General features: G+C 38.7%; 2 protein-coding genes and 1 long non-coding RNA gene across 4 annotated transcripts in view; 2 read left to right on the top strand and 1 right to left on the bottom strand.

Moving 5' to 3' along the window:
• Positions 1-28,695: 28,695 nt before the first annotated feature.
• Positions 28,696-32,817, top strand: LOC311276108 (uncharacterized protein). 2 transcript variants are annotated; one of them, XM_084385616.1, is made up of 3 exons: positions 28,696-28,746; positions 30,770-30,839; positions 31,326-32,817. In XM_084385616.1, exon 3 carries the CDS (start codon positions 31,329-31,331, stop codon positions 32,568-32,570), a length of 1,242 nt encoding a protein of 413 aa, XP_084241742.1. In that variant the 5' UTR covers positions 28,696-28,746; positions 30,770-30,839; positions 31,326-31,328; the 3' UTR covers positions 32,571-32,817. The 2 variants fall into 2 exon arrangements, with proteins under 2 accessions (XP_084241742.1, XP_084241741.1); XM_084385615.1 differs by having other exon boundaries at positions 30,770-30,843.
• A 4,482-nt stretch (positions 32,818-37,299) lies between these two features.
• LOC311286094 (GTPase IMAP family member 8-like) lies at positions 37,300-40,802 on the top strand. The gene is made up of 3 exons (XM_084402133.1): positions 37,300-37,511; positions 38,686-39,351; positions 39,512-40,802. The coding sequence occupies exons 1-3, from the start codon at positions 37,484-37,486 to the stop codon at positions 40,405-40,407; spliced, it is 1,590 nt and encodes a 529-aa protein (XP_084258259.1). The 5' UTR covers positions 37,300-37,483; the 3' UTR covers positions 40,408-40,802.
• A 17,982-nt stretch (positions 40,803-58,784) lies between these two features.
• The window catches only part of LOC311289910, a 16,236-nt gene continuing 14,565 nt past the window's right edge, over positions 58,785-60,455 (bottom strand). Inside the window, exons 4-5 of the long non-coding RNA XR_014627241.1 lie at positions 59,848-59,974; positions 58,785-59,507 (exon numbers count right to left, since the gene is read on the bottom strand). This is a non-coding gene — a long non-coding RNA (uncharacterized lncRNA). The remainder of the gene's footprint in view (positions 59,508-59,847; positions 59,975-60,455) is intronic.

Raw genomic sequence — 60,455 nt, 5'->3', positions numbered from 1 at the left:
AATAAGAAAAGAAACAAACAAATATATGGCGAAAGAAGTGTCAGCAGAAGAGGGGATTGGGATGATTTTCAATGAAACTTTGGAGGCGAATGGCCGTTACTCTTTCACGTATCTAAGCATGTAGTGTGTGCATGTGTATGTGTGTGCGTGCCTATGAATGCGTGCATTTGTATGTGTGCATGTATGAAAAAAGTGTCCTAAATGAAAACTGTGCAACCCAATGTCATAAAAAAAGACTTGTATATATGTATTATAGTTCATTTTTTCAACTTTAAAGTGTTAGTTTCTTTCGTTCATGATTTTTTTCTGTTTTTTTTTTTTTTCTAAATAAAAATCAGTAAATTTATTCTCTTTTTTTTTTGTCTATTTAAATTCTATTTACAAACTCACCACACACATCAATGGTCAATAACTGTAATTTGTTGAAAGCTTATCTTTTTTTCTGAAAAAGATGACACCTTGCACACAAAGATAGCACATTTTTTTAGAATTTTACAGTAAAAAAAAAAAAAAAAAGATTATGTGAAAAACACCTTTTTTAGCTTCAGGTTCTAAAGGGTTAATGCCCTCTGATTTTCCAGCCAGACCGTGGCTTAAGCAGACTTGTTCTCAATGCATGGAAGCACTTATCTTCTGGTGGTGGACTATTTTTGCAGATTTGTGGAGATTGCCAAACTAGCCCCTGCAAGATCTGATGATGTGATTGTACACTTAAAGTTTATGTTTTCACGCCATGGAATTCCAGAGATCCTTTTCATGGATAACGGACCTTAATTTTCAGTTCAGTTCAGTTCAGTTCAGTAATACTTTATTAATCCCCAAGGGGAAATTCTTTGTCACAATTGCACAGTTGCACAGTTGCCCACATGTATAATAAACAACAATAAATATTGTAAAGGCATTTACACTATTTGGATATGTAATAATGAACATATTCATTCAATCTAATGTTCCAATGAACAAGGGAACACATAACAACGAAAGTATTACACATTAATTTTAAAACCGGTCAGATTAAACAAATAATGTTGCACAGCAACCAAAATATTTAAAATTTAAAACTAACTAATGGTTCCTATGCCAGACACTCAGAGGGAAGAATTATAAAGCCTAATGGCCACTGGCAGAAATGACTTCCTGTGGCGCTCAGTGGTACAATTTGGAAGAATAAGTCTTGCACTAAAAGTGCTCCTGTGTTTAAGTAGCAGATCATAGAGTGGATGGGAGACATTATCCAAGATGACATTCAGTTTGGACAGCATCCTCCTCTCTGACACCACTGTTAAGGAGTCAAGCTCAACCCCCACCACATTACCAGCTTTACGGATCAATTTATTCAGTTTATTTGCATCTGCCACCCTCAGTCTGCTACCCCAGCATGCGACCGCATATAGGATAGCACTAGCTACCACCGATTCGTAAAACATCCGCAGCATCGTCCTGTCTATGTTAAAGGACCTTAGCCTCCTCAAAAAATAGAGACGGCTTTGGCCCTTCTTGTAAAGTGCTTGAGTGTTCTTGGCCCAGTTCAGTTTATTGTCTATGTGCACTCCCAGGTATTTATAATCCTCCACAATGTCGACAGGGACCCCCCAGATTGATACAGGGGTCACTGGTATATTTGTTCTCCTTAGATCCACAACAAGTTCTTTGGTCTTTGTCACGTTGAGCTGCAGGTGGTTCTGATCACACCATGTAACAAAGTCCCTCACCATATCTCTATACTCAGTCTCATCACCCTTACTGATACAGCCAACCACAACAGAATCGTCAGAAAACTTCTGAAGATGGCAAGAGTCTGTGCGATAGTTAAAGTCGGTAGTGTAAATTGTGAAGAGGTAGGGAGAGAGTACCGTCCCTTGCGGGGCCCCGGTATTGCTGATCATGATGTCTGATACACAGTGTCGAAGGCGTACATACTGTGGTCTACCAGTCAGGTAGTCAACAATCCAGGACACGAGGGGGGCATCCACCTGCATTGCTGTCAGCTTCTCACCCAACAAGGCCGGCCGAATGGTGTTGAAAGCACTGGAGAAGTAAAAAAACATGACCCTCACAGTGCTATCCGGCTTGTCCAGGTGGGCGTAGATGCGATTGAGCATGAAGATGATGGCATCCTCTACTCCCAGTCGAGGCTGGTAGGCAAACTGGAGTGGGTCCAGTACAGATTTAACTATGGGCCGCAGCTGGTCCATGACCAGTCTCTCCAGGGTCTTCATCATGTGAGAAGTCAGTGCCACGGGTCTGTAGTCCTTGGAGTTACTTGGACGAGGCGTCTTTGGCACAGGAATAAGGCAAGATGCTTTCCATAGCACAGGGACCCTTTGGAGACTCAGGCTCAGGTTGAAGACACGACAAAGCACTCCACATAGTTGGGAGGCACAGGCTTTGAGCACTCCAGGACGCACACCATCAGGGCCAGCAGCCTTATTAGAGTGTAATCTCTTCAGTTGTCTTCTCACCTGGTCCAATGTTAGACCCCCAGAAGTCAAAGGTGGAGAAGAGGGAGAGCTAGAGTCGTTATGTTGAAGAGGGCTATTTATCTGAGGGCCGGAGGATGGGGGAGTAAGAATCTCCCCGGGGAAAAGAGGAGGACACTGAGGTTGAGGAGGAGGACGGGAGAGTAGTTGGATTGAAGGTGAGCCTGCTGCTGAGTTAATAGGTGGATGGAGTGGAGACACATTATCAAATCTGTTGAAAAACAGATTAAGTTCATTGGCCCTGTCCACACTGCCCTCAACACCTCTGCTGCTAGTCGGTCTGAAGCCAGTGATGTTCCTCATGCCGTTCCAGACCTCCTTCATGTTGTTCTGCTGGAGTTTATACTCCAGCTTCCTCCTATACTTCTCCTTAGCCTCCCTAATCTTCACCCTCAGATCCCCCTGAATGACCTTTATCTCCTCCTTTTTCCCGTCTCTAAACGCCCTCCTCTTGGCATTCAGGATTTCCTTGATGTCCCTTGTTACCCATGGTTTGTTGTTTGGGTAACAATGTACAGTTTTCGCTGGTACAACACAGTCTACGCAAAAATTTATGTAGTCCGTGATACACTCAGTAAGCCCATCTATATCCTCTCCATGTGGCTCACAGAGTGCACTCCAGTCTGTCACCTCAAAACATCCCCGAAGTGTCTCATAATCCTCCTCTGACCATCTACTCACCATCCTTGTGGTCACCGGCTGCCTTTTCACCAGAGGCACATAACAAGGATTAATATAAACCAGGTTATGGTCAGACCTACCCAGAGGGGGGAGGGGGGAAGAGCAGTAAGCCTCCTTAACATTAGCATACAGCAAGTCCAAAGTTCTCTCCTCTCTAGTATGGCATCTTACATACTGGGTAAAATTTGTTAGTGTGGTGTTCATATTGACATGATTGAAATCACCCGAGATCACTATAAGGGCACTCGGGTGTTGAGTCTGTAGTTCAGCTATGGCGGAGTAGATAACGTTACACGCCGATGTCGGGTTTGCAGATGGCGGAATGTAAACAACAACGGCGATGGCATGTGAAATTTCTCGTGGCAAATAGTATGGCCGAAGTCCCACAGAAAGTAGTTCAGTGTCCGGGCTACATATACGTTGTTTTACCGTAATGTGACCGGGGTTACACCATCTGTTGTTAACAAGAACAGCCAGACCCCCACCCTTGCACTTACCGCTCCCGATGCGGTCCCTGTCCGCTCGAACAATCTGAAAACCGTCGATGGAGACGTTGTGATCAGGAATATCCGAGTGCAGCCAAGTCTCTGTGAAGCACATTAAACTACACTCCCGAAACTCCCTCTGACTCTGGGCTAACGCTGTTAGCTCGTTCATCTTATTCGCCAGTGATCTCACATTGCCCATGATGAGAGAGGGGAGACACGGTTTAAATCTCATTCTCCTCAGTCTCTGTTGTCTGAATCTCTCTCTCTTCATGGATAACGGACCTCAATTTTCAAGCCAGATATTTGCAAGCTTTGCAGCGGACTATGGCTTTAGTCACATCACCAGCAGCCCAAGATTTGTTCAAAGCAATGGAGAAGCTGAGCGTCATGTTTGTCGTGCTATTAAACAACAGAGCTCAGGCCCATTGAACATGTTAACTCACTTGCTATTATTTTATTGACTGAACTTTAATCCTCCGGTCTCCACCTCTCATTCCTTGACTCTGCCTCAGACTCTGCCTTGGTTATGGGCCTCTCTTAAAGAGGCCCATAATAAACACATAATAATCACACCACAATACAGGGTTGGAACAACTTGAGGGTGAGTAAATGATGACAGAATTTTACTATCCATTTAAAGAAATATTCATTGAAAAAAACCTAAGCTCTTTTATTCTACAAGATAAACTTGTTACTTGAATTCTATGTAGTTTCACAGAAAATGAACTGAGATATAATTACAGTTTTTCTCAGTCGCTTTGGTGCATTTCTCACATCACTATTTACATTTGCACAACAGTTAGTTCAACCTCCACAACATTTAGTCATTTGTGCACATCATAGTAGCAGTTTCTCATTCCTTCCAACAAATTGCAAATGCTTTTGGACATGCATCTATTGCTTTCATACAACTCTCTGCTGTTTTATAACATTATCATTTGCTTATGTCATGTCAGTCAAAATTAACTATACTTGTGAATTCTGAATAGTCATTCCATATAAAACTAATAGTCCTCATTTCATTGCTTGAGTCATTACATACAAAAATGTTGAACTAATTGTCAAAATCTGTCAAAAAAGCAAGACCGTTTCTCTTTTTCTGATTGCAAGAGATGATATTCGCTGTGATGTAGATGAAATTATGTGGCCAGACAGAGAGGAACATCTGGATGTGCATGAATGATTACAGTACTATGTATGTTGTATGTTCAGTTCCAATATGTACTGCAATATTGTTTACAGTTGTGCACAGCTCTACCCAACACTGTAAAAAAAAAGAAATTCAAAAATTTCTAGTGACTGATAACATCTAAATTTTTCAATTAGTCTGACGTATTATTTATCATTGAGCCAATGTTACTGTAACAGACTATTGCAACAAGAATTGCACTTGGGCCAATTTACTGTAAAAATTTAGATGTGACTAGTCACTAGAAAATTTTGACTTGGAGAGGTTAGACATTTTTTACAGTGAAAGGGAGTTTATGTTTGTTGTAAATAAGGGTGTATTTTTTCTTTTGCACAATGCTGTGAACAAATTTTGAATTGCAAAGAGCATATGCAGTAAAAATGTGACACATACATATATTCAGTGTCTTGTACTCAGTTACCTCACTAAATACAGTAATATGTAACTTAACTGTATTTTTCAAATGGCTGTGCAAATAGTATATAGTGCTGTCTCGAGCATTTTCAGGTAGTGTCACCAAGATCTGACTTTTTTGCATTGGAAAGCATTTACAGAGTAAACTGTCATAATGAAAACATGACAAAGCCATTTGACTATCTTGTTCATATAAACAATGGTGTCAGGACTTTTCATATTGATGACACTGACACTTTCATTGACATGAAGACTTGCTTTTGAGGAATGAGCTATCCATTTTGAGCAAGTGACACGCTTTTGCAGGTTATCAACTAGGTTTTGCAGTTTGTACTAATTGTTTTGAGAACTGCATTAACTGTTGTGCAAATGTAAATAGTGATGTGAGAAATGCACCAAAGCGACTGAGAAAAACTGTAATGGCTACAGATCTGGGGGCTGTTCCATAAACCAAGATTAGAGTATAAGCCAGGCTTATTTCGGTTAGTCAGGCTTATTTTTGGTAGATTCGGTTTCATAAATCAAACTTAAAATAGTTCAAACTCAGTTACCCTGGCAACTTATGCTGGGAAGCCTGGTCCAGGGGGCTGTTCCATAAAAGCCGCTTAGAAAAGCGGGGATTAAACTCCAAAACCGGACTTGAGTGAGCCTAACAAATAAGTTGGGGCTAAAGTGGTTCCATAAAAGGTAATTGAAGTTCACGCAGTCTCACTAATTTGATCCAGGTTTGTCTAGATAATTGCGTGTGCACGCGTTTCTGAAGCAGCCCTAGAGGTCGATCGTGGATCAAATCGATCCACCATCAAACAGCGTATATTTTGTGCTGTCTTATGTGTTTGTGACATGTTTTTTTTTCCCTCAGTGCAAAACTTACATTTTAGAGTTATATTCTCCATCTGTAAATGTTAGAAAGTCGAGCAAATTTATCCATTTTACTGCTAATCTTCACATTGAACGAGCGCCGCTGCGCGTATGCGCGGCAAATAGGAGCGCAATAATTCTGACTAAAATATACATTTTGCTTGGAAAATTAATATATGATATTTTATAACACTAGAAATATCTTCTAATTATAATAATTTATCTTTAGGATGTTGGATAAGTTGCAGTGAACTTCTAGCGAACAGAAGTACTTCAGTGAACAGAAGTAGCCTAATTCAGGGAAGATTTTTTTTAAGAAACTAAATATATAGAGATACAAAATATAGTTTTGGGTATAGGACCTATGCTACTTAATAAATATGATGTATATTTATTTAGAATGCTGAGAATTACAGCTTTTAATGCAATAATTTTTTGGATAAAGCAAGAATCCCCAGTTTTAAATAAGTGGTTAGATTTAGTTTCTAGAATGTATTTTTTATATATTATACATATACTATAATATATTCTTAATGTACTTTACATTATGAAGAGGATAACATGAAATTAAGAGCAAATGTATACACTTTGAAAAGATATGTGCAACTCTAAAATCAAAGAATATTCCATAAAATAAAGGAATATATATTAGCCTACATTAACTACATTTTTATATAACCCTCCCTTTTATTTCTAGGCTAGTTATTTGTTATTTTATTTATTTGCTTATTTTATATTGAATATTTGATATTCAAATAATATAACTTGAATAACTATTAGGAATTATGTGTCATTATAAGAGTTTGATATAAATATGTGAATGTTAAATTTGTATTAATATTTATTTATTGTTTTTTGTCTTTTCCCCCTTAAATCATATGTAAAAGTGTCTAACTATGTACTTCTTGGTTATTGTTCTAATCATGTGTGTTGGTGGGTATTATCACAAAAGAAAAAAAGTAGAAGGAAAAATAAGGAATATTTATTGGGGGGAAATATGATGTCTTTAAAGGAACTGTCAATTTGTATAATTGTGTTAAATGTGTTGGAATTGAAAGACATAATAAAGTACATAATATAGGCTATATATATATATATATATATATATATATATATTCATCTTACCAGTTAAAATTCATACTGTGCTTTTGTAATTATTTATTTTTTATTTTGTGATTTTAACTTCTGCTTTACAAAGCTTTTTTTTAGATTGTGTTCTAATGTTCTTCTAATAATCATAAACATGTACTACAGCTGCCAAACAAACCAGAGAGAAATGTATTCATAAGTCTATATTGTCTAATTTATCATTGTAGCCTTATTTAAGTTGATTTTCTGTATACTGTGTATTTATGTTTGGACTAATAATGGTTAATAAAGTCCAATAATGGTATGAGAGAGTGTCAGTGGTAATATCATTTTGTTCTTGTCGGTCAGTGTTAGAGGATCTGTATAACAGCTGAGGCTTAGCCTGACAGTTAGCCTGCCCTGGACCAGGCTAGTTTCCCAGCATAAGTTGCCAGGGTAACTGAGTTTGAACTATTTTAAGTTTGATTTATGAAACCGAATCTACCAAAAATAAGCCTGACTAACCGAAATAAGCCTGGCTTATACTCTAATCTTGGTTTATGGAACAGCCCCCTGGACAGGCTAACTGTCAAGCTAAGCCTCAGCTGTTACACAGATCCTCTAACACTGACCGACAAGAACACAACGATATTACCACTGACACTCTCTCATACCATTATTGGACTTTATTAACCACTATTAGTCCAAACATAAATACACAGTAGGCCTATACAGAAAATCAACTTAAATAAGGCTACAATGATAAATTAGACAATTTAGAGATAGATAGATAGATAGATAGATAGATAGATAGATAGATAGATAGATAGATAGATAGATAGATAGATAGATAGATAGATAGATAGATAGATAGATAGATAGATAGATAGATAGATAGATAGATAGATAGATAGATAGATAGATAGATAGATAGATAGATAGATAGATAGATAGATAGATAGATAGATAGATAGATAGATAGATAGATAGATAGATAGATAGATAGATAGATAGATAGATAGATAGATAGATAGATAGATAGATAGATAGATAGATAGATAGATAGATAGATAGATCTAAATTCTATATATATACTACAGGTTTTCTTTTTTTACTGGCTGAATGTTTTGTGCCCAAGATTTAATTAGATTGTTTTAAAGATTTATGAATACATTTCTCTCTGGTTTTGTTTGGCAGCTGTAGTACATGTTTATAATTATTAGAAGAACATTAGAACACAATAAAAAAAAAAAAAGCTTTTTAAAGCAGAAGTTAAAATCACAAAATTAAAAATAAATAATTACAAAAGCACAGTATACATTTTAACTGGTAAGATGAATCTGAGCTTAGTAATTGACAGTATATTTGTCACGGGAAGTCAAAAGGTGAGGCGAGGATTCAAGTGCAGAAAGGAATTTAATGAATAAACAACAAAACAGACCAAAAACCAAAACTCTCTCGTGGGGGAAAAACAAGGCAGGCAAATACTCAAAACATAACACAGGGGGAAACAGAGACAACGATCCACACAGACTGCAAACAAGAGGGAACTAATAAAGGGAAACTAATCAGGGGGAACAGGTGGGAGAACTCAAACAATAATCAGATAACAAGTAGGGCGGGGCTAACAATGACACAAGCACATGGCACAACATAACAAACACCCAAGTGCAGAACAAGACAAGACAGACATGTGACATAACCCCCTCCTTAAGGAGTGGCTTCCAGACACTCCACTAGAACGGGGGGGACAGAACAGGGCGGGACTGGAGGAACCGACCAGGGCGGGACGGGAGGAACAGACCAGGGCGGGACGGGAGGGACAGAACAGGGCGGGACGGAAGAGACAAACAGTCCATCAGGCGGCCAGGGTGGAGCAGATTGTCCATCGGGCGGCCAGGGCGGAGACTTTCCCTCGGGTGGCCAGTGCGGAGACTTCCCCTCGGGCGGCCAGGACGGAGAAGACCCCTCGGGCGGCCACGGTGGTGAAGACCCCTCGGGCGGCCACGGCGGTGAAGACCCCTCGGGCGGCCAGGGCGGTGAAGACCCCTGGGGCGGCCACGGTGGTGAAAACCCCTCGGGCGGCCACGGTGGTGAAGACCCCTCGGGCGGCCAGGGCGGTGAAGACCCCTCGGGCGGCCAGGGCGGTGAAGACCCCTCGGGCGGCCAGGGCGGAGAAGACCCCTCGGGCGGCCAGGGCGGAGAAGACCCCTCGGGCGGCCAGGACGGTGAAGACCCCTCGGGCGGCCAGGGCGGTGAAGACCCCTCGGGCGGCCAGGGCGCAGGAACTGGAACAAACACCACCGGCTCAGGCACTGGGACTGGCACAACCGGCTCAGGCCCTGGAACTGGCACCACTGGCTCAGGCACTGGAATAGGCACCACCGGCTCAGGCACTGGAATAGGCACCACCGACTCAGGAACAGACACAGGAACAGACACTGGAACAGACACTGGAACAGACACTGGAACAGACACTGGAACAGACACTGGAACAGACACTGGAACAGACACTGGAACAGACACTGGAACAGACACTGGAACAGACACTGGAACAGACACTGGAACAGACACTGGAACAGACACTGGAACAGACACTGGAACAGACACTGGCTCCTGTTCAGGAACAGACACTGGCTCCGGCTCAGGGACAGACCCGGGCTCCGGCTCAGGAGCAGACACGGGCTCCGGCTCAGGAGCAGACACGGGCTCCGGCTCAGGAGCAGACACGGGCTCCGGCTCAGGAGCAGACACGGGCTCCGGCTCAGGAGCAGACACGGGCTCCGGCTCAGGAGCAGACACGGGCTCCGGCTCAGGGACCGACACGGGCTCCGGCTCAGGGACAGACACGGGCTCCTGTTCAGGGACAGACACGGGCTCCGGGACAGACACGGGCTCCGGCTCAGGGACAGACACGGGCTCCGGCTCAGGGACAGACACGGGCTCCGGCTCAGGGACAGACACTGGCTCTGGCTCAGGAACAGACACTGGCTCCGGCTCCGGAACAGGAACAGACATCACCGGCTCAGGAACAGACACCACCGGCTCAGGAACAGACACCACCGGCTCAAGTGTGTGTGTAGCCCACACACACCACATGGCTGTGGCCATAATGGCCAGTGTCGCGGTCACTGAGGGCTCAGGCTCAGGAACAGACACGGGCTCTGACTCAGGGACAGACACGGGCTCCGGGACATACACTGGCTCTGGCTCAGGAACAGACACTGGCTCCGACTCAGGAACAGGAACAGACATCACCGGCTCAGGAACAGACACCACCGGCTCAGGAACAGACACCACCGGCTCAAGTGTGTGTGTAGCCCACACACACCACATGGCTGTGGCCATAATGGCCAGTGTCGCGGTCACTGAGGGCTCAGGAACAGACACCCCCGACTCAGACACAGGCTCGACGGCGGCCACCTTGTCCGAAGACCCAGTCTTGGTAGTGACCTTCTTGTCCGAAGACACAGGCTCGACAGGCGTAACGTGAACAGGTTCAGTGGTGGCCATCTTGTCCGAAGACACAGGCTTGGCAGACGTGACGGGAACACTCTCGGCGGCGGCCATCTTGTCCGAAGACACAGGCTCGGTAGGCGTAACGTGAACAGGTTCAGCGGTGGCCATCTTGTCCGAAGACACAGGCTCAGCAGATGTGACGGGAACACCCTCGGCGGCGGCCATCCTGTCCGAAGACACCGGCTCGGCAGACTTGACATGAACAGTCTCTGACTGGGCAGACGTGACTGGAACAGTCTCTGGCTGGGCAGACGTGACGTGAACAGTCTCTGACTGGGCAGACGTGACGTGAACAGTCTCTGGCTGGGCAGACGTGACGTGAACAGTCTCTGGCTGGGCAGACGTGACGTGAACAGTCTCTGGCTGGGCAGACGTGACGTGAACAGTCTCTGGCTGGGCAGACGTGACGTGAACAGTCTCTGGCTGGGCAGACGTGACGTGAACAGTCTCTGGCTGGGCAGACGTGACGTGAACCGTCTCTGGCTGGGCAGACGTGACGTGAACAGTCTCTGGCTGGACAGACGTGACGTGAACCGTCTCTGGCTGGACAGACGTGACGTGAACAGTCTCTGGCTGGACAGACGTGACGTGAACAGTCTCTGGCTGGACAGACGTGACGTGAACAGTCTCTGGCTCCTCCGCAACGGAATCCTCCGGGATATTGGGGAGGCCGGAGGTCTTCCTCCTCCTCCGCCGTCTTCGATGGTGAGGTGCAGGTTCAGGTCTGGACGGAGTTAATGGTGGATGGAGCTCTGGGCTGGGCAGCAGCGATGCGTTCTCTGGGCTGGGCAGCGGCGATGCATTCTCTGGGCTGGGCAGCGGCGATGCATTCTCTGGGCTGGGCAGCGGCGATGCATTCTCTGGGCTGGGCAGCGGCGATGCATTCTCTGGGCTGGGCAGCGGCGATGCATTCTCTGGGCTGGGCAGCGGCGATGCATTCTCTGGGCTGGGCAGCGGCGATGCATTCTCTGGGCTGGGCAGCGGCGATGCATTCTCTGGGCTGGGCAGCGGCGATGCATTCTCTGGGCTGGGCAGCGGCGATGCATTCTCTGGGCTGGGCAGCGGCGATGCATTCTCTGGGCTGGGCAGCGGCGATGCATTCTCTGGGCTGGGCAGCGGCGATGCATTCTCTGGGCTGGGCAGCGGCGATGCATTCTCTGGGCTGGGCAGCGGCGATGCATTCTCTGGGCTGGGCAGCGGCGATGCATTCTCTGGGCTGGGCAGCGGCGATGCATTCTCTGGGCTGGGCAGCGGCGATGCATTCTCTGGGCTGGGCAGCGGCGATGCATTCTCTGGGCTGGGCAGCGGCGATGCATTCTCTGGGCTGGGCAGCGGCGATGCATTCTCTGGGCTGGGCAGCGGCGATGCATTCTCTGGGCTGGGCAGCGGGGATGCAGGCGGGTCCGATGTATCCCACCGAGCACGATGGTGAAGATACTTAGCGAAACCCGGGAAGTCTAAAATTTCCAGCCCCTTCATCTCCCACTGAGGCAAGGGAACATCCAAACAAATATTAAATACGTCTTTGAGGACTATATCCCCAAGCCCGAGTCCCTCTGCAGCCGCGCTGAATTTCCGGGCGAAATCCTTCACCCTGGTCCCCTGCTGTCGTAGGGAAACCAACCCGCTGAGTTTCATGATTCGCTCCAGGTGAGGGCAGGAATCCTTTTGCTGAATCCTCATTCTAGGTGGATCGTTCTGTCACGGGAAGTCAAAAGGTGAGGCGAGGATTCAAGTGCAGAAAGGAATTTAATGAATAAACAACAAAACAGACCAAAAACCAAAACTCTCTCGTGGGGGAAAAACAAGGCAGGCAAATACTCAAAACATAACACAGGGGGAAACAGAGACAACGATCCACACAGACTGCAAACAAGAGGGAACTAATAAAGGGAAACTAATCAGGGGGAACAGGTGGGAGAACTCAAACAATAATCAGATAACAAGTAGGGCGGGGCTAACAATGACACAAGCACATGGCACAACATAACAAACACCCAAGTGCAGAACAAGACAAGACAGACATGTGACAATATTAGCCTACATTTGATTTACCCCATTACAATAGTCCCTTTACAGTTATTGCTATCATAAAAATACACTTGCAGGTTTAAGATTCTAAATAAGGCACATCTAATGTCCAAATAACAAATATATATATATATATATATATATATATATATATATATATATATATATATATATATAGTATTTTTTTTTTATTATTATGTACTTTATTATGTCTTTCAATTCAAACACATTTAACATAATTATACAAATTGACAGTTCCTTTAAAGACATCATATTTTCCCCCAATAAATATTCCTTATTTTTCCTTCTACTTTTTTCTTTTGTGATAATACCCACCAACACACATGATTAGAACAATAACCAAAAAGTACATAGTTAGACACTTTTACATATGATTTAAGGCGGAAAAGACAAAAAACAATAAATATTAATACAAATTTAACATTCACATATTTATATCAAACTCTTATAATGACACATAATTCCTAATAGTTATTCAAGTTATATTATTTGAATATCAAATATTCAATATTAAATAAGTAAATACATAAAATAACAAATAACTAGCCTAGAAATAAAAGGGAGGGAGGGTTATATAAAAATGTAGTTAATGTAGACTAATATATATTCTTTTATTTTATGGAATATTCTTTGCTTTTAGAGTTGCACATATCTTTTCAAAATGTATACATTTGCTCTTAATTTCATGTTATCCTCTCCATAATGTACTTTAGAAACTAGATCTACTCATTTAAAACTGGGGATTCTTGCTTTCTCCAAAAAGTATTGCATTAAAAGCTGTAATTCTCAGCATTCTAAATAAATATACATCATATTTATTAAGTAGCATAGGTCCTATACCCAAAACTATATTTTGTATCTTTATATATTTAGTTTCTTTAAAAAAATCTTCCCTGAATTAGGCTACTTCTGTTCACTGAAGTACTTCTGTTCGCTAGAAGTTCACTGCAACTTATCCAACATCCTAAAGATAAATTATAATTAGAAGACATTTCTAGTGTTATAAAATATCGTATATTAATTTTCCAAGCAAAATGTATATTTTAGTCAGAATTATTGCGCTCCTATTTGCCGCGCATGCGCGCAGCAGCGCTCGTTCAATATGAAGATTAGCAGCAAAATGGATATATTTGCATGACTTTCTAACATTTACAGATGGAGAATATAACTCTAAAATGTAAGTTTTGCACTGAGGGAAAAAAAAACATGTCACAAACGCATAAGACAGCACAAAATATACGCTGTTTGATGGTGGACCGATTTGATCCACGATCGACCTCTAGGGCTGCTTAAGAAACGCGTGCACACGCAATTATCTAGACTTGATAAACCTGGATCAAATTAGTGAGACTGCGTGAACTTCAATTACCTTTTATGGAACCACTTTAGCCCCAACTTATTTGTTAGGCTCATTCAAGTCAGGTTTTGGCGTTTAATCCCCGCTTTTCTAAGCGGCTTTTATGGAACAGCCCCCAGAGGTGTTTGTTTCTCTTCATGAAGAGTTTAGCTCCAACACCTGCCTGGAAGTGTTCATTGAGCCTAATGACCTTGATTAGCTGCTTCAGGTGTGTTTAATTAGGGCGCTGCTCTGTGGCGACCTGCTGTGTTTCACGTGCGCTGTCTGAGTTGTTTGTTTGTTGAGTGACTGACTGCCGTTGTTTATTTTATTTTTATTATTATTTTTTTGGCTGCTGCTGCGTGGTGCACAATTCGCAACAATGGAGTTTCATGGATGGATTTTGGGAATTGTCATCTGGATTCTAAGTATTAATTTAATTTGTGCACTAAGTGCCGAAAACGCCGCTGGCGGGGTTGTTCGGTATAGCCGTGAATTCTTACTACAGTATAGTAAATTTGCGGAGACATCATCTTATCATCGCATACCAAGTTATTTACAACCTCCACAAGATAAGACTACTCAATCAAAAAGAAACCGGAGACGAGGAAAGAGAGGTGGGATCCGCCAGAGACTAAAAAGAATGGGAAGTAAATTACCCCTGCCCACAACCTTACTAATGAATGCCCAGTCCCTGAGGGGTAAAATGGATGAACTAACAGCAAATCTACGGTACCTAAATGAATATAGAAATGCTTGTGTGTTAGCAATCACAGAAACGTGGCTGAATGAGAGTACCCCGTCAAGAGAGGTTGAACCAACTGGCTTCACGGTGTATCGAACGGATCGCGATCCGGATATCACAGCTAAGTCACGCGGCGGAGGAGTTTGCTTTCTCGTTAGGGACAACTGGTGCAGACAAGTGGTGGTAAGAGAATCTCTCTGTACTCCTGATATCGAACTACTGAGTGTATCACTCAGACCATTCTATCTCCCTCGGGAGTTCCCACAGCTGTTTTTTACTGTTGTTTACATACATCCGCTGGCAAACTCAGCAAAAGTCTCTGATGTGTTATATCAACTTTCACAAAGACTCGATACTCTGTCTCCTGATGCTCCCAAATTTATCTTAGGAGATTTTAATAATTGCTCCTTAAAAAACTGTCTGAGAACTTATTATCAGTATGTGAACTGTTGCACCAGGAAAAATAAGACACTGGACAAATGTTATGGCAACGTCAAAGATGCCTTTTCTGCCTCGACGCTACCTCCCTTGGGCAAATCCGACCATGCCGTTGTTAATCTTCGACCAAAGTATCAAAGGCTCCTTGGAAGAGAAAAGCCTCAGATTAAGACTGTAAAAATTTGGGATGAAGAGAGTATTATGTGCCTTCAAGGATGTTTCGATTGCACTATGTGGGACATATTTGAATCCCCTGATCTGGACATTCACACAGATGTGGTATCTGATTACATACATTTTTGTGTGGAGTCAGTTTTACCCACGAAAACGTATAAAGTATTTCCAAATAATAAACCGTGGGTATCAAAGAAACTTAAACAACTGTTAAATAAGAAGAAGGTAGCATATTATAATAATGATGTTTTAGTTAAAAGGGATATTCAAAGGGAAATTAAAAGACAAATTAAGGTAGATAAGGCCCTATATAAACAAAAAATTGAGGCTAAAATGTCACAAGGTAATTCAAAACAGGCATGGCAAGGTGTCAGGACGATGATTAGTGTACCACATAAAGGACAAGGAACATATAATACAAATATAACGATCACAGATAGCAAAAGTAGGGATCTGGAGTTAGCAAATAAGTTAAATAATTTTTTTTCACGTTTTGAAGGAAATAGTGAGAATATTAACAGGGATGAGGAAACTTTATTTACATCAACTAATAACTTTATCATCAAAGAGGCGGATGTAAAGAAAATGTTTCATAGTTGCAATATTCATAAGAGTCCTGGGCCTGACAGCATCTGTGGACGAGTATTAAAAAACTGTGCTGAGCAATTATCCACGGTTTTTACTTCCCTATTCCAAAGATCTTTAGATCGATGCATAGTACCAACTATTTGGAAAACTTCACTAATTATACCCTTGCCTAAAATTAATAAACCACTAGAGCTCAGTGATTATCGACCAATTGCACTGACCTCTTTGGTGTTTAAAAGCTTTGAAAGGCTTGTTAAAAGGTATGTAGTGTCAAAAACTCAGCATCTATTGGACCCTTTACAATTTGCCTATCAGTCAAATAGGGGAGTAGATGATGCAATTTTAACATTGTTGCATATTGTATATTCACACCTTGAAGATTCCAAAAACCACGTGAGAATCCTATTTGCGGATTTTTCATCGGCTTTCAACACAATATTGCCAACTGTGTTGGTCGAAAGATTAACCACAGAGTTTAACCTGGATGGGGGACTGATTATGTGGTTGCGGGATTTTTTAAGGAATAGAGTACAGAGAGTGAGTGTGGGTGGATCAATGTCGGAGAAACAAATTACTAATGTCGGATCCCCACAAGGCTGTGTCCTCTCACCCCTATTGTTCATATTGTATACAAATAACTGTATAAGTGCACACTCAGGCAGATTTTTTATCAAATTTGCAGATGATACTGCACTAGTCAGTCTCCTAAAGGGGGACGAGGACAGTCACGGACCTGTTTTAAATGAATTTATTTCTTGGTGTGACATGTCAAACCTCAAGTTAAATATTTTAAAAACAAAGGAGATGTGCATTGATTTTAGGAAGGAGTCCTCAGTGAGTGTAACCACTATCAAAGGAGAGCCAATACAAAGTGTTGAAGAGTATAAATATCTTGGGGTCATCTTTGATTATAAACTGAGGTGGGATAAATGGACAGAGGCTGTGAACAAAAAAGGACAGCAAAGACTCTATTTCCTTAGAAAGATGTTGTCATTTAATATAAATGTCTCAGTCCTCAGACTTTTTTATAATTCTTTTATTGAAAGTGTTTTTACATTCTGTATCACTTGCTGGTTTGGAAATGCCACAGTGAAACAAAAGAGTTCAATTAGGAAAGTTTTAAGTACAGCGAGCAAACTAATTGGTATCCCTTTGAGAGGGTTGGAACAAATTTATCTAAACAGATGCCTCAGTAAAGCAACAGAAATCACAGCAGACAGTAGACACTTTCTGTTTGATAAATTTGAGAGATTACCTTCCGGGCGAAGGTTTAGGATGCCAGCGATTTTTAAAAACAGGGGGAAAAATTCCTTCCTGCCACAGGCAGTAAAATTGTTGAACAAAGGTAATGCAGCTGCATACTGAGCGGGTCTCAGTGATGATTTTGTTTATTTTATTATTACTGTCTTTCATTCTCTTTTTTCGTATTATGTGACGTGTATTGCTGGTGTTGTATGTGTATGCGAGTATGTGAAACGCAAGCAACAAAATTTCCCTAAGGGGATAATAAAAGTACTCAACTCAACTCAACTAGGGCTGGAGATAAAATCGGAAACCCCTGCCATAAGAGATAACACCCCTGTCATAGTGCTTTCTTTTCATATTGAAGCATTAATAGATTTTAGAAAAAATAATTAAATAAATAGAATGTAACGACTCTAAAATCATAGTTAGAATGTTTTGTGTTCAGCAACTTTTTTTAAAAAAGTGAATCATATTGTGTACTGTATGCCAACTGAATTGACTTGTTCTTGAGTAACATCATGCTTTCTTTTTCAGATTTCAGAGAACCCAAAGGAAAAGAGGCAGTAGTCTGATGTAGGACCTGAACCGTTGGACCACCTGTAGTTATGACATCAGACTTCTGAAGCCAATTTTATTTTTAAAGGTTGAAATGCTTTTGTCCTATTTCTCCCCCTTTCTTTTTTAAAGAATGATCTTTTAATATTTTTTTTTTTTTGTCATTGATTGATTGATTGAATAAAATAAAATAAATTGTCATTTTATATATTTTTTTTAAATTCGCCAAGTTTTGAAATGGTCAGGAATTTGTTGACGCACCATTGAAGTGTAGTTGAAATATTAATGTTGTTTCAACATTAACTTGGTACATCAGATGGCAACATTGTTTGACATTCCTTTTCCGTTGTATTTTCAGTGTTTCAACAAAATGTATTTAGAATCAACATCACATTTTAACATTGATCAAACCATATTACCAAAGATTATTTTTGTTAATTTCAGTGTTAATTCAACAGCAGTGATTTAGAGTCAACATCATAGTGTAATGTTGATTCAACAATATTACCATTGATTATTTTTGTTAATTTCAGTGTTGATTCCGCATCGGTGATGTAGAATCAATCATAATGTAATGTTGATTCAATAGCATTACCTTTGTTTCAACATTAACTGAGGGTGCAAAAGTGATGTTGATAAAAATATCACTTTGTAATGTTGAATCAGTACTATTACCGTTGATTTTTGGTTGAAATCTATATATTAAATACGTTTATTTGATGACTATCAAATGACTATCATCTTCATCGTTGTGTGAAGATTTTTCACTGCGTGAGAACATGATGTTCGTTCATGTTTATTATGTGCTATAACTAGAAGAGATGATCGGTTCACATGCTGCTTAAAGTGAGGTGCTACATACAATATGAAACATTATTTCATATCAAAAGTAACTGCTCTGTCTGATCTGTTGGCATGTTGTCAGTGTCCTCTTTGCTCTACGATGGATTTTTCACTGCGTGAGAACATGATGTTTGGCGTGAGAGCCCCATGGCTTATCAGATGTAGCAACAGTGACTAAATGTTTCTCAGAGCTGCTTCATTAACAATAAATGCTGCTCCACACAATCTCAGTCTCTGCATGTACTGCTTGTTTGGGTTTCCAATAAAGTGCATTCGGGGACGCATATAAAGTGCATAATAAGCAATAAGATACTCGAGGCTGTGCTGTATTGTGAATAAGTCACGGCCAAAGGGTGTTGTTAGGCATGACGTGAAGCGGAGTAACCCCTTCAGCCGTGACTTTTTCACAATACAGCACTAGCCTCCAGTACCTTATTGTTTTTTATAAAATGGTTACCACACAATACAAATATTAAAGCCAAAAAATATGTATCAATGCATCTTTTATGAAGTAAAATCACTAAAAGCGTAAATTTTTAGAGCGTAAATGGAAACAAACTAATTTAGAGGTCTTTAGAATCGCGTGGAAAGACAGTATGTCACGTTATAAAAAGGCCCTAAAAGCAGCCAGGGCTGAGCACCTCCACAAACTAATAGAAAATAACCAAAATAATCCAAGGTTTTTATTTAACACCGTGGCTAGACTAACAAATAAACAGACATCACCCGAACAAAATATCCCGTTACAGTTTAGTAGTAATGATTTTATGAAGTTCTTCACTGAGAAAATAGAAAGCATCAGAACCACAATTGTAAACGTTCAATCTTCAGTTGCGCCTTATAATTCAGCCTTAATTATCACCCCGCAAGAACAATTACAGTGCTTTACAACTATAGAACAAATAGAGTTAAATAAACTTATCACTTCCTCTAAAACAACAACATGTTTATTAGATCCGATACCAACTAAACTACTGAAAGAAGTGTTACCTGTAGTGGAAGAGCCTCTCCTTAATATTATTAACTCGTCTTTATCTTTAGGTCATGTTCCAAGAACATTTAAACTGGCAGTTATAAAACCTCTCATTAAGAAACCACAATTAGATCATAATAACCTTGCAAATTATAGACCCATTTCAAATCTTCCATTTATGTCTAAAATATTAGAAAAAGTGGTGTCCGCTCAATTGTGTTCTTTCTTGCAAGAAAATGACATCTATGAAAAGTTTCAGTCTGGATTCAGGCCGCACCATAGCACAGAAACTGCGCTCGTTAAAATCACAAATGATTTACTTTTATCTTCTGACCAAGGCTGTATCTCAATACTAGTTTTACTTGATCTTAGTGCTGCGTTCGATACTATAGATCACAAAATACTCTTAGATCGACTACAAAATTATACTGGTGTTCAAGGACAAGCATTAAGCTGGTTCAGATCATACTTATCTGACCGCTACCATTTTGTCTATTTAAATGGAGAAAAATCGATCATAACTCCAGTAAACTATGGAGTGCCACAGGGATCTGTGTTAGGCCCGCTATTATTCTCAGTATATATGATGCCACTTGGAAATATTATAAGGAAACATGGAATTAGTTTCCATTGTTATGCTGATGACACTCAAATATATATTTCATCACGGCCAGATGAAAACGCTAAATTATCCAAATTGACAGAGTGTGTTAAAGATATAAAAGATTGGATGACGCGTAATTTTCTTTTATTAAATCCAGACAAAACAGAGGTACTACTTATCGGTTCAAAAAACCGCCCACAGAACCTCTCACAATACAACTTTAATATAGTAGGATGTCCTGTTACTTTATCCTCTACAGTAAAAGACCTGGGTGTTATACTCGATTGCAACCTGTCTTTCAAAAATCATATGTCATATGTTACAAAAACCGCCTTTTTCCACCTTAGAAACATTGCTAAGCTACGTAATATGCTATCAGTTTCTGATGCAGAAAAGTTAGTTCATGCATTCATGACCTCGAGACTAGATTACTGTAATGCTTTATTAGCTGGTTGTCCTGCATCCTCAATAAACAAGCTACAGTTAGTCCAGAATGCCGCCGCTAGAGTTCTTACTAGATCAAGAAAATATGATCATATAACACCGATTTTATCATCACTGCATTGGTTACCTATAAAGTTCCGTATTAATTATAAGGTATTGCTACTGACTTATAAAGCCCTAAACGGCTTAGCTCCAGTCTATTTAACGGATCTTCTATCGCCCTATAATCCATCGCGCTCTTTAAGATCAATAAATTCAAGGCTTTTGGTCATACCTAGGATATCCAGATCCACCAAAGGAGGGAGATCATTTTCACATTTAGCCCCAAAACTCTGGAATAGTCTTCCTGATACTGTTCGTTGCTCAGACTCGCTCTCCCAGTTTAAAACTAGATTAAAGTCGCATCTCTTCAGCCAGGCATTCATATAATATTTTTAATCTTACAGTTCAAATTACAATCCGGCCTCTAGTTCATAAACGCCAGAGGAGAACTGGCCCCCGACTGAGCCTGGGTTCTCCCAAGGGTTTTTTTTTCTCCATTGGGTCACCTGATGGAGTTTTAGGACACTATTAGGTCACTTGATGGAGTTTTTCGGTTCCTTGCCACTGTTGCCTTTGGCTTGCTCAGTTGGGGATATTCTGGGGATATTTAATTTGATTTTATCAATAAATTCCACTAGAAACAAACCTTGTTTGCCACTGTTGCCTTTGGCTTGCTCAGTTGGGGATATTCTGGGGATATTTAATTTGATTTTATCAATAAATTCCACTAGAAACAAACCTTGTTGTATTATTTTAATTTAATACTGTGAAGCTGCTTTGATACAATCTGTATTGTGAAAAGCGCTATACAAATATACTTGACTTGACTTGACTTAAAAGCCTTCCTTCCGCTAGAAAAAAATAGTCCCTGACCGTGAACAGCAACAGAATGTTCCTATGCGTCATCTCATGGAGCTCAAATGAAAAACAGACTATTCCCATACACTGTTTCATTATTTTTATGTAATATTTCCTGTACATCTACTGAGAGTCACAGTGGTTTTGCCCCAAGTTAGACATATTGTTCCAAGATCAACAAAGATGTTGTTCCAGTACTTGGTGAAATCACTTTCACTGTGACTAAACATATAATAACAGCATTCACTGGAGGACAGGTTTGCTCTCATTGGCTGTATAGTGTTAAAATACCCTTCCTAGGCTAACAACAGCACTCTGTATACCTTGTCTAACCTCTCGAAAAATATGATGTTGTCAAACTTACCTCCGTTTATCTCTGATAAAGCGCTTTAGAGTATTTTAGCTCGTTATGGAAAATTGGTTCGGGCCAATTAAAATGATTCCAGTTGAAAAAGGTCATGCCATTCAGACGTCAGGCTGTTATAATACTAAATGCTGAATTCACAACGCTTGAGGTGTCTGTTAAAATAACATTGCTTGGAAAAGATTATACGATCTTTATCAGCATTGAGTCAATGAAATACTTTGTCTGTGGAAAATATGGTCACATTAAAACAGCCTGTTAGAGAGCCTCAAAATGAACCCAGTTCAGAGCAGAATTCAAATGCTCCGGAGAATAATGATCCAGGTGAAGTTACTAATGAAAGCACAGCAGCCGATTCAAAAGCTGAAAAGTCCATGCTTACTGAAATCGGAGAACAATTGCGTCCAGGTTGTAGTGTTGATATCATTGAGACTGTAGCGAAAATATCTGATGCTGGACAGAGTGGAACAAAAGACAGTGTGGAGGCTGCTGGTGAGTCAGAGAAATCCAGAGATGGGCCTGAAGTGAGTGATGGTTCGAATGAGACGCAGACATCAATTAGGAACGTGTCTGACAATGATAATGATTTGTTGGCTGAAAAGACAAAATCACAAGTAATTGATAGTGATTTGGATAGTGAATGTTCGGATTTGATTACTGATGATTTGTCTGAAACTAATTCACAGGAAAGTACTGTTGGAAAATGTGCAAAGTCTCGTTACTGTGGAACAACTAAACAACTTTTAGTTGAAAGCTACATCAGAGAAAGCCAAAGATCGAAATGTTCTTTCCTGATTTAAGGACTTTTATTGAATCCTCTATAATTGCTATGAAGAAATCAACATTAGAGGAATTACGTCAGCCTAAGCGTTGTGATTGGTCTGCTAGAACCCCTCCCTCAGGTTTAAAAAAAATCTGCAAAAGTGTCGCATCTCATCATACGCATTTCCGCTTGCGACATACAGTGAAAACCAGCAGCCATATCATCCTGTAACCCAAGACTGGTTGCCCACTGAAGCTAAGCAGGGCTGAGCCTGGTTAGTACCTGGATGGGAGACTCCTGAGAAAACCAGGTTGCTGCTGGAAGAGGTGTTAGTGAGGCCAGCAGGGGGTGCTCACCCTGTGGTCTGTGTGGGTCCTAACACCCCAGTGTAGTGACGGGGACACTATACTGTCAAAGAGAACCGTCCTTCGAATGAGATGTAAAACCGAGGTCCTGACTCTCTGTGCTCATTACAAATCCCATGGCACTTCTCGTAAAGAGTAGGGGTGTAACCCGGTGTCCTGGACACATTCCCTCCAATCGCCCTTGCCAGTCATGGCCTCCTAATAATCCCAATCCACTGAATTGGCTTTATCACTCTCTCTCTCTCTCTCTCTCTCTCTCTCTACTATAGCTGGTGTGAGGTGAGCGCACTGGCGCTGTTGTACTGTGGCTGCCGTCACATCATCCAACTGAATGCTGCACACTGGTGGTGTTGAGGAGTGATTCCCTGATATGATTGTGAAGCGCTTTGGGTGTACAGTAGTACATATGAAAGCACTATATAAATGCCTCATTCATTCAGAACAAAGATTGACCAAGCTGAGAAGCGACTGGCCGAGGAAGTCCGAAGATATGTACATTTACATGCGTATAGTTCTTTGATCTGCTTTATAACGTGTGTTTGATAAAGTCTATTGAATGATCTTATACTTTACCAAACACACATTCTGTTTTAGACAAAGGGCTTTGAATTATCTTAAATTGTTATACTAGAAAAAAATGCTAAGCTCTTTGTTTGAAACATACATTGTGTGTTTGGTAAAGACTATTGAATGATTTTATATTGGTATACTAGAAATTATGGCTGCACGATATGAGGAAAAGCTGCGATGCGCGATAACATTGTTTAATATTGCGATAACGATATGACTGGGCGACAACCTACGGCGCGTCTGCTAAAGACTAGTATGTTTAATTTTTTTAACGGTCCTCCACGGGTTGAGTATGTGAGCGAGAGTGAGTGTGCGCGAGTGAGTGAGAGCGCGAGCAATAGTGAGTGTGTGTGTGCGCGCCAGTGAGCGAGTGTGTGTGTGTGTGTGTGTGTGTGTGTGTGTGTGTGTGTGTGTGTGTGTGTGCGAGTGAGTGAGCGAGCGCAAGTGAGTGAGTGAGCGAGGGACAGTGTGTGTGTGTGTGTGCGAGTGAGTGAGCGAGCGCAAGTGAGTGAGTGAGCGAGGGACAGTGTGTGTGTGTGCGTGCGAGTGAATGTTTGCGAGTGAATGTGTGCGTGTGACGGCACGTGATGACTGGTCGGAAAGCAAAGTGTAGTCTGACATGTTTCTTGTCCATGACACGACAAGATTTTAGGAGTCAAAATCGTGTAATCTGACACCGTGACTATCATAACAGACACAAAAATCTTGTAATCTGAACCAGGCATTATTCATCGTGTCAGGCTGTCTGTTGCGATGTGTTCATCGCGCGAGTTCATATCGCGATGACGATGAAAATTCGATGTATCGTTCAGCCCTACTAGAAATCTAGCTAAGCTCTTTGTTTAAAACATAGAATGTGTTTGGAGGAATGACTTATAGGCCGGGAGCCAGGTCCACTCCTCAGGATGTTTTTTGCTACCTTTTTTTCACTATTATTTCCTATTATCTTATACCTTGGGCCATCACAAGTTGATAACGACCACCCCCAACTCGGCCCCGTTTGGTCTCAGGGGTCAAAAAATACCCTTTTTGGGAAAAGCCTTTGGTGGAATGATGCAATTATGAATATTAAGGTACTGCAGCTACATAAATGGCCATATAACCCTAAAATTTTGCATGGTATATCCTGACACATAGGGGAAACTAGCAGAAAAAGATTCTGGGGATTGCTGCCTTTTTGCTGTCAAATATCACCCTCAACATACCCCAAAAGACTAAAAAATGTCTGTCCGCCTAACAAATTGTCATCAAAAGTGATAATTTCAAGCATTTTATTATATATATCACTGCCTCAAATGTACATGAAAAACTTCCCAAGTTTATAAGCTTCAATTTAAGTCCAAGATGACCTTTCTATCTGGATTACAGCTGGTATAACCAAAGTTCCCTCAAATCGGAGAAAACAGAACTTACAAGCATTACCATTCCATATGGGTTCCATAAATCCACAAAGTCCTCGCAACACAAGGAATAAAGATGAGTAGTCTGTTATCAAAAAGCCTACCTTCAATAGAGTAAACGTTAGTAACCTTCTGTACAGGTAAACATTCTTTACAGCCAAATGGTGAAACTAAAATACAGCTCAAAAATAAAATAGAAAACATTTATTTGGTTCTTAGATCTTTTTGCTACTTATCATGCTGTACTTTGACGACTGGTCATGTTAGTGTATTGTATTAATGTAGAATATAAACTCTCAATCATCATTTTCCTCCTCTTCATCTATATTCGTATGGATTTTATCAGTCAAATCATCTTCATCTTCATCTGTTTCATTCTCTGCCAAGACATCAACAAGGGCTTTGGGGATGACGTCACCCTCAAACCATAGTGGTTCTATACTGTAAAAAAATTCAAACTTAATCAAAGTCAAGGGTCAAGCATATCTGTTGATGACAAAAATAGGATAAATAAGCTCATCAAGAGAGCTGGTTCAGTTATTGGTCTTACCCCAGATTTGAGGTTACTGTGGAGAAGAGGATGAGGTCGAAACTAAAAATTGTCTTACTTTTTGAAGGCCATCCACTACACAATGTTTTTAAAGGACACAAAAGCTCTTTCAGTGAGCGATTAGTGGTGCTTATTTCTTATTTCTTGTGACATTTGCATGGCTAAAGTCTGATTACACTGTATTTAGCACAAACTCTGCTACAATAATATGTCAGCAGCATGTATGTAAAAGTTTGTAGTTTTGAGAAAATTATGTTTATGCATGGTTTGTAAAAAAATTGTCACTGAAATAACGTCATGAAACCCATACTGATTGTTTCTTCACAAGACTTTTGAAAATTGTATCACGTAGCCTAGAATATTTGCTTCAAAACTATGTGAAAATCATCCTGAGTAGTGATGTGTCATTCATGAACGAATCTTTAATATGACTCTGGACTACCAAGTTGTCTCAGAGAGTGATTCGTTCATTTTGTGTTGTTGACCGCGCATGCGCGCAACATCCCATTCTCATCCCGGAAAGAGAAATGATTAGTTCATCTCGAATCTTTTCAGGTTCGAGTCGTTCGTTCTTCAAGTCACAAACCCATAGGCTGAATGCAAAAACAGAAGTCTGAGGCCTTCGAGTCTGAGGCCTTCGTTCTTTTGTCACGTGACTGCTGGTATCTCGCTACAAATACAACATTAGATTTGTATTATTGTCTGATATATATATATATATATATATATATATATATATTAGGGCTGGGGGAATTAACTCGTTAATCTTTGTGATTAATTTGAGATGTTTAACGCATTAAAAAAATTTACGCAGCACCTTTTTTTGTCTCGTTTTAAGGATTTCCTGTTGCGGCTGCTGTTGAAAAGGCTGAAAATGTGTTCGGCGATCAGGTTTCATTTTCACGCAGCTTGTTTAGTAACTTAACGAGCGGGACTTTTCCGCTCTGTGTGTGTGTGCGTGTCCGCGCTGCGCTCTGCTCAATGTTCCGCTCTGTGTTTGCGCTGCGCGATCTGCTCTGTCTTAACGGCCCTAACGATCCAATCATGTACCGATCACGCACTGGAAAAGCAAAGTCCGCTCAAATAATGTGAAATTTCTCTGTAGTAGACTTCTGTTTGCTGAGCTGGTAACAATGGTAAAATGACCTGCTCTGGTAATAATAGCTTTGTATGACTATACTTTATTTTGATAATTAGTCAAAAAATAAATCTGTTAAATCTGAGTATGTTGCATAGAACTGACTGAAGAATAATATATTGATATGTGGACGCGTTATTAACGGCATTAACGCAAACCCATTTTAACGGTGTCAATTTTTTTATTGCGAGATTAACAGTCTTTTTGGCCTAGCAAACTCTGTAGTATTTTTCACATGCGGCATGACGTTTTGTTGCTTCATCGACCAAAGCGCAAGCGCGGTCAAAATTCAAAATATTTCGACTTTTGCCACTGTGACGATTACCAGCACGGCCAATAGAAAAGGGGGCATCCAAAAAGAAAAAAAGAAGAAAAAAGAAAACAAAAAGAAATCAAGGGACATTTAGAATAGATAAAAATGTGCGATTAATTGCTAGTTAACTATGACATGAATGCGATTAAATATTTTAATCGTGTGACAGCACTAATATATATATATATATATATATATATATATATATGAGTCCATGGTAAAATAATGGGTCTTTTATAGCTATAAGTCACGCCCATCTTGGCGGACTCTGATGTGCGATGCGCGGGCATGTCCTGATAAGGTCGCGCGTCAGATCGAGCCACTTTGCCATAGGGTGTGCAGTTGCTGCAGCACAGCTAATGAGCGAGCTAGACGCTGTGCTATATTGCTGTGAATTTGCACTGCGGTTTAAATGAATGGCTTCAATATTTCTCGAGGAAAGGAGTTTCCCAAATAAAAAGAGTTTTTTCAAATAAATGTTATTTTGGTTGCTTTTAAGTTAATGCCATATAAAGATGTTTGAATGCTGCTTGGAAAGAACCTGCAATATTTGACTTCCTTTATTTTTGAAGAAGAAGAAGAAGAAGAAGAAGAAGAAGAAGAAGAAGAAAAAGAAGAAGAAGAACAGGGCGAGATGGGCCGAAGTTGTGAAAGTTAGTTTCCTGAACTTAATGTTTCTTAACCAACCATGGGGGTAAGGAGAACATGTTGTGAGTCTTTGTCATTCCTGAAGAGCTTCAACCAGTGGGCGGGGGAATATTACAAGTGAGCTGATTCAACTGGAGTAGCACATCCTTCCCATAGCATCAAATCAGTGCCAAATTGACAATACAGTACAGTTATGTATAACAATGACAAACCATGCATTTAATGAACATCCAACAGTCATCTGGTTTGTATACATAGATTATGTGTCTTGAGACATCTCAAGATCAAATAAGACATTCATGTTATTTTCTACAGTGTAGTGGAATATGTGAATTTTAATAGATATTATGAACCTACAAACACTTCCAGATACATATGCACGCACACACTTACACAGATGCCCAAAGCGCAGAGGATGGAAAGGACACAATAATGCCCATATATGGGGAACAATGTCGACATCAGAAGAAGGTTGATGTCACATGCTTTAGTTCCTCTGGAAAAAAAACCAAGAAACTGCATAGGAACAATGTAACTCAGTTCCGTATAAATATAACTGCATTTTGACTGTTGAGTTGCTGCATTTTTTATTTTGATGTCGATTGCATCCCTAGAGAGAAATTAAATCTCTTCTAGTTTAGTTCTAGCTAAATTTCTTTTGGTTTGAACTGCTCTGCTGTATTTCTGTAATTTGTAAAACCTCAGATGAGAACAAGTTAATATTTACTCTAATTGCTTGAACTGCTGATAAGGTAATTAGTCTTTGTAATATTCACTCCTACAGGACTGCCCTGTTGAGATTGAATAAGCTGAAGTTTTATATCCTGTAACATTTACTTTTTGATTTGCTACAAGTATAAATTTTTGTACTACCAGTGTTTTAATCTTTTGTATAAATAAATTTTTATTTCTAAAGACAATCACTGTTAAGTCTTACTTCAGCTATTAAAAACAGTTCTATTAACAAAAGACAGAGCAATATATTAATCCTTTTATAACCAAAGATAACAAGGGTTCTAGGAGTGATTCTGCTGGAAGGTAAGCATGAACTTCATTCATATGTCTAGAAAGTAATGATTATTATTGTTCCCTGGGAGTATAGGGACTACACCTAGATTTACTGGTATAAATTACAACAAGCAAGTGAGGGAATAATTCCTATTCTGACCTGACAGCAAAAGATCACCTAGACACATTGATACTAGGGGTTAATCAGGAAAGTGAGAGTAATACCAGATCTCACCACAACAGTCACAATCCTGCCTCCCACTCTCCCACCCAGACCCATACTGTGGTATTTTTCCTGTGGTATAAGTCATGTGATTTACTGAAAAGAGAGAGCAGACATCTGGCATTTCAGTAAGATGCAGATCCTGATTGGATGACGTGCATCTTACGTTATATGAGTACACTTTTTTAAGCCCTCAGTGTTAGTGTCATAGGAACACAGCAAAGGAATTCAAGAAAACAAGACATCTGTTTTACTATCCAGCTGAAAAACTCAGTTTTGCTGTTTGGAACACACATTTTCTCAGGTTTTAATTTGAGTTTTAATTTAACTTTAATTAATTTGTTATTGCACTTTTCCTAAAACCTGTGTTGAATCATGTGCATTCTGGGAATGTTTTGTTGGAACATTCCCAGAACAGAGCCTAGAGAATTTTTTTTCTTTCGTTATTCATAATGTGGTAACACTTTATATTACGACCCGCAAACAACTGCGTAAGTAAACCGAAATTACGGTGTACGTTTCTGTAATTATAGTGTACTTCCGTGTAGGTATAAGGGAACAATATGTTAAGTTTTGGGTAATAAAGGGGTAACAAGCAAATATACAACCTGCAAAGAACTTCGTAAGTAAACCGAAATTACGGTGTATGTTTCTGTAATTATAGTGTACCTCCGTGTAGGTACAAGGGAACAATATGTTAAGTTTTGGGTGATAAAGGGGTACAACCAGATATACAAGCAAATTATTTATAATGTAATTATTTTAAAAATGGTACCTCTTCTGTTAATATAGTTAATAATATAATATATTATTGTACATCTGTTGTATATAAAAGTTTTTTATCACATTTCTGGCAAAAAATGTTCTTGTGCAATGTAGTTACAGGGTAATTTTGTCATCTGTGGGTTGTAAATTAAACTTTGTTGTTTGAGTATACTGTAGGAAAGACAATGCTTTATTAAGATGAAAAAGTGTTTTGAATTTTTTTTGTAAAATAAAAGTCAGAAATTAAATGGGATCCTTTATTGTATATTTACACGAAACGAGCGGTTTGTGTGAGAAAACGAACAGTATTTATATCGTTGTTATCTCTTGAAAACAGCACACGTCCAAATGATCTGACGGCGCGGGCGGGTATAGATATATACATAGATTTCGCCTTGGCTACTGCAGTTCATTGGAACGAAACCGTAGCCAAGACGACATCTATGTATATATCTATAATAGCCTACTTAAAGACATGAAGGCATGGGCATTTAATGTCAAATATAGGCCTACATGTCTTTAATCATTGCAAATCCATAAAGGGCACATGACACAGTTTCTGCCAAGCTCATGTTAATCTTGAGTATAGAGTAGTATTGCCTCATTCCTATCTTCGAAGAGTCTTTAGTTGTATCAGATTTATAAAAGAATCTTTCTGAAACAGCCCCGCTCCTGGAGGCGTTTCATCGGCGGAGCTAAAGAGTCACGCACAACACATCATCGCATTATCCCATAACCATACATGTCATTAAACCTTTTCAATTACAAAGGATGGGCGCAGACAGGCACAAATGCATTTGCTATTTAAACAGCGTGGCGCAGGACGTGAAAATGAAAACTGCGTCGGGCTGAAACACACTTGCCTGGAGCTGCATTGAGCCGAGTGTATTATAGGGCCCATTATGAATAAAGCTGACTTTACTAAACACTGGTGATAATGTGGAAGGTAACTGTACACAAAATAATATTCATGGTGGCCCTTTCAGTAACTGCTTTGGTCTTAATAACAAGTTTTAAAGTTGCTCTGCTTTAATACATAATAAGTTTGTGTCTGTGTTTGTGTAGGACAGAAGAACTGAAGTGAAATCAGAGCAGCAGAAGTTTCTGTTTATCTGACAGATTACAGACTGTTGACGTGAGTAAATATTTCCCTTTCTTCTGAATGAAATTAACTCTTGAAATTGAGGAGAATTTTGAAACAAAGTTTTTTTTTTGTTTTTTTTTTCAAAAGCACACATTATTTTATCCTGGCCTTGAAGACCTTGTGTTTTAACTCTACATCTGTGCTAAGATGCGTGAAAACCAAAGTAAATCCTCCAATCCTAAATCTTCTGGAAGTGATAAAAATGCTTCCAAGAAAGAGGAAGAAAAGGATGTCCCACTAGGTGGCATACTGTAGTTGAGAACATATCATCATATTTTAAAAAGTTTTCTCATTTAAAAAAATATGGAAAAGATATTACAAAGAAATATCAAAAGTATTATGATACTACTGAAGCACTGCCTGATTTCTGGTCAGATGACTTCATCAACAGAGCTTGGAGAAAAATATATATATATATTTTTTTTTTACACATTCTAAGGAAGAAAAAAATGCTTCTCTCTTGCTATATTATTCCAGGTGATGAAAAGACGTCGAGGTTATGATGAGAGAGAAAGAGAAGCACAGTCTGATGTGAAGAAGGAGAGACAGCAGTCTGGAGGAAATCCCAGTGCTAATCCTAATGAACCAGTTCATAATCCCAGTGCTAATCCTAATGAACCAGTTCATAATCCCAGTGCTAATCCTAATGAACCAGTCTACATACGCATCCCATTCTCAGAGATGATTAAAGGCAAAGAATTCTATAGATCAGGAACAGTTGCAATGGACATCATTGAAAGCCCTCAGACTAACGAATATAAATTAATAGACAAAGTTCCTTCACCTACTCAAATACTCCAAAAGAATTTTTACATTACGTTATATAACAATCAAACCAGGAATGCTGCATGGGTGTATGAGATACTGAACAAGAGTACTCTAGCTAATAATAATGTTGCTGAGGGTCAACACTTTACAAAGGATGCTTCAGTTCATCCACTCTTCCAGCCATCTACAAACTCGTATAAGGGTACGGGATTCAACCGAGGTCATCTCGCTGCGGCTGCCAATCACAGATGGTGTCAGCAAGCCCTTGATGACACTTATTGGCTGAGCAATGTTGTACCACAGCAGCATGACTTTAACTCTGGCATGTGGAATAAATTGGAGGAATATTGTCGGGAAATAGCTAAGACAGAAGGAGTCCGTAACGTCCATGTGTACACTGGACCACTTTACCTATCAAGCGATAGAGAGTCAAGTGAGTTTGTGGGAGGGAAAGCAGTGCCAACTCACTTGTTCAAGGTGATAATTGTGGAGAAAGAGGACGGGAAAGTACTAAAACCATTATGCTATAAGATGTCCAATAAGACATTAGCACAAGATACATATCCCCAGAAAGACAAAATGCCCAATGCAAATGATTGTCAAAAAAACAGCCAGAATGAACTACCCAAGACCAATGTGAAAACAATTATAAAAATCTATTTACACGATCATACATCAAAATTATTTATTGATAATGAGGACTCTACAAACTGGTGTTCTAGCTCAGAGAAAGACCTGGCACTATTGTTGAAACAATACAAAGTGGAAATTGAAGATATTCAGAGAGACTCTGGGCTGATCTTCGAAGAAAGGGAAATCAGTGAGGAAATAATGGACGAAACATATAAAGTGCATTGGAGGGAAAATCCTGATGAAACAGGGAGAGAAACTATAATAGAAGTCAAAGTCAGCGGCTCACACACTGATCACAGTGATCGTGCTGTATTACACTGAACACAGCGAGTTTGATCTTCTCTTACGGGTGTGTGTTTGGATGGACTGATCATCTGTAGACGAAAAGAGGGAACGCTTGTTTGACCATACATATGTCCTTAAAACTTTTCATTATTATTATTCCTACTTTTTTATGAATGCACAACAAATATCACAGAAAAGCAGCGGTCGTGTGTGTTCAACATGCTCCAATATTGAGTAAAAAACATCCCATGTGGAGACATGAAGACATTGCAAACTGTACAGTTCTGTAAAGTGCAGGATACTTCGAAGAAGCTAAAATATAACCGCTTTGATTTATTTCACCTATTTAACTCCTATTTTTCCAATTTATAGTTATTATTCTTAGTCTATAATTCTTAAATGTGGAAAAACATAATGAGTTTCCAAATGTGTATCTGAGTGAACAGCATTCAATGAGATAATTATAGATATTTGCTCATGTTTCTATCGTATCTAGTTCACTATTTTTTCTTTGAAATGTTTGCAGTGATTCTGGATTTGTGTTGCAAGACAATATAATGAGGGGATGGAGAAAACGTCTCGGTTACTGATGTAACCCTCGTTCCCTGAAGGGTTATGTCGAACGCGAGCGACTGAAAGGGAACCAAATACTGATTTTGTTCTTGTCTTGATATGTCCATTTTACAGTATACATTACATTACAGACATATTGTTTTGGATATTATTTTAGTCATTGATTAACACCTTTTTCTAATGCTTTAATATTTGTTGTTGTTATATTGTATATTTCATGTATGTTAAGTAATGATTTGCCAATATTGTTTGTAGACACAATCACACCAATAAAGTATCTGACACTGAACTGAATTGAATTGAAACTGACTTTGACATTGCTGTTGCAGAACAAACACTCTCAATAATGTCTACTTTCATTTCAGATTTAAAACAAAATGATCTATTGTTAAGACCCATTATTGCTTAATACTTTCCTGAGAATATTGTTGGAGTGATGAGACATCACTTCCGCTTCCTAAAGCTAAAAGCTACACCTGCCGTTCTCTCAGGTTTCACTGACCGATTCCTCTTGATGTTTGATATAAAGAGTGTGATTTATTACTGTTTTGTGGTTTATTTGTTTTCTTAAAAGTGTTCCATGCTATTATATTGTTATATTGAAAATTCTTTGTTTCCATTAGATTTAAAGTTGCAACCACTTCCATTAAATTTATTGTTTGCAATTGTGCTATTAATTACTTTAATTAATGAATCCTCCAAATAATTAATGATTGTTTTTCCGACCTTGAAACAGAAATTTAAAATGGTAAGAATACACATACAGAATCAAACAATAGACAAATATGTCATCAGTCGTGTACTTGCCCTCTCCGTATGGCAATGAAGGAAGGATAGCTAGCAGAGTCCGACAGTATCGAATTACATTCGTGGCTCAGGGGTGTGATTCTTCTGGATAAATCCGGAAATCCGGCTTTTCCGACCTGAAAATAATGCTCTCGTAAATCATGCAAATCCTTTTTTTTTTTTGGGTCGCGCTCAAAGCACGGTTCGGGTATTGGTAAACATAATGACCGCTCACCGCTGTCAAAGTTTTTTGTGCCTCTGATTCATGTCTTCATGTCACTCCGCAAGTAGTCCATTCATTTGCCACGATGGAACTTCCTTCAAAGCAGAGCTCCACCAAAGAGCCTGCACTCGTTGCGGAAGGTTATCTAAAGTGTGCTAAGAATTTTGGACGTGTGGGGCGAACTATTTCTTTTCTTAGCTGAAGCCGACAACGGGACAAAATAAATGTAAAGAGAGACATAGTGGAGTTCCTATTTTCGTTTTGACAAGTATAATAAATTCTGTAGTCTAGCCCTTACATTACCTGTCAAGTGACATTATTCTAAACCACATATGCATATAACTCCCCCGACATGGTTAGAAAATACTGCCTCTAGAGCCCGCTGCACTAATGAGCACATGTCATAGCATGATCAGAATAGCCTACGGAAGCCTTGAACCACAACGGAAAAGAAAGAAAGAAAGAAAGAAAGAAAGAAAGAAAGAAAGAAAGAAAGAAAGAAAGAAAGAAAGAAAAATCTAGCATTTTGAGATTAAAGTCGAACCAGTACGAGAATAAAGTCGAACCAGTACGAGAATACAGTCTTCCGCAGAAGTTGCCGTTGTTTCCATAGATATTATATAGAGACTAGATGCCCTATTGGCCGCTGGGCACTGAGAAATGCGGCCGCCATCTTAAACCGGTCGTACTCCTAGTTTCGTTGCATGGCAGCAGTGAAGATGCCAGAGCACTGTGGACCATTTTCCTGTTCTAATCGACGGACCATCGCAAATAGTGCCCGGGGGATTACTTTGAACATTACCGTACTATTGGTTGTATTTGGTGAATAGAATATTACCAGATAATTGAGAAGGAGCAAGGATCTTTGATATTACTGTAATGAAATCGTAGCCAGCTAACGTTAGCTAGGCTATGTTTACTGCACCAGCCGGTGTTCATGGAGAGGTGGTGTAAAGTAATAATTACAAGAGCTTCTCGGTTATTTTAGACCCGTCCGAATGTGCCATTTCAGTAATCATTACGGACAATGTCAGTAAAGATTACAGCGACTTTTACCTTCTGTAAAAAGGTCCGGGAAAATTACCTCAGGTAATGTTTATATTAATAGACGTGCGAATAGACCCGCTGTAAATCAAGTAATTTCGATTTTAAAAGTAGTTTCCTGTGGTTTTTCAAGTATTGAAAAGGCATTCAGTTGTGTTCTAGACACTATGAGAAGTGTTTTCCACTCAGAAAGAAGTCCGACAGCACTTGTTTGGAGGCACAAAACTTACTTTTAGCGTTAGGTAAGTGTCTATTACCAACACAATCTAATCTGAAGTTAATTAAAACATTGTTCGACCGGACATATATATATCTGTTTTATATAAATATAGGTTATTTGTGTTTGCGCACGTGATATCAGGAAGCAATGTAATACACACACGTTTCTTCAACTTATTAAAATATCCTACTTTACTGCAACTATCTGTTTCTGCTTCTTTATCATATTTATAGTGTGTGATGATTTATAAAATACCTTATATCCTACATCACATATTTTGATTTTGGACGTCTGGTCACTTTATATCTTATATCAGAATATTATATGACTGTTTAGCCTACTATGAATATTAAAATAAACCATAATAGTCTATGGTTGTGTCACATTGCCGCACAGGCATTCATAACGGTGCGGACCTATACAAAATAATAGCTTTTAACTTTTATCTAAGCTTTCAACAAAAGGAAACTATCTATATATTCTATATATTTTGCCGTATATTTCCCTGCTTTTCTGTTCTTTGCCAATCTCACCTATGTATACTGAGCGTAACTTTTCAAGAAACTAATTATAATATGAATTGAAACTGAAAAAAATGTCTTTGCAACTGAAAAAGATCAATTGCAGGTAAAATCTTCCTTTTTAATACACTGCATAGTTTCTTGAAACGTTACACTCAGTATATTTTGCCACAAATGTAATTTGATAATTTCCCCAAGTAGTGCTCATTGCCCAGCCAAATGATGTCCAGCTCCACCTCTGAGATACCGGTATATAATATAAGAAATATTGGTGACACTTTACTATAAGGTTCATTGGTTAACATTAGTTATCTACCTTAGTTAACATAAACTAAGAATGGACAATACTTCTTCAGAATTTATTCATCTTAGTTAATATTAGTTTCAACATTCACTAATACGTTATTAAAATCAAAGGTTGCATTTGTTAACATTAGTTAATGCACTGTGAACTAACATGAACAGCTGTATTCTTATTAACTAATATAGATTCAAATACTGTTATGTATTGTTATTCATATGTTTATTATTATTATGTACTGTTGGTTACCATTTATTAAGTGTAGATGTCTATGTTAACGTCACTTAAACCTGCGTATACTGGCGGGTGACGCTAGGGGGCAGTGGGGAGCCGCAGGGCGTAAGAGATAAGAGATCTTTAAAAGAGATTAATTCAGTTTCAGTGCACTCAATGTTTTAGTAAAGAGAGTTTACTGTCTAGAGTTAGTATGTTTATTGAGCTTTATAAGCTTAGTACTGAAATGTTCATGTGTTATTTGGTGGAAAACACGGTTTTAATGTTCTGTGACCATAGCCTACTGTATAACAGCTAAATGTGTAATGTGAGTTTATTGAAAGAGAGCGTTTCACTTTTTCACATGAAGAACTGCCAGCTATTTCAACACTGAAATAGAAACTAATTTATTGATGTCTTTGTTGGATTTGAAGTGTGTGACAGAAATAAAAATGATATGTGCCACCAGAAAAATAGGTGTGCAACATAAACATTAACAAAGAAAAATAAATACTGTAACAAATGTATTGCTCATTGTTAGTTCATGTTAGTTATACATTATATAATGAACCTTACTGTAAACTGTTACCGATATTGTCCCCCTCAATGCCTGTGGTGGTTACGGCCCTGTGTTTTAGTGTATTGAGGTTTAATGTTTGGATAGTGTATGACACGTTTTGTTTTCACCTTAGTTTCTCCATGTGAGAATCAAACAGCTGCTGAGTGTTGATCATCTTAAACCCCTTCAAAACGCTTTCATAGAGGCTTTCTCAATCTGTTCATGTGACTGTGATTGGAATAAATCTGTTGTAGTTATTATTAGCTCATGCGGGTCACATGTCAGTGTGTGAACATGTTTGTTGAGTGATGTGGGAGAATCAGGCGACTCCTGTAACCGGTATAACAAGAAGAGATCGCAGGGAGGAGCGTTATAAAGTAAATCTAAACTTTACTGCTGCTGTTCTCTCCATTTTTCTTTTGACCAAATTCTAGACATGTTTCATTTAAAGAGTGTGATTTATTCATGTTTCAAACTTATTTGAAGCATTATTCTTATGATCTTTCTAGATGGCAGAGGTACCTTCTGAACCTACAGGTAAGCGGACTCAACCAATGTATATGATGTTGTTGCCAAATAGATTTTAATCCACGATTATCTGAGATGTTGTAGTTTTTGATTAATTTCTTCCATTTGTAGGGAAAAGGTTCTGTCTCATATTCATGTAACCTTCTTACAGTTATGTGTTCTTAGTCTTAAAGTTATTTCATGCCAAATATGACTAGAAATAAAGAGTTTACAACATGACGAGAGTTGTTTACAACATGACACAGTGAACGCACCTTCAGACTTGAAAAACAAGCAGAACAGGTTCATCAGTCTAATGTTGCCAATAACAAATAAAACACAGCCATAATGTTTACCTAAAGTATAGTTTAACTAATTATTTTCATTAATCGTTAGTTAATTAAAAAATATCGCATAATTTAATCATTGTACTCATTTAATCATTTAAAAAAATAGAAAAGACCATGTAATTTATTAAAAGTGCATTATTATATTGGTCTAATTGAAAACCATGTTGTTCAGTTTAACTAAAAGCAGATTGCAGAAGAATTGAGAATAAACGGACTGACAAAATTCTTCAAAAGTGAAAATTCGAGCTAATTGATTTTGTTTATTGTGAAATTAAGTTGTAAAAAGACAAAAAAAATATACATTGACCCACATTAACATTTTAGTTGATGTCTGAAGAAAATATATTGATTAACTATGGTATGGCCTTTATAATAAATCATCTGTTTACATTATACAAAGGTTTTTGTTTTTTGGAATAGGAATATTTTTATCAAAATCAAAATATAAGATTTGAACTAAACCAGAATTATAATTTTATATTTTTTTTTAAAAGTTGGTCCAAAGTATTATTATTTTTTCTCTGTGAAGGTCAGAAAAAAACACATTGAGTTTAAGTACATAACTATATTAATGTATTACATCATTATTTTATTGCTAGACTAATGCCTCGTTTAAAAGGCTAAGCTTTAATGATGCTGGTGCGCTCTGCTGGACATTTAATTTGTTGCACTTTAGGATATACATATTTTTTTCTGAATCACCTGACTATCATTCCTGTAATTGCACTGGTTTAGATCGGGAGAACTGAAAAAAAAAAAAAAAATGTGTTCATGCCCAGACATGTTGCTATAACATTTTCATCCCGTCCCATCCCTAATCTGACCTGATGTCTTATTTAATATTTTTATTTCAGAGATGTCGGAGATCAGCTCCAGCCCAGATGATCCAGTGATCCGGGTTCTTCTGATAGGCAGGAAGGGTTCTGGGAAAAGCTCTTCCGGAAACACTATACTGGGAGAAAAGAGGTTTAAAATCCACAAACGTAAGAAGAAACATGAAGCTGAAGTGTGTGAGGGTAAAACACAGATCGGAGAGAAGCAGGTGTGTGTGATTGATTGTCCAGATCTACTGGATCCAGATCTGTATAAAGAGAAGCTGGAGAAGATGAAGGATCAGCTGGTCTCTCGATGTTCATCAGGACTCAGTGCAGTTCTGCTCACCGTTCCTCTAGAGAAACCTGTGGGAAACGAGGAAGAGATCCTGGATTATATCAATCGTTTATTAGGTCCTGAAGTTCAGAAGTACATCATGATTCTGTTCACACGTGGAGATGATCTGGAGGATCTGGATGAACCGCAGACCATTGAGGAATATCTACAACATCAAGATCATGAGGATCTCCAGCGACTGGTGTCAGAATGTGGAGGAAACTTTCACTGTTTCAATAACAGGAGTAAACATGGTGATCAAGTCCCAGAACTACTGCAGAAAATTAAAGGAATGATGATGAAGAACGGAGGGAAATTTATCATGGACCAAATGAGGAGGAGTGACAGCAAGGAGTATATTGATATCAACTGTAAGATGATTTGTTGTTGAAAATTAATTCAGTACATGCAAATTATTAATTGAGTGTGTAAGGCACTTATATTATATCTCATGCTTAGAGCATCGTCATATTAACAATACTGAGATTTAATTATGCAGTGCATTGATGTGGTTTGATGTTTCTGTTGTAGTTTCATCAAAAGATCCAGATCAGATTCAGATTCCTGTGAGGAAAGACCAGATCAGACTGGTTCTGCTGGGAAAAACTGGATGTGGGAAAAGTGCCACTGGAAACACAATCATCGGCAGAAACCTGTTTAAATCTTCAGCCATTTCAGACTCTGTGACGAAACAGTGTCAGGCAGAAACTACAGTGAGGTTTGGTAAAGAGATCTCGGTGATCGACACTCCTGGACTTTATGATAATAAACTCAGTGAAGATGAGATTAAAACTGAAATAGTGAAATGCATAATGTTATCCTCTCCTGGACCACACGCTTTCATTATCGTGATTAGAGTGGGTCGATTCACTGAAGAGGAGAAAAACACAATACAGCAGCTCAAAGAAGTGTTCGGAGAACAGATACTAAAATACACCATGATCATCTTCACCCATAAAGATCAGTTAGAGAAGGAGAATAAAACCATTGAAGAGTTTCTACAGGAAAGTGATCCAGATCTTCAATCCCTCATACAGAGCTGTGGAAACCGGTTCTTCTGTTTAGATAATGAGTTTGCCAGTTTCCCACAGTTCAAAGATCTGATCGGAAAAATAGAGAAGATGGTGGAAGAAAATGGAGGGACACACTTCATCAATGACACCAAACACATTCAGGAGATTGTGAGTCAGAAAATGGTTGGGAAAGTGGAGCATTCAGGTTCAGCGGAAGTGTCTCTATGTGAAGATTTCATCATGACTGCTGAATTCATTTCAGATATAGTCAGACTCTTAAGGGAGGTAGGGGATGATTTAGAGAGCTCCATAAAGGAACTTAAGAGAAGAGGAATCAGTCGTACAGAGGCCGTGATTGGTGCACTCAGAGCCACAGGGAAACTATCAAAACAGGACATGTGTGCAATTCAGTGAGAAACATAATGATCAGACAAACATCAAGCATCTTGTTTATAAGCTAACGTTTAAAGATTATCCACTGGCATTGATCGCTAATACGAAAGTCAAAATGTCTGATGTACTGAATATATACAGAATATATAAATATGTGCATTGTAATTATATTATATAACACATGAACAGCTGAACTAGTGATGAACCAATGTGAAAATTGTGGCCGATACCGATAACCGATATTAATATTGCTGTTATGGCCGATACCGATATTTACCGATGTCGATATCTCTGTATAGAAAACATATTTTTATGATAATCAAATAAAGAGCTATTTTCCAAAACACTTTTTTTTTATCAGAAATGACTGATATTGGGCACCTTTACCTGTGTGTAAAATATGTCATCAGATTTTCAGAAGAAAAAATTAATATTTATATAAAAATACATTTTTATAAAGGATACAAGTGTGTAGGATGAAAAGGCAATGAATAGGAAATTGAATTTACGCCTCCAAATATATGGATTGAGCCAAACTGGACTGTTTGGCAAGACGACTGCTGTTCTTTGCAATTCCTATTACGACCATATAACTACATTCTGCCTGCTAGGGCTGTCACTTTTGAGAAAAATCTAATTCGAACGTGTATCAAATATCAAGCAACGTATTCGAATATCTTGCTGAAAAAAATCTCGCTGAGTCGCTGAAAAACGATCAGTCAAAAAATGCGTCATGAAGAGGAAAAAAACAAATGCATCATGAAGAGACAAAAAAACATTGTTTTTTTCCTCTTCATGACACATTTTTTGACTGATCATACACAGAGCGCTCACGTTCGTAACAGAGAACTGGTAGAACATTTTAATTGTTAGTTTTCTCTGTGAAATAAATTTCTAAATAAATGCGACTTATAGTCCAGAGCAACTTATATAATATAATATACAAGTCGCATTTATTTAAAAATTTATTTCACAGAGAAAACTAACAATTAAAATATCCTCAAACAGAAAGCACAAAGCCTGTCTTTAAATTTTTAATTTGTTTTGTATTAATTGTATCTTCATTTTAATCAATGTTTCATCAACCAATTGTCTGGATTTAATAAATAAGAAGTAGCCTAAATATTGTAGAAAATATTTAATCACGACACGGAGGCGCGGCGCGTGAACCGTGCTTGTGTCATAAATTAACCGAAACTCAGCGTATACGGTAGCCTACTTGCCTCACAGACCTGAAACATATATAGAAAGCTTGAAATGTGTACTTTTACTCTGCTTATGTCATCCGTATGAAATGTGCATTTCTCTCTGGCGCGTTTACTACTGCGAAGATCGCGAGTCAGCATCGTCAACTTAATCTTCAACTTCACACATCAAATACACAGGAATGATTATCAGCCTGTTCACATCGGCCCTATTTTGACATCGGAACGATACCGATGTGTAAAAAATGACCATATCGGCCGATATTATATCGGCGGCCGATATATTGTGCACTACTAAGCTGAACCAATTGTTTGTTTTTTTCTTGTAAAGTATGTCTTCCTTACTGTTATAACACCTTATGAAGTGATCCCCAGCCATGAGATCAAACACAATTTACAGTGATGGTAATTTTCTGTACATATTTCATACAAATATTGTAATTAAATATTTAACTATAATGTAATTAAATTTTGAAAATTCATGAATGGGTTCTGTTCTTTTTATTGCAGATTTTAATCAAAACACAACATTTTCAAGATGGCATTAATGCAAATGAGATGTTCTGTTGTGTGTCTCAGTGTTGATTGTTCAGTCTAATCTTCAACCTGCATTTATTTTCATTGGGATTTTGTGGAAAGACGCCCAATCAGATTTTCATTGGATATTGTGTGTCAAAGGATCAGCTAGAGGTGGGAAATGATCAGTCATGGGAAGTCAAGCAATCCAGCTGAACAGCGGTGTGTGTGGCAGAATCGATAATTCACATTTTAATTTAACAAGTATTTAGGCTTCGCTAATCTCATGGACCGTTGGAATTTGGCAAGATTGTTCCTTAGTACTTCCTAGGAGACCTGTAGTTTATCTTTCTTCCATTTCCCTTGTGCTCGTCTACAGGTCCGTCTGAGCTCCCGAACAGTTTCAGTTACGCCAAAGTCCTTTTAGGCAAGTCGTGCCACTCGGCCGCCATCTTGGCAACGCCTCCGGGCAGCTATTTCGGACTAACAAGACCAGGCTCCTATCTAAATGAATGGGCAGAGAGTCAGAACTGCACTTTCACTGGTCACCGGGACATAAAAACTGCATGTATAGAAACAGCAGTAAAATATGATAAAAAATCGCTGAGAAAGTTTGATGACTTTGCCCCAAAATAAGGTTTAAAATGCCTTTTTCCCCACAGGCTATACCTTTACTACGCATGCGCAAGGGTTCGGGTTCACGTTCACAACACCAAACTTCATTTGCGTCTCTATCCAGAATGCCGGTGTTGTGCCAAGCACTTAAACAATTATATGTATTTAAATGTCTGAAACCTAAAATAAACATTATGTGGTTAAAACACTGAACAGCTGTGATATAGCCTATGACAAGCGCTGAGCGCGTCCGTCTTTGGCTCAGCGCCAGCCACAGCGCGAAAGCACAGGTTGAATATGTCAGTTATGTCACGTCACTGTACATTCGCTCCTTAGTGGTCAGCTGCTGACTGTTAAAAGCTGATGATTGGCTTTCCAGCGGGAGGGGCGGGACATGTGCATACAACCGCCATCTTTGCCGTTACGGGTTTTCCTTATATAGTTGTATTAAGGATTGAGGAAGTGGCATGTCTCATATAAATTGTCTCTGGTTACGCACGACTCAAGCTTGGGTTTTTGATGTTTAGCTTTAAAGTGGGCCACTTCATTTAAAAATAGTGGTGCAAGCAGAGGTGTGCATCATAAACTCCAGCAATCTCACTAAACACTGCAGAAAAACTACCACCAGTTTAACAGTGTTCATCATATCTGTTGTAAAAGGGATAGAGAACAAGATAGGCTGGTGGTCTGAAATACCAAAATCGCCCAGTTCCAGATCTTCAATGGATGCACCATGTGTTAACACACAATCGAGTGTGTGGCCCTGGAAATGAGTGGGGCCTTTCACCCACTGAATTAAATCAAAGGAGTCAGTAAGACTAATAAATAAATTTACAAATGTGTTTGACGGGCTGCACACATGAACGTTGAAATCTCCAAGAATTATTACTTTATCAAAGTTTGATATGATGTCCCCAAGAAAATTCACAAATTCATTTAGAAAGTCTTTGTGTGTTTTAGGAGGGCGATAAAGTACAACAGTGTACATTTCAAGTTTTAGCAGTTGTAGTTCGAAACTGTTAAATCATCTGTCATCAGAGTAGTACACTTAAAACTATCTTTAAAATTAGACAAGTCTCCTCCAAAACAGCTGCGCCGTCTCGATTCTTCCCTCGATAGCTTTTCTCCCAAGCAGCAAGTGTCTTAATTTCATGGGGACAGTCTCCATCTGCAGTGATCTTGAAACTCACTGGATGCCATTATCTAAGTTTTCTTAATGTTGAGTTTCAAACCAACTTTTCACAGTATATATTATACAATAAACACATTTCAAATATATGAACAAATATTGGACAAAACTAACTAGTTTGTTGGGTTATTTGGTCATGCTTTAACCATTCTGGTATTATTATTATTTGTATTATTTATAAATTCATTATATAATAATAATGTAAGACAATTTTATTGAAAATGCTTTATTTCCATTACATTTAAAGTTGCAAACACTTCTATTATATTAACTTATTAGTTGCAGTTGTGTTATTAATTACTACCTTAACACATTAGGTTACTTGCAATTATGTTTCAGTTTACAAGAATCACAAATAAATAAACAGAACAAATCTAGCACAGACAATGTAATACAGGTGACAGTGTGTTGATGGATCAGAATATATTATATATAATATATTGTGTGTTGTAGAGACTTGAACAGCAGCAGCAGTCTTGGGATACTCAATGTCCAACATGTACAATAATTTAAAGCCTGTATTAAAGCAAAACTGCTTGTAAAAGACGGTCTTGCTTCAGTTCAGTGTCATTGCTCCCACAATACCGAAGGCTGGATTTTATTCCAAAAGTGCAGGACACGAGGGAATTGCCTCTGTTCCTCCTCCAACATAATGAATATTTGTTTCAACCTTTAAACAGAAATTTAAAATGGTAAATATACACACATACCTAAAACCAAACAATAGCCAAAAATGTACTGTCATCAAACGTGTACTGGAAGGATAGCTGGCAGAGTCCTACAGTATCGAATTACATTTGTGGCAAAATATACTGTGTATATACTGAGTGTAACTTTTCAAGAAACTAATGAAAATATAAATTGAAACTGAAAAATATATATTTGAAACTGAAAAAGATCAATTGCAGGCTATATGCTATATGCTTGTATATAAAATGTTAGTAAATGGACTTCCATAAACCAGTTCCCACATTGTTTCGGCCCAGATCCGGCCCACATCTGGCACATGTGGAAAGATGATCTGGCCCACATGCAGCGTGGAATGACGGCCCTTGGGCAGACCGCTCCTGTTTGCCAGATCTGGGCCACAAGCAGGCCATAGCAATGCCACATGTGAGCCAAGAGCAAATAAATAAACCACAACTGGACCTTATCTGAGCCACAAAACCTGTGAATATTATATATGGAGTCATCTCACACAGTAAAATCCTCAGTGTTAAATGAACACTGCTCAGAGTACATATGAGTCCACACTCAGAGTGTTATAAGTAACACTGAAGCAGTGTTGAAGTCCTGCGCTAGGGCTGGGCTAAGGGGGCTTAAGCCCTGAATGTTTTTAGTAAAGCCCTGAATATTTTGTTACCTTGTCTTTCTCATAGAGCCAAACAATTGTTAATCAAAAAAACAAAGGTGAATAAGATTACTGTAGTCACGATTACCTAATCATGAAAAGTGCATATTGCAGTTTTATTTATATTTTTCCCTTTGCATTAAAGGTACTTAAATGCAGAATAGAATAGAGACAAAACACACCCATTACTCATAAAGAGAATAGAGACAAAACACACCCATTACTCATTAAGAGAATAGGGACAACCCTTTTAGATAATGCGCCGGGACCGCCGACCATTTTCCCTGTTGTTAAACTAGCAAAAGTGGATTCGGACCGACCTAAGTGCACTTGTGCCGTGCGCTTTAGACCATGAGCTTAGATCCTTAAAATAGGGCCCTTAGAGCAGGTGGTTTGAACTGGAGGGGCTACAGTGGAGCCGTGACCCAGATGTGAGTGTGGTTTAGGAGGGTGAGTGTAATAGATGTAGGCCAGTGAGAGCTGTGCGTGTAAACCTCACTCCCCTGATCTCAAGAGTGTCGCTCTAGCGACTGACACTAGAGACTGCGATCTTTAGCCTCCCTGTTAGAGCGCTCAACTCCCATGCAGATGGGTCTGAGTTAGAGCGGGCAATGTGATCTGGAGGGGCTATACAAGTAGTAGGTCTCAAGTGCTGAACTATATCTACAAGATCAGAAAAGTTAAGGCAGTTAGGCCTCATTTGCATTCTCATGCAGTTTTTTTTGAGTTATCACTCACTGAAACACATTTCACACTGTGATGCACTGTTGGATAACGGTGAACACAAACAGGCAAAAGTTAAGGCCAATTCACATCGTACAGACTAACGCAGTTTTCACCCGACTGAACATGTTCAGTCAGTGTTTGACGGTGTCTGTTGGGCAAGTGTGAACATGACAGTAATTTTTCATAAAATTCTAAATCCAACTGCAAACTTGTTTATCTGTGCCTTTAAACACAACTACAACACAGCTGCCATTGTTTCGTTTACACACAACGACTCAAAATTGTTCACAGTTGTTTCTAATGATGTGATCAAACCATCTGTACAAAATCTGAGCCTGTTCAGTGAACAGATGACTCAGAGAAGTGGATGGAGTGGGTCAAGGTTTTTTAGGCAATGTTTCCTAGCAATTGTGAAAAAAAAAATTATTTCACATTTAATCTAATAGAGGAAAGATGGACTACTCTGTCACCTCAACACAAAGTAAATAATTTCACGTTCAGTACAATTCATTGCAAAATTATTTCATTATACAACATTCTGCCGATATAATATAACACTTTTTTCTAACTCAGTATAAATGGATTTTCATCCATAAAAACTATATAAACTTATTTTATGCTTTGGGAATAGGTTCCTTTGCAGTGTAAAGACCACCCATTGGCCCAAAAACGGTGTCCAGCAGTCTGTGCGAAGGGATAATGCGTGTAGTGAAGTTCACTTAATTTATTAGAATTTAGTTTCAATATTACTTTAGCTCCACACTTAATTGGACTCCAATTTCAAATGATAATCAAATTTAGATTGTGTTTCTGATTAGAACATAATCATAAATATTGATTATGAATTAATTTAGATCTTTGATTATTCTGAGCATCTCATAATTTCAAATATTCGTTCATTAAGGACCCGGTGTCGCTTTGAGACGTCACGTTGCGAATGTGCGCTCCCGATCACAAACTAGCCAGTCCTGAAATAGTCAGAGGATACAGTGCAAGTATTTTACCCTAAGCGGGTAAGTATTTTACCACTCACTGCTCACTCATAACAAAGGTGTCATTTTTTTAATAGTTGCCAGCTTGCAGCTTATCAAGCTTATCAAGTCAGTGATAGTCAGAAATCAGAAGGTCTCCTTAATGATGTGCCCCATGCTCCATTCATAGTGCCTTCGGTTTGATCTATCCTGGACAGAGATTTGCAGGAACACCAGACTGCACTTTAATCTACTAGTAATAGTTATTTCTGAAAAATGCAGAATAAATCAAGATGTAACATTTATTTGTCAGGTTAAATGTATCATGCCAATTACACAAGTGATTAAAAGCCAATTCAGAAATAATAAATACATGACATTACTTGCTCAAATATTTCTCCAAGAGTAAGCAATGCATTCCTGACAGAGACACACAGTGGTGTGTGAGTGTGTTCTGAGTGTAAGCCTCTGGAAAAGACTGAAACAGCACTGGGGGATGTTCCTGTTTACAGGTTCCCAAAGACTGCTCTGCCACTTCCCCATACATACCCAGACCAGAACAAAAGGGTTATACCAATATTTTTAGAGTTGTTTTGGGTCAATTCATGTACCCCAGGGGGTAACACCTGGCAGAGATAAGGAAAAAGTAAAGACAATGTCCTGTGCGATCTTCTGTCCAGGGTGCGTTTAATTGCAAGGGTGTTTTATCTCAGCTTTTGTCTTAGCAGGAAAATCAGTTCTTACAGAAGGAGGATAATCATATTTATGGCACCTTTTAGCATCAGAGTTTGAAAACTCCTGCTCTCACATATACAAGGATAATGTTGCGATTATTGTGCATATACAGTGAGGAAGATATCGTGAAATGCTCAGAAATGGTTGTTCTGTGTGATGTGAACATCTGTTTATCCGTGCTCTCAGCTACAGAACTGAAGACCTTTAGAAGAAAGAGCAAATGCAGACGGAGATTATGAAACTTCTTCAGCGAGGTGGAGGTTCATTACGTAGAGCCGAAAGTGAAAGTAAATCTGAGCAGCTCGACTCCTTCTTTCTTGATTTATTGATATGTTTAGTAATTATAAAAATATTTTGAGATTGTTTCTACATTTAGAATGGTCTTTGTTTTCTCAGAAGCATTATCCTGAGCTCCTGTTCATACTGAGAGACAGTTAAAATGGCGACGACATCTAAAACACTTCCTGGTGAGATTGTACTAGTGCATTCTGTTAGTGTTCACAGTTGATTTAGCTTGTGGTTCAGTTTTAGATCATTTCTTCAAGAGTCATTTGGTTCCTATCCAGACCACCTTCAGATTGAGCTGAGATATATCAATTACTGACGGCTTTAATGACATTTAGTTTGTTTGTTGCTGCTGTCTTGTGTGTCGAAGTGTTTCATTCTTTTCTTTAATGTGAGGGATGAAGATACACTTGACCTTATATATTTTATACGATCATACTTCATATTTTCTGTCTCTTTCAGTGATCAAGAGATCCAGTCCAGATGATCCAGTGATCCGGGTTCTTCTGATGGGCAGAAACGGCTCTGAGAAACCTCAGAAGTACAGCGGAGGTGGAGGTGTACTGACAGTCGAAACTCTTATGAGAGATGAAGCTCCTCCTGTTAATCACACAACTGCTCATATAAACACTGCAGGGCAATCAGAAGCAAGAGAACCAGACCTTCACTATTACCAACTTACAGGTATGAATTTACTATCTGATTAGTGTAAAATCCTGTTGTTAAGGATTCTGTGATTGGCAGGTTTATAAATTATATTGTGAAATTGTATTGTTTCATGGAGGAGGAGAAGAGGATGTTTCACATTCATTACATTATATATTTGCACTGATATATACATGCGCTTCTTATACAGTTCTGTTGTTCAGCTCTGCATTTCACCAACATAATCATTGTTTCATTGTAAACTAAATGTTCAATTGCCATTTTATTACATGATGAAATATAGATTCAACTCAATTGATTTGACATGATTTTGATGAGTAAAATGTATCAAATTAATAAAATGGAAAATAATTCTGACTCTGTAACAATTAGGCCACGACTGACCCATAATGTATATTGTTATATTTGAGCTAAAAAAATAAAGTAATAAACTGCAGTTTAATGAAGTTTCAAGCATCACATGACCACGGGGTCTCGATGCAACTGCTGATGTCACTCAGAGCCGGCACTAACACACTGTAAATCTGCATATTTCAGTCACTAATGAACGCCTGAATGTGACGGTCGTGCCGCAATAGTGTCATATCTGTGATTATTTATTCAAATTTATAAGACTTCTATTTACAAAAGGGAACAAATGAAAAAAAAAAAAGATATTTATATATCTGATAATAGGGGAAAGCTATGCAGAAAGTTGTTGTGTGTTGATTGTGATTCTTGATGAGTGAATGTCTAAATTACATGAGAAAAATTCTGTCATTTATTGTTTTAAAACAGGTTCTTCATTTGAGATGAATCATGATGTCTATTATCAATATGACATGTGGAGAGATTGAGAGCGCTGTGGGGTTTGTGTGTGTGATTCTGCCTGTTATACTGAATCACACACTCAATGAAGACTGTGAGCAGAGCTGGTATTCAGAGGTGACTATTACACACACACTGACACACACACACACACACACACACACTTGATCCTCTTGTGTGTGTTCAGGACGGGCGTGTGATAGCAGATCCATCAAAACCACACAGACTGAGTGATCCTGTTATTTCAGTCTCATCTGATCGTCTCGTCACGTCTCGCTGTGTGAATGTCCTTCATGAGATCCTCTGTGACGCTTCAGGAGTAAATCAACTCTCAACACATCATTCCTCTGTTTTCATATTTAATCTTTTATTAACATGATTCTCTAATGCTTCTTTCTTTCATCTCAGTTCAGAATAGAGACCATGTTCAGAGGTGAGAGAGACTGAATCAGTCCTGAATCAGACTAAACTCTGTGTTGAACTGAATCTTCTGTAAGTGAATCATGATGATTGTGAATGTGTTTTTCAGTGAGGAATGAAACTGCAGCGACTCCAAACTCAGGTGAGTTTCAGCTGATAAACGTGTGTCTAATTCACTAATAAAACACTGATTCAGATCTGATTCAGACTCAGTCCAGTGTGAATGTTTTCTGTCATATTGTCTGATATTTGTGATCGTTGTGTGTTTTAAAGATGTGAATGAAGCGACTCCGTCTCTCCAGATCTCAGGTAAAACATCAAGAGCTTTAAACATCAACTCTAATATTGATTTATCATTATAGATCAGCTGATCTGATATTTGATCACTTGTATAATCAGTTGTGGTGGCTGTTTGCTCTCTTCATCTTCATCATCTTCATCATCTTCATCTGTTTTATACTGCGTAAAAGGATCTTCAGGTGAGTCATGAGTGTTTAATTGTGTCTAAAAGAATAAAATAGTCATGAAAATCAATTTGACAAAGTCATATTAAAGGACGCCTTAACTATAAAATCTCTCTGAATAAAAAGAAAATACTTTGATGAATATAATAGTGTTTAATAATCAGTCAATGTGTTGTCAGGTATTTTCCGAAAGCAGAGACGATCATCTTTCAGCGTAATGATCCAGAAAACAGGTGAGAGTGAATCAAAGCGAGAGAAATAAAGACTTGAAGAGAGTTTGACTGAATCAGAAGAAGAGAAACAGACGTTCAGCGGAGACTCTGTGAATGAAGCTTGATCTGCTGAAACTGAGTGTGTTTCTCTCAGGGATCCTGAATCTGATGATGATTCACTGAAGAAGCTCAAATCTGATGAATCTGATTCACTGCAGTTCAACATCTTCGTGTCCACAGGATGATCTTCATCATCATCTTCATCATCATCATCATCATCATCATCACAGAAAGGGATTTTAGTTCATTCTGAGCTTCTCAACTCTTTTCATTCCCTCATCTGTTTTATTAATGCAGTTTTATTATTAAAGGTACAGTGTGTAATATTTAAGAGGATCAGACAGAAATGCAGTATAATATACCGAACCGTATAAATGATAATGAACCGTAATATAAATGAACCGTTATGTTTTTATTACCTTAGACTGAGGTATTTCTGTCTACACACACCGCGGGTCCGCTTACATCGACATGTGTCTACAGTGGCCCTGAATGGACAAACGCGTTCATCACTATGGTAAAGTTATAAGAATGAAAAGTTAAAATCGGGGGCAGGGTTTCATAAAATAAAAGTTTCCCCGGGCGCCGCCATTGATTAGCAGACCATCACCTGCTGTTAGCATCCCATTGACTCCCATTCATTTTGGCGTCACTTTGACAGCGAATAACTTTACATCTGAGGCGTTTGAAGACTCCATATGTCCATTATTTACTTCTAAAGAAACACGACAATGTATAAAAGGCTCCATTACCTTGTATCTTACGTTATGGCCCAGTAGAAGCAGTTTTTGTAAAAATATGCTAACGATTGCGTCATAACCACGCGACTCTCTGTCGCACAGTAGAGAGATTACCGTACGGACAGGAGGAGAAGCTCACGGGCAATCGCGGGGACGTGGAGGCAAAATGACAAAATAATTAATCAGAATACTTATTAAGAGGAAGTTAGTAGAAGTTAGTGCTTCTAATTGACTTTACTTTTCTCCGTTGAATCCAGTGGGGTCGCTGTGTCCATTTCTTTTACTGTCTATGAAAATAATCTGTCTACTAAAATTAGTGATGTCCGGCAGATGGCGCCAAATCTTCATTCAAGATCTCAGTGATGACGTTTGCTCCTCCGTTCGTACACCTGCCTGCAGATCGGGGCAGTGTGTGTGTGTTTTTACATTATTGTCATTCAGCACTTGTGTAAAAAGAAGGAATGAAACTAAGTCAGCATGTGCAAACTGAGCATTGCAGACACAGGCCTGAAGATGCGCCTTTACTTCTGTGTTATTAGTGATAACAAATAGTCAAGCACTGAACACTGTACTGAACAAAGAGTCGAGTGACTGGCGTATCGAAATATTGTTACTTTCTGATAGTCAGATTGTTCCTCTTTCTGTCTGTCTTTACAACGATTTTGATCACAAAAAACAGCTTTTTGGGGAACTCAGAGTTACTTAAAAAATTTAAAGCAAGGTTTTAAAAAGGATTTTACTTTTACACATTTCTATAAATTAGTGTATAGTATAAATGTTTTACTTTCATGTTTTAATTTTCAACAGATTGTTCTGCTTTTAATGTAGTTTGGATCAGTCATATTTAAGTTTTTGCAAGTTTGTAAGTTTTAATGTAAGTTTTTGATCCTCTGAATTGAGCTGGAAGCGAAACACTGTACGCGTCTCCCAAACGAAACCCCAGAGCTGTTTCTCGTTGCTACTGCTGGTGTTTATAAAGCCGGATCTGTCTTTCCTGCGTCTTCTCAGCGACAACTTTCTTGTATATACTGTATATAGCCTACTGTTTACAGCTGCCTATGTAAAAACATTTCTTCTTACAAAAAAACTCAGTGTAGTTTGATCTCTTATTCAAACAAATATGCTTGTTCTATTCTGCTAGTTAAGATCTTCACAAATATATAAATAAAACAAAACTATCGGTTGAGTATGAAATTCTTAAAAAAATCACATTTTCAAGTAAAATGTTCACTTTTCATGCCATGAAAATGGAGCATTCCTAATATGTCAGTTATCTGCCAAGCTCTGGCTGCTATATAAAGAGCTAGTGTACTGAGATTCACAAACTGCACATGTGCATTGGCTCGTTGGATCCAGCACAAATTATAAGCCTTTTAAACGCAATTTTAACATAAAAACTATATTTATGGTACAGTTCACGTCAGATTTATTGCTATTGTTATAATAAATATGCTTGTGTCAAGCAGTTTTTTATTTCCTTATCCAAATAGATGGGACTTCATCTTGGATGCCCGAAATAGCTGCCCAGTGACGTTGCGAATATGGCCTCCAAGTGAACAGTCTTCGCTCCTAACCACTGGTGATTTACTTAGCTTTGCCCAAAGACAGTGTGAGGCTGCCTCCGCAACGAGGAACTGCTCCGACTCCTCCTTTGCATATCTCTTGTTTCCTCCAACGACTTTACTTTCGGTAGCGCTAACCCAGCGTGAGGCTGCCTCCACAAAAGGTTCCTGCCTCTGCTCTCCTCTTCACTAGCCACTTCCTGCACCAGCTCATATGCCATCGTACACCCTCTTTACAGCCGCCCTCATACCAACCCGACCCACACCACCGCTGTGGAACTCCCGCCTGTCTCATTTCAGGAGCCTGAGCATGGCTCGCTAGGTTTATGACTCCAAAGATCTCAGGCCCTGGTGGTCTGAGCATGGGTTGCTTTCAGCTACTGGTGCGTTTCACAAAAAAAGCTCTCTTCACTTTTTTTTTTCTTTTTTTTTTTCTAACTAATAATAATAATTTGTGATTTCCCCTTTTGGAGTGTTTATACAACAACAGCACAAGTAAGTCACTGCTACCACACCTTCCTATTTCTGAAGATGAACTGCTCAGTTTGGGCTAAAGAGACTGCATATGCCATACAAGCATGCTACAAACTTCGCCTCATGATAAGAATCTAAAAAGGATGTCTTCATCACACCATACCTACACCGCTAGCGTGCTCATTTACCGTATAAAACAAATTTGATAAGACAGACAGCAACAGTACAACATCTAATCCTTTTCGATTAAACCGTGTTACTTCACTGCCACAGCAGAGATTTCTCCCTCCACTTATCATGGCTGCTACTCTGTGGGAGAAAGCATTCTCTTCTATTGCAATGACTATTGCATTAACAAATTCCTCCGAACTAATGCAATTCCTCAGACAACTAATCTGGTCTTCCACTTGCAATTATTTCATAAGTAAAGCAGAACTATGAAGGTATTTTTGGTGCAAATCAACTGAACGCCTGTGACAGTGGAATCTGTAGTTGTAGAGAATAGCCACACATGTGTATCAGTAAATCTGCAGAGTTGCAAACTTGTAGACTTTTTTCTCTCTCCCTCAAAAACAAACAGTTACACCTTCTCAAATTCTTCATTGCAGGTTCACAAATCCTATTCTACAAATCACAAATTAAGAAACTCGTACGCTCACATTTTTGCTGCAGTTTACTGATCTGAAAAATAGTAGTAGTACACTCTAAAAACTCCTGGGTTATTTCTTCAACCCATTTTCTGGGTTATTTGTGTTGGGTTAAAAGTATGGGCTATTTTTTCAGAGAGTAACCATTTTCTGGGTTATAGGGCTAATATTTTGACCCAATTCATGGGTTGTTTGGGTTTCTGGGTTATTTTTCAAAGAGTAACCCATGTTCTGGGTTATAGGGTTGGCTTTCTCTCTCTCTCTCTCTCGCCCGCCCGCAGTTGTTCTGGAATTTTCTCACAAAAGTCGTTTGAAATAACCGTCACTTTCGCGCTCGATCCGTTTTGGCCTGTGCTTCATCGGTGCAACTTCATCTATATTCAAGGTAAGAGAGTATTTTCAGTGTTGATGTAATGTAAACTTTTCTGTAATGTAATGTAATGTCCCTGTTGCTAGTTTAGCACTATTTGCTAAAAAAAAAAATACGTTGAGACTAGCGTTAGCCGTGGTAATTCTGTGGTTGGCATGTAGCCGCGGCTATCACGACAACATCTAGGACAACACGAGGTAACGTTATCGCACACCGGACGCGATTTTGAACACGGTCCTGAGCTGTTGCTGGGTGTCGCGGACAGACGCCGGCGGTGTGTGTAGGCTACACTCATAGAGAATAATGTGTTCGAATTTTAAAGACGCAGCACTGCGCTTCGCGTCCGGTGTGTGAGCCCCTTGAGAGACTGCACGTCTGGTGAGCGATACCTCGAGTTGTCCTAGACGCGACGCGGCGCTTCTCGTCCGGTGTTCGAGCCCCATAGCCGCGGCTACAGAGCGACGAGGCAACACAATAACGTTAGTTGAGTTATGTTTTCCAGCTGCGCCGTGCTTATCATATTATACAGTGCTCTACTGGCTGAAGTAGTGAGAGTTAAAGAAGCGGGTCAAGTCTTCAAATTGTTGCTAACCTAACCTCTATGTTGGTTCACAATCGTCTCAACTTATTAACAATACTCATGTTGTCTTGTTTTCTGTCTTTCAGATGAAGACATAGATGAGGAGGCATTTCTTCTCTTTGATGAGGACACTATCAAAAATCTTGTCCCCAAAGTTGGCCCCAGGCTTGAGTTCCTGAGGCTTTTCTGAGAATTGTTGTTTATTTTTCTATTTTTTATTTCTAATATTGTTATTACAGTGTGACCTAAAATAAATAGGAAAATAAACATGTCCAAGTGTGTGTTTTTTCATATATATTTTAATTTAATGCAATATAAATGTAAAAGTGCTTGAAGTGTGTAATATAATGTAAAACAAAGTTTTATTTTCTGAAATAAGGCATACTGGTATAGTGACCCAAGTTAGGTTATTTTTGACCCAACTCCTGGGTTAAAAAAGGATCAACTAATTGTTGGGTTATTTCTACCCAGATGTTGGGTTTTTTAAACCCAACATTTGGGTCAGGTATTTAATCCAGAATTTGGGTCAAAAAGCATAACCCAATTTTCTGAGTTGAAATAACCCATAAATTAGTTGGTCCCTTTTTAACCCAGGAGTTGGGCAAAAAATAACCCATTATGGGTTATTTTTGACCCAGGAGTTTTTAGAGTGTAGCAACAGCAGTAGTGGCAGCAGCAGCATACAGCATACAGTTGAAAGAACGTGTAAACGGACGGTCAAAAAATCAGATAAAGGTAACAAATCAGAATTGGGCATCAAGACCTGCAGTGTAAACGAGGCCTTATTTTCTGAATAATAACAATTTAACTTTTTTTATTTATTATTTTAAAGTAATTATTAGTCTATAATTTTTACCAGTCTCCACGCCTCCCCTGGCATGCTCTGGCGCCCCCCTGGGGAGGCCCTGGTTTAGGGCGACTTCACTGTAAGGGAGACTGCGGTGTGTGCAAATAGAAATGACTCATTCTAAGGTAAGAAAAACACAACATTTCATTATGTAAGGTCTTTATACACCACTGAAAACATGGTTATGTATATTATCCTCCTAAATATTACACACTGCACCTTTAAACTTTATTCATTGACAATTTAGTTGAATAGCTGGTGACATATGAAGCAGAATCCCAGTAATAGAGATTCATCTGAAAGGTAAATTAATTATATGACTTAAATACAAGCATGATAATTTGTACATTTTTAATTGCCCATATTTTAATGCAAACTGAAAGGTTCAACCAGCCCCTATAGGTTTTAATGAAAACAAAGATGTCTAAAAATGTTTAATTCATTAAATTATTGAACAACAGTAACCTCATTCATTACAATAGTTATTACATTTAAAAATAATAACACTAGTGACAACACGCCACTGTTCTTATGGCCCATCTTACCCCAAGGTTCTACTTTTATATTTTTACCTCATTATTAAAAAAAACCTCTTCATATTTACTCCAAATCCCTCATTATCAGTATTTTCCAGAGACAGATTTAGATCAGTTAACCTCAAAACCGTTTCGTCTGACTAAATCTCATGTTGACATTCACTAAAGTCAGCAAATACATGATGCCTGGTGTTTTAAATTGTGTTTAGACAGTAAGGTACAAATGAGTGAAAGTATTGAGTGTTTCTCATATGTGTAATGAGTGTGTGAAGCATCAGCTTGTGTGTGTGTGTGTGTGTAATGAGTGTGTGAAGCATCAGCTGGTGTGTGTTTAATGAGTGTATGAAGCATCAGCTGGTGTGTGAGTGAACACCAAACATGCTCACTAGAAAGTCACATTTACTAGAAACACATTCAAACATTTACTAGAAAACAACTGAAAGTGAAAGTGAAAGTGAAAGTGAAAGTGAAACCTGCTGTTCGCTCCGGCTGTTTCCTGATAAAACCCCAACATGCAGTATTTTATAGAAAGAGTTTAAAAGTGTTTTCCAGCGAAAAAAGGAAATCTGTCATTTTCTCATCTTTCTGTGAAAACAGACCAACCCCTCATCCAGTGACTAATCTTTGATTATATGGGTGATGTTATTAGTTTTATATTATTGATTATAGTTGCTCTGTGATTCATGAGATCCAGCAGTGACAATCAGTTATTATAAAGGATTTTAATAACATGTCGGGCATAAAACATTCTGAGCTACTGCATCATTTAGACACACAGAGACACTTTTATTTCATTTTCTACAATATTATTGATCTGCCTGAATTGACACCATTATATGAGAACTGAAAACTCCCAGCATGCATTGCAGCATGAAGAAATTATGCAGCTGGTCTTACCATTTCTTTTTTCTTTTTTTGCTTTTGTTTTACTTTTTAGTTGAGTTGATCTGTTCACTATTGTTGAGTTTCATATGCTTAATGTGTGTCTGAATTATGCAGTAGTTTGAAACTTTCTTTTTGTCGGATGTGTCTAAAACTTATGGAAGCTTGCAACAAAAAAAAAAGTCAGAGATAAAAAGTTTGTATATGGCGAAAACAAGCTTCTATTAAAAATATCTGAATAATAAGTGATTACTGCTGGATCTCTTGCTGTAGTTTCACAGTGTTGTAATGTAGAATTTAAGTGTATTAATTAAACAGATTTTGATAAGAGATTAAACACTGGATGTTTTCAGTGAATCATGATGATGATGATGTCAGCATCACGTGACATAAGAGACACGGGCGTTTAAGCAAGTGTAACCCTCAGGTTAATACTATAATAATATCATATTGGAGAAGCTGATTTATCAAACGCTCCAGTGTGTTTGTGATCGGAGTCAGCGTGTTTTACAGCGATGAGCAACGAAGCCAATCACAGACACGTCTGTTGATCTCTTGAACACGATGGCCAATCAGAGGCGTTTAACTCTTTCCCCGCCCCGCTTTCCGTGTTTCCACTGGTAACGGTAGGAGGCGCTGTTACACATATTCTGAAAGAGTAGAGAATCTCCTGATCAAAACACAGGAGAAGAAGATCCAAAAACGAGCGATATCATGTGCAATCATATGCATATGCATATGTAAAATATAATGCAATCATCAACATTAAACAGCATATAAATCAAAACTGTGTAATGTTACTGAATGAACTGTCGACCCAGGACGAGCTGCAGGACTGTGAAGCTTCGAGGAGTTGATGGACCCGATCTACTCATCTGTGTTCTGATCATCACTGTGAATGTATGTATTATTTGACAAAACAGGACTTTCTCAGTTTTTGCTCAAAATGTTGTTTTTATAAAACTTAATAAAAGACAGAAAAACACATATACACTGCAGCAACAGCAGTCAAAAACAAAATGTGGTTTCTCAGAAACCTTGATGCAGATTTAACATTAAGAAACATTATTTACATTTACAACATATGAAATAAAGCACAATTTTACAATACTATACAAATGTCCACAATAGATTGACATTTAGCAAATTCTCTCATTTTGTCTTCCACATAAAGTATCCACCAAGTGATAGCAGAATAAATATTAATTTCTATATCTCCTTTCCAGACTCTGTTATCAAGGCCGGATTTTCCTCATATTGTGACATTGGCACAAGCAAGTTTTGGATGAAGATTATTGTAGCTGTAGAAATGTACTTCTCTTTGATTAAATATTAGAAAAACCCACAGACAGATGTAACGGATGACCATAAAAAAATTATTTATGTTAAAAATGACGATATCTTTCATTTCATTCATTTATAAAGAGAGTGTCTTACATAATTTTAGCATTAGAGTGAAATAATAATGATAATAATAATTAATATATATATAATTTCTCCTCATTGTAATTGCTAATGCATAAATCCGGCCCTGACTATAATAGAGGAGAACAGCTGCTCATGAGCTTGTAGCTTCTGTGTTTGGACTCTTTCTGGGCTGGAAACTTTATAAGGAATGAATTACAGAAGTTTTCTAGCAAGAGGAAGGAAGAGAACAACAACTCAGAGGAGTTTTGATATTACATGAAGGATCTGAGTGCCGTCTGAAGGATTGAACATTCAGTCTCAGTGTTTCTGATGGAGTAAGAGACACACAACTGAACATTTACTGACTTCATGATCCTGAACTGTGATCCTGAGACTCAAACCTCAATCCATCAGGTCAAAGTTAAAGTTATATCACTGATTTCTCTCTCTGTTAATGATCTTAATGCAGTTTAAGATCAAGGTTCATCTGTACTGCTGAAGGTGGTTTACAGCTAGAGTTAGTTATAAAAGCAAATCACTATTACATGAATACAAAGAACAATGACAATTAAACACAGATTTACAGCTATTTACAAAACCAAGAAAACGTACATTAGAAAAATGGTCTCAATAACGAATGCAGAACGAGATTTAACTCTTAAATCACAGTCAGAAGCTTCTCAGGAGTGTTTCTCTCACTGTGAAACCACTGAATCCAGCTGAGATCCAGTCCTACTAGTGTCCTGATCTTCTTTCAGTAGAGGCTTCAACTCATGAGATTCTGCTGGGTTCTGGTTCTGGTTCTGGTTCTGGTTTGATCCACTGGCTGGAGTTTCATCGGAACCTGCTGCAGTCTGTGTTCAGAATAAGACACACTTTAACATGTATTCTCAACAGTATCACAGCAGTGTTTCTCAGTCCTCACAGAAAACACTTCTCAGTTTTACCACACAGAAGCATTTGCTGTTTGTAAGTTGAAGGAAATGACGTTTCAAACCCAGTTTGTGTCAGAGCAGAGGATCAGGATGTGGTATTACAGATATTACAGGTTTTACAGAGTCAATAATCTGAAGTGTTTTGTGTGAAATAAAGGAAAGCGCTGATGTTCTCCAGAAGCAGGATTGAGAAACACTGATGATCTACACAACATCTGTGGAGAAAAGTGTTCAAATCCACAATGATTCTGACGCTAACCTGAGATTCCTGATCCTGAGATCCAGCGGCTCGAGGTCGACGAGACTTTATTGCCTTCTGTGTTCAAGACAAGAGTTCATTTACACACAAATCTCCACTAATGCATTAATGTACACACAGATCTCCACTAATGCATTAATGCACACACAGATCTCCACTAATGCATTAATGTACACAGATCTCACTAATGCATTAATGTACACACAGATCTCCACTAATGCATTAATGTACGCACAGATCTTCACTAATGCATTAATGTACACACAGATCTCCACTAATGCATTAATGTACACACAGATCTCCACTAATGCATTAATGTACACACAGATCTCCACTAATGCATTAATGTACACACAGATCTCCACTAATGCATTAATGCATACACAGATCTTCACTAATGCATTAATGTACACAGATCTTCACTAATGCATTAAAGGGATAGTTCACTTTGAAATTAATTTTTGATATGTTTTAGCTTACCTCAAGGGCATCCAAGATGTAGGTGTCTTTGTTTCCGCAGTAGTTTAAATTTTGATATTTTTAGGTCAAACCGTTCTTGTCTGTCAGTCATATAATGCAGGTCTATGGTCACTGTCTCAAAACACAAG

Source organism: Rutilus rutilus (assembly GCF_951802725.1).
Source record: "Rutilus rutilus genome assembly, chromosome: 1".
Taxonomy (NCBI): domain Eukaryota; kingdom Metazoa; phylum Chordata; class Actinopteri; order Cypriniformes; family Leuciscidae; genus Rutilus; species Rutilus rutilus.
This window is presented reverse-complemented; position numbering and strand designations above follow the sequence as displayed.

Coding starts and splice junctions, on each gene's coding strand:
- LOC311276108 (XM_084385616.1), top strand. CDS start 31,329: ATGAAAAGACGTCGAGGTTATGATGAGAGAGAAAGAGAAGCACAGTCT.
- LOC311286094 (XM_084402133.1), top strand. CDS start 37,484: ATGGCAGAGGTACCTTCTGAACCTACAG. Junction 37,512..38,685: donor GGTACCTTCTGAACCTACAG/GTAAGCGGACTC, acceptor TTTTTATTTCAG/AGATGTCGGAGATCAGCTCC. Junction 39,352..39,511: donor GGAGTATATTGATATCAACT/GTAAGATGATTT, acceptor TTTCTGTTGTAG/TTTCATCAAAAGATCCAGAT.